Source organism: Macrobrachium nipponense, chromosome 1 (assembly GCF_015104395.2).
Source record: "Macrobrachium nipponense isolate FS-2020 chromosome 1, ASM1510439v2, whole genome shotgun sequence".
Classification (NCBI taxonomy): Eukaryota; Metazoa; Arthropoda; class Malacostraca; order Decapoda; family Palaemonidae; genus Macrobrachium; species Macrobrachium nipponense.
This window is the reverse complement of record NC_087200.1, coordinates 201,157,234-201,229,322: the sequence shown is the minus strand read 5'-3', so window position 1 is coordinate 201,229,322 and position 72,089 is coordinate 201,157,234. Positions and strand designations below refer to the sequence as shown.

The following is a 72,089-nucleotide window of genomic DNA, read 5'->3' as shown; positions in this document are numbered from 1 at the left end:
ATATATATATATATATATATATATATATATATATATATATATATATGTGTGTGTGTATCCACACACAAACACACACACACACACACACACATATATATATATATATACATATATATATATATATATATATATATATATATATATATATATATATATATATATAAACCATTCTAGAGGCTTATAAAGAACTCCCCAAGATTCTCTTAACATCTCACATGACGCCATAAAATGTCAACTGTCATTCTCTCTCAGGTTGAGGAAAGCGTCACCTCTCACAAGCATCCTCCCCCCAAAAGAAAATTTGTTGTTTGTTAGCGTCACCTACATTGACACCCCATCGTCAATAGACCTAAGGAGAAGTGGCAGAGCCCATCAGATCCTAGAGGGAAAATATCGGGGGGTTTGTGGGGTATTGAAGGAAAGAGAGGGAATGCCAAGATGGCCCTTTTCGAAGGCAGTTAGCCATCGGTCAAGAGATGGGGTAGACGTATTCCCCCCTCGTCGCCCTTTGCCGGTTTTCCTCGCTCGGTCTCAACCTCGCCGGTACTATAGATATTAAGTAACAATTTCACTTGGGCCCTTGTGTAAATTCATTAGAATATAAGACCGGTGTTAAATTAATCACTAAGCGTTTGATTTCTGCATGACCCACAGTAACTTAAGAGACCCACGCGACCCAGGTCGGGGTCATAATTTTGGTGTCAGGTGTGGGGTACACTGCGAAGCACTAATTTAATATTAAATATAGCGATTTTGGGTCTTGCGAGGTGCGGATTTGGTGACATTGTTCAGTGTCTTTATGATCGGAAAATACACTACGGAGCGGTCATATGAAACAACAACACAAAAGGGCCGACGTTGAAGTGATACGGTAAAACAAAATTTAGCTCGCCTTCATGTAACTAATGTCAAAGTAATGAGTGGTAGATAGCGAAGAAAGTCGGCGTGCGATATTGCAATGCTGAGTGCGAGACATCGTGAAACGGATGAATACACGCACAAACATGCTGTGCATAAAACGGCCAACAGATTAGAAAAACTGCATGCAGTGTATAAGCGAGGGAAAGACAGAAAGGACGAGTGTCGTATAATTGGAGAGAAGATTTGCACTCCCCAAATCAAAACCAGCCAGACGCTGGTTACGATAGCAAGTGGAAGGAGGTGATCGTCAGAACAGTGATCAGCAGAGCCTTCGCAGACCATCGACGATGCTCAGAAACGGATCAAGATGGCGGGACGGCAATGCGCGCCCGCCAAAATTCTTTCCCGCCAAGGGGAAAGACGAATGCCCGGAGTCAGCTGTGTGCTCCCAAGAGAACAGGGGAAACCTTGTTGGGCAGCGGGAGGGATACCAGTTCTCCCCCCCTAAGAGTAGCAGAGTGAGACTGTCGGAGTAGGGGACTCCCCCTACAGGACAGCACACCCCCCTCAAGAGCGGGAATGGGTCGGAAGGAGATGGGCACTTTCCTCCTTCCCCTAGCCCCTCTAGCCGTTGAGGAGACGGTATTCACCTTCAGGATGGATGGGGGAGTGTGAGCTGTAAGCTTCGTCTGGCATAAACCAAGCTGTTAGAAGTTAGAATGATCGTAGAGTAAGAGAAGCTGACAGCTGTCGGATGGCGGCTGACGACAGCAAGGGAGTGTAGCAAGACACTCCTCCCCTCCCCTCAAGAGGAAGGGGAAGGCGACGTGGAGAGAGGAAGGAGGGTCAGCTGGGATCCTTCCTTGGCACAAGGGAGACGAGGAGAGTAATTACTGACCAGCGTGAATAATCGTCAGTAAGGGTCTTTGTGAAGAATTTAAAGTCTGGGTGTGAAAATTTGGGCAACCCGCATTGAAAAAATTTTTGTTTGTTTGTTTTGTTTTATTCACTGTAGTTTATGTTATATTATTAATAATTATTCAGTAATTATGATAATTGTATTGTTGAGACTGCTACCAACAGTTCCATGATTCCTGATGCCACCGCCAGATGTCGGTGTGTGTCGTTGTTGCTGTAACCCCGCTCATTACAATAAAGTTAAGTTGTAACATGTGAGTTTATATCATGAATATCACCTCCAATGCACGACATCGAGACACATAGGACCTGAAATTGTTGAGGCTCGTGATGGGACCAGGTGGCGGAGAGATCCCAATGCCTCCCTCCCACATTTGTTTACGCTGAGGATTGAACCTGGGGGTCCCACCGATGCCACCGCTGGGGTGGTAAGAGTGAGCGACATTTTCTCGCTCTTTTTGTCTGATCATATGCTAGCCGAGATTGTCTTGCGTTCCAATGATCGACTTGCCCTTTTGAGGAATAATTATCATCATAAGGGCAATGTTGCCCACAGGGACATGGATCTGAGGGAACTGAAGGTGTTCATTGGGATCCTGATAATATCGGCTGTAAGATCAAACAATCACAACACAACGAGTGACATGTGGGATCTTCCGGAGGGCAATCAGCAAGCGTCGTTTTGCCCTGCTAACGAGAGATTCGTTTTGATGATTCAGCAGCACAGAGCGAGCGAGCGCGGACAGATCACCTTGCTCCCTTTCGCAAAGCTTTTGATCATGTGGTGGCTATTGCAGACAAAATTACTCTCCCGGGTCCAGGGTTGGCAAAACCAATTTTTTTTTTTTTTAAACCAAAAACCTTGTTTTTGGGGGGGTTTTAACCATGAAATATGGTTTTTTCATTTTTTTGTGCTACTAGGTATGGTTTTTTTATGGGTTTATTTCATATTTGGGTTACCCAGAACAAAACTAAAGCAATTTTAATGATAATCACACAATTCTGTGGCCCTATATGTATTTGACATACAAGTTTGAGTTTTCAGTCATTTTTCATCTTAACCCTTGCTCCTGGTGGAATGCATTAAAAGGCAAAATTGATATCAGTGTGATAGAACATATCTGTGGTTTGCTTAATGGACTTACTTCAAGTGCAAGCATTGAGAGAATCTTTTCTATTTTTGGTTTGGTACACTCCAAACTCAAACATACTGGGAATCAAAAAGGCCGGGAAGTTGGTTTTTTTACACAAAGTTTTAAACAAAGACTATAATGTAGATGAAACAGACTAATTTGTTTTGTTTTGAAGTGTTGATCAAGTTACCTTGACATTGAAATTTTTGTCTGAAAAATTATGCATGGTCAGAGGCTAGGATTTGGATGAATAACTGATTCTTTTCTTCATATATACCTGTGCTAGCATTTGTAGTCAACACTAAATGGTGTTTATTTTTAAAAAATTTTTCTTTTATTTGAATGTCTTTTTTACCTATTTCAACTTGAAATGAATAATTGCTCTCTTTCTCAAGCTATGATTAACATGATTGTTTCTTTCTATATAACTAACACACCTGCCCCCCCCCTTTTTTTATTAAAGATATAAAATAATTTACAAATTTCTATTAACCTAATTATCTGAAGTTTACCTATTGTATGATATGTTCAGTTACATCAAATGTTATATTATGGCATGGTTACACAAAAATAAAATACTGTAAGATAGTTACAATTACCAAAAATATATATTACCTAAAATAATAGTTATAAAGGAAACATGAAGACTAAAAATATAAAAACCAAAAAAAACCATGTTTTTATAGACTGGTTTAAACCATTTTCACTGTGGATGAGCAGCTCTAGCCAGGTAGGAAGTGACTGTTGCTGGCCTATTATCATAAACTCCATCTTCTCCTGTTTGAATTTTCCTTCCTCCTGATCCTTACTACTCTTAACGTTAACATTTTCTTACTTTTTACTGTCCCCATCACTTCCTTACTTTTATACTTTCTTTCTACTAACCCTCCTTAGTAGTCGTTCATGAATTTCCATATCTTCTCATGGCACACATGCCTATTCCTCCCCCTTTGACTTCCTCCACCTTGTTGCATTTCTCTCTGCTACAAAGACTGGCAGGTAAAAGATTCGTAAAAGAGACAAATAAATTGACAGAGCAACAATATTGTATTTTGACCAATAAACTCCAGCTCTCGCCGGTGGAAAATGATAAAAGGCAAAACTGGGGCACTATTTATTTTGACAGGAACAAGTGAAGTTTGAAAACAAATTACCAACCACAAGGATAAAAGAAACACAGGATAAGATCTTGCTCGGCTTCATGTATCAAGGCAAGCTTCCAAAAGGACTGGTACATTAAAAAAAAAAAAAAAAAAAAAAAAAAAAGGTACTGACAACTGCGAAGAGTAGGCGGAGCTTCTTAGACAGAGAGAGGGGGTGTGCTATTCATAAATCCTCTTCGCTAGAGACCAATGCAGATATTATTTATTGGGGAAAATAACAATCGTATAATTTCTTGTTATTTGACCAGGACTTAACTACAATCATTAAAATCTTTACCTTTCACATATTTCTGTGGAAATGTGGATCAAAACTTATACATCTTTAAGCTGATATTTATACATTCTTATTAAACTCTCTTTTATAAACTAACTTAATTTAAGTCTTAACATTTAATTAGTACAGGAATGTGTGTCCAGTTGATATCATGATTATTATCTCTTAACATGAACAAAATTAAATTCTTACATTTAAGGAGGACTTTTCTCTTAAACTATTAAGATAACTAATTAAATACATTTGTATGCTTGGTACCATCTAAGTCCTGCTTGCTTATTACGAGCTAAGTAATTATCTAACAACCCTTCTAATCACGCCATTTTCTCTTTACTTGGGAGGTTTGTGGATATACCCACTTCAGTCTTGCCCAGCAAACCATACCGTCAATAGCTTCACTGGCAGTATTTGGACACGAAGATTTTAGCAGCTAGATTTGTGCTACAAGATTATTATCTCTGCTGAATTTGTGCTGTGCTGCTATTTTATCGAACCATGGTTGAGTTACGTGATTTAAGTGTTTCCACATTTACGAAGTTATTCAACATGAACTAACTTCCTTCAATTTGGACTCTGAGCTTCCTTCGTCATGAGACTTTAAACTTCGAGGGCATTCGACTCGTCTCGTCTCGTAGCTTGCATGGATAAAGGTGAGAACCAAGCATTGTTAGGGGTTTCTTAATGTCTAATGGTAATCATTATCCGTTGCCTTAAGCCTTCAAAGACCAATATAATAATAAATTCCTTCCTCTCTGATATAGATATATATATTGTGTACTATTAAACTAATTTTGATATTAGCTGTGGGAAATTTGTTTCGCTCAGTGGGAAGATCGAAGGAATATACTCTACAAAATTACAAGGGTAATTCCTTCCACTGAGTGTTCTCTAGTAGTAATTTAGTAAATGGTATAAAACGGGCTGTTAAGCACACAATTCTTCCGTGCGCCTAACGTGTTTTCAGACTTGTGCCAGAAAATCCAAAGGATTAATAATTGCTTGGTAAGCTTAAGTAGGCTAGTTAAATTCCGGTAAAAGTAATTCAGGTAAATGCAATTAATCTAAATAGGACTATGAATAAATCAAACCAAGGCATAAATTCCAGGGTAGTTCAGTTTGGTCCCAGAATTCTATAAGTTCCGACCTGTTAAAGTAAATTAAGTAAACTAATCCCGAATAGTATGCTAAGTAACAGACAGACCTAATTTCGACTAAATTTATTACTACGCCCATATAATTATATAAACCTTTGTAAAATCATTCAATCTGAGTCTATGCCCAATTGATTCTCACAAACTCCAATATTAGGCTACAATAGCCTAACTATGTAAAAGGGCTTAAAATTTAGTCAAGGTAAAGAAAACAGTGTATTACGTCTTGAATAAGTAAGTTAAGTTAATTACGTAAGTTAAACGTTAAAAGACGAAACCGCTTCCTAACGAAAGTCCGTTGGCTCAAATCAGCCGTCCAATAATGGCGGTCTAGTCTTTGTGGAAAATTAGTATTTTGACCTACCTTCAAGTTAACCCAGTTTGGACACACACCTCTTAATTCACGTGTAAACTAAAAACAAATCCTATATATTTAATCAGCAAACCCAGCGACCTCTAATCGCATTCTTGGAAATAAATTGGTACGTTTGATAAGAAATGTTATTCCACTTACCGAATTTTCCGTCGACCGATCAGTGACGAAGGCTGTTAAAAGTTTTGGTTGCAGATAAGGATTTCGGATAGGATGAGGTTTTAGGATAGGTACAAAACAGGAAAGGAGATCATACAACCAATTATTTAAAGGGTATGAATCTAAAACCCTACACTACGTAAATTAAACTTAAAAGGGCGAAGTCGACCGACCTAGTTGTCGCCTTCTTCGCTTGCCGTCCGTTTGAACAAGGCCCAAAAAACCCGCGCCCGACCTAAGCCTACCCCTTGAAAAGGCCTATGTCAGGTCAATGGTTCTTATCACTCCCCAAATCAATTAAATAATTTCTTAAATAATTTGAAGGGACAGTTAAATCTATTTATTAAATCTATCTATCAAATATTTTAAATGCTAAGTAAAGTTAATAAAGTTATTCAAAATATAATAATTTTTCTGCAGAGCTTATACTAAAGAAAATGGGGTATAGTTACTTTGTAGCTCTTAGCAGTGACTTCGTTAAAGGTTAGAAAATGTATATGTACAAATAATTTACAACATCCTCCCGGGAGGAGAACAACAAAACAAACACAGTTTTGTGTAGGTTAAACAGCTTCATCATTAATCAACTGCTGTAAGAATCGCCTAGAGTTGGTGGCGGCTCTTCTCTTCGGTCTCTCTTCTGCTTGATAGCCTTCAGAATTTTGACAGTCTCCTAAATTTTTCTCCACAGCTTCTACAGTATACATATCCTCTGGCTTAGAGACCTCCAGCGGGTAAAGTTTGTCAACTGACCTAGTTGTCTCTCTCCATTGCTGGTCTGTAGCTTCACAACTCTGACCAGTCCATCAGAGCTGGGCATCAGCTGAATGACCCTTGCCAATTTCCACATGCAACGAGGGGTTTCATTATGTACTACACCACTCTCCTACTTTAATCTTGGTTGGAACGGTTGGGTTGGATCCCCGTTGAAATAGTGTCTATCTCTCAGGGACTGCAAGTATTCCTTCTCCCACTGTTCTTGGAATGCATGTATTAACTGAGATACAAACTTGAATCTCTCATTACATTGTTTGTGGTCAAGCTCAAAATCTGGGTCATTCAGGTAGTCCCGGTCTATGGTAGTGGGTAACAAGTTTAACCGGTAGCCATACAACAGGTAAGAAGGGGTAAGGGCATCGACGGTATCTGGAGATGTAGCATCCACATATGTAAGAGGTCTATTGTTAATACGACGCTCTATCTCAGTGACAATGGTATTCAGTTCGTCAGAATTAATCCTCTTCTTGAATATAGCTTTCTTTAGTGCTGACTTCACACTGCCAACCATCCTCTCATAGAAGCCTCCTTGATGGGGTGCCCTAGGTGTGATGAATGTCCATTTACAATTTTCCCTAGTCAGTGTGGACTGAACGTCAGTGTCATCATACAAGGACTGAATCAAGGAAGAACCAGTTTTGAAGTTAGTGGCGTTGTCAGAAATCATTCGACGAGGGCAAGATCTTCGTGCAGTGAATCGCCTGAAGGAATTGAGAAAAGCAGTGCTGTTAAGTCTTTTAACCACTTCCAGGTGACAAGCTCGTGTTGAGGTACAAGTGAATACGACTATGTAAACCTTGTCTAGTTCTTTAGTGGCTGGATTGCAGATAAGAATTTGTCCAGTCAAATCTACCCCGGTCACCTCAAATGGCCGGAGACTGTTCACTCTGCAAGCCGGTAGAGGTGGCGGAGGCGGCCTGCGCAATGCAGGTCCTTCCAGACGGTTACATAGGTGACACTTCGTTTTCATCTTCTTGACACACTGTCTCAGTCTTGGTATCTAGTATTCTTCTCTCACCTTGCAAATTGTCTTGAACGCCTGCATGAAGAACATTTTCATGTGCTTGAATGACTATAAGTCCAGTCAAAGGAGAATTTGGAGTAAAAGCAGAGAAATTTACTGCTATATGGAAGGTGGTCTGCATTTTGTAGTCTCCCAGTGCATCGCAAAAGTCCATTCTCATCCAGGAACAAGCCTAGGCATTTAATTCTGGTTGGAATTTTGTGGGAATTCTTGTTAAGGTATGACAACTCCTCTGGGAAATACTGACTCTGTGTGAAGCCAATAAGAATTCGTAATGCTTCTGAGTTCTGTACTTCGACATTTTCAGAGTTTACGGGTCCCGAGTTCTTAGTTTTACGATTCCCAATGGTACGTTTAAGGAGCCTAGTGAACTTAATTACTAGCTTAGTGACATTTATAAGTTTAGGAAGGGAAGCGAACCTACGGATCCTCTATGGGAACAGTAGCTTCTTCACTGACAACTGTAGTTAAAACTTCTTCAGGTGTTTCAGGTGGGTAGCATGTAGATACATCTGCCTGTTCTGGCCACATCTCTGGGTTCGGGAGCCAACTTGGGCCATGGAACCAAATTTGACTTTTCTTAAACTGCCGCATGGAAATTCCTCTAGACAAGGTCTGCTGGGTTTTCTTCACCAGGTACATAGAGGTACTTCACTTCAGTGACCTGACTTATCTCATTCACCCTGTTGCGGACATAGATGTTTTTTAGATTTGTTGTTCTGAATCCAGTGTAGGGCAACTTTACTGTCAGACCATATGACAGTGTCAGTAATCTTGACACCATCGGTAGTGAAAACGGTTCTGAGGTAGTCCGCTATTTTGACTGCACTATAGTTGGCAGTCAGCTCAAGTTGTGGTATGCTTTTCTTTTTGAGAGGGGCGACTCTTGCTTTAGAGAAAATTAGGTTCGCACCTGCGTGTTGGTCCATCAAATAGGCTGCCGCCCCATAGGCCTTTTCACTAGCATCACAGAATACGTGAAGAGAGTAGTTGGTCCCTCTGTTGGCTGTGAAGCGTGGGAATTCCTGGTATGCTATGTTCTTGAGGTCTTTCTTGATCTTCGACCACTCTTCTTGAAGTTCTGGTGGCAAAACATCATCCCACCTTTTAGATAGTTTCCAGATCTTTTGCATAAGAACTTTGGCTCATACAATTATGGGAGCAAACAATCCTAGAGGGTCAAATACTTTTGAAAGGTTGCTCAAAAGTAGCCGTTTGGTAAGCGGAGCTTCCTCAAAGGTAGGGGGTTTTATGCTTAAGTGGTCAGTCTTGTAGTTCCAATGAAGTCCTAGAACTTTGACAAGATCTGAGCCTTCTGTTGTTCCATCACCTTCTTGTTTTAACCATTTCGTTGAAGGTTGGGTCATTACTGATCCATTCTCTTAAAGGCATTCCGGCATCTGACAGGACTTCCTTTGCAACCTTGATAAAGGCTGTAGAGGCTGACTGTTGTTGGTAAGGAACCAATTAAGTTGCCACCCATAAAATTTGGTCATGAGGAAACTAACTTCAGGTGAAGTGGGGTAGGTTTTCAAAGTGATGTTGCAAGGTGACTGGAGTAAAAAAGGCGAGCAGGTGGCTCCAAAGAGACTGATCTAAACCTATAGGCTTGAAGGTCCTTTCATTGTTAAGATCTTTTAGCCAAATGAAACTTGTATAATCACGATCCCTAGGTTGGAGACCTACCCGTAAGAAGGCTTTGCTGATGTCTGCCGATACCGCAAATGGGTCGAGACGGAATTTCAACAACAAGTCGGTTAAATGACTAGTCAAGGATGGGCCAGAGTATAAGCAATCATTCAGGCTAGGGGCCTGCTTGTCCATCCGGGCACTTGCATCAAATACAATACGAATGGGCGTTGTAGTTTGAATCCTTAATCACAGGTAAATGGGGTAAATATGGACATTTGTCGGTTTTGGTCTTCTTCTGGCACTGTTTCAATGAAGCCGAGAGACAGTTGTTCTTTGATGATCTGGTCATAATTTCCAGATACTTATTAGTTTGTTTCAGCTTGTGAATAGTACTGTTCAGTCTTTTCCTCGAGAGTGCTAAGTTGGTAGGGAGTTGTTTCTTATCGACTTTCCAGGGGAGAGATACCTCATATCGTCCTTCAACCATATTGATGGAATTCTTGAATTCTTCCAGTATAAATTTATCCTCAGGTTGACATATCTTGATCAACGATTCCGACTGATTCTAGGGTCCAAAGCTGTTGGATGGGGTCTTCAGCAATTGCTATCAGACATCTCAAGTGGTATCTCTAGAGCAGCTTTGGAAGGTTCATCAACTGCTAGTCTCATTACAGTTACAGAATGAGCACTGATAGGGGTGTCATTACTAGGCAGTTTACCAGCGACCAGATATCCTAAGGAAGACTCAATCAGGTTCACTCCGTTTGCTTGTGGAGAATGGATAAAGTCATAGTAGTGATCTATGCCAACAAGCAGTTTCACCTGGTCAATCTGACTACTTGACAAGTTAGGATCAGCTAGGGTGACATTCAGGCTCTTCAGTTCAGACACTATCTTACAGAGTCCACGAGGCCTAGCGCTCTGAGGTAGTTTAGGTACGACAATAGCCTTTAAAGTTACAAGGCTGTCATCGTTTACCCTGACAGGTACAGTGACCGTACTATATTCTCTAGGTTCTTTGGTATCCCAGAACCCACTGATGCTCAGCTGGACAGGATTGTCTCGTACAAGTTTACACTCTTCCACTGCCTCTTGTGTGATGAAGGTGCGTTGTGCCCCAGAATCAAACGGTGATCTAAGTTCCTTGGTGTTGCCTGAGGGCGGACACACCACTTTCATTAAGGCGGTAGGGAGAATTCCACTTGTTTGTGACTTTAAGTCTTTGTCACTGTCATTGTCTCCACAATAGTTCACAGCAGAGACCTCAGTTGAGGAGTCAGGGCACAATGCTGAATGGTGTAGTCCAGTTTTACACGACAGACATTTGTGGAACTTCACCAGACAATCGGTGGTCTTATGGTTAGGTGAAGTGCATTTCACGCAACGATTTTGTGCGGTAAGTCTTAAAATGCGCTCTTGTGTGGTCTTGTAAATGTCACACTGGTAGGCTTTATGTTCTGATCTATCACAGAATACACAACTTTGAGTTCTAGCTGTCTTATTAGGCTGTCCTGGAGTGACAGAAATACTCAGATTCGTAACTTCGTTTTTCTTAGGGGTGTAAGAACTAACCTGAGTTTTGGTCTGATTACCTGGTCTATTGGAACTTTGGTTAGGCTTGGGTTTTCTATGGGAGTAATCCTTGTTCTTATCCCCCCTGATCCCAACTCCTTGACGAGGTGGGGGGCTTAGGGATCCACTGCAGAGGGAGTATGCCCCTGTATGCCTACTCTCTCTGCTGTGGATCCAACTGAACATTGGGACCTTTCACTCCTTTACTCCTCCTCCTCTAAATTTTCCCTCTTCCCTCCTTCTTCTTTCGTTGACGACCTTGGCGTGGTTTTGGAGTATTGAATTGAACGCTCTTTTAACTTGATGGAGGGTGGAGTTGGACGGCATGCCACTCCACCCGTAAAACTAGAGTACCTGACGTGGTCGAGCGAGGGGAAATTTTTATGTCAAGCCATGCCCACAGTGCTGGGTCCGATCTCATGGGACTGACGACCCTTAAGGCACTGTGGGTATGGCGTATATCCAGGTGAGTGTCCTAGGGCAGTTACCATAGCGTAACAGTATTGCTCCTCCCTCAGTTGGGCCTCCTTGGTGAGAGGGATCTCATCCTGGACGAAATATTTAAACTTTATATATATGGAAACCAAAACAAAAACCCCTACGACTTCTGGCATGGCAATGGACTGTTCTAAGGAAAACCCAGGTAATGAAGAACAGGCTGGTATTAAAACTTTAATACCATACAAGCCACAAAGAAAAAGCAAATTTAGAATTGACCCAACCTTGACTCACTTCGACTCCCTCTTTGGGAGTGGAAGTTGGTCAAGGTTCTTGACCTTGGAAACTGACAGAAAAATATCAGCATTAAGATTGGAAAATTATTTGTTAAGTAGGCACCCAACCTCAGAAATGTCATTTAGACAAATAAAAGAACAGGAGTGGTTAATAGAAACCACTACAAAAAATCAATCTGAAAATTATTTAACCATAAAGAACATAGACAATATAAAAGTAACGATAAGAAAGCACGACAATATGAACAGTGTACAGGGTACTGTAGTACTTCCTAAAGTGAAGAGCCAATAGAGAAAAATATTTTGCTGGATTCCCTTAAAAAGGTACAACAATATACAAGATTGTGAAGTTTACAGTATAACCAGTAAACAAAGTAAAGAAAAGACATTGAAATAGCAAAAATAAATTTGAAGGCCAAGAATTGCCTTTCAAAATTAAAATCATGGGCCAAAATAGAGAACTGAGACCTTATGTTCCAAAACCACTACAGTGCCAAAACTGCAGTAAATATGGGCATACATGGAAAAAATGCAGAAATATATCGATTTGTGCATATTGTGGATCTGACAAACATACCACGCAGTGGAAGTGTGGTGAACCAAAATGTGTAAACTGTGGCCAAAATCACCATGCTAGGTCTAAGGAGTGTATGTACTATATATACAATACAGAACTGAAATTACTTCAGGAGAGATCAGGAATGCCAATAAGAGAAGCCAAAACTAGAGTTGAGAGTTAGAGGAATGCATGATCCCGCTAGGAAGCAAATGTTCTCTGCTGCAATGAGCTCAAAGAATGAAAAAACAAAAATGGAAGCAAATAACAAACCCCTAATAGATAAATCAGAAGAAAAAATAACTTTACAAGAAACTAATATAGCAAGAAATCAAGATACTTGTCAACTGTATGTTCAAATTCATTTGAGATATTGGAGGAATTAGAAACAAAGAGAATAATACATATATAGCTGAAATATTACAAGATAATTATAATGAGCTGGAAGCTAAAGATAAAAAGAGGCCTTTAGAGAGAACTCCACCCAAAACCAAGGAGGACAAGCAAAACACAAGAGCTAATTCAAAAGACAAAAAAGACTACTTGAAACACGTCACCCAATCCAAAAAACAAATTAAACAATCCAGTAAGACCCAAAATCTATATGGATAAAAATGAATACCGAGAAGACAAAGTCAACGAAAATTGCTTGCAAACAAAAAATGAAAAAAGAGAAACCCAAATAAAAGAGAAAGTTAAAATCAGCATAAAATTGAAGAAAGTATTGAAATAGAACCCAAGAGCAAAAGCCATTTAAATGCACCTCTAATAAAAAGAACATCTGAGACTCTTCAGCCAATAAAGAAAACAATAGCAGAAATACATCACCCACCAAAAGAAGAACAAGTACAGACAAAATTATACAACTTCAATAAAATTCAAAGTTCAGGAAAAACAAATAAAGATACTAAAACAAAAACCCTAAACCTTCTTAAAATGTCTATTTTACAGTGGAATATCAGAGGATACGTATCAAATAATGAAAACTTAAAATCACTAATTAGAGAATGTAATGCAAATATTATTTGCTTACAGGAAACTAAAATAGGTAACAATGTTCTCATGCTGGCATAAAATTATAATGTGTGGAAATCAACACAAATTTTAAATGACAACAGCCAAGGAGGAACTGCAATCATAACGCATTCTTCAATCAAATGCCAACCTGTTAGGATTAACTCGGTAATACAGGCATGTGCAGTTCAAGTATTCCTAGAAAAAAAATAACAATATGCTGCTATATATGGAACCGTCGTTAGAAAGTCGCTTAATAGATCATCTTGAAATAATAAGACCATTACAAGTGGAAGACTTAGAAAATCTAATAGAACAATTACCAAAACCTTACTTATTAGTAGGTGACTTCAACGCCCAAACATCCCATGTGGGGAAGTACATCATATGACAGGAGAGGAAACACTGTCCTAGATTTTATAGATAACAAAAATTTGATTATTTTAAATGATGGTTCTCCAACAAGATTTGATGTTTATCATAATAGCACCTCTGCAATAGCCATCACTTTATGTTCCCCAGAAATTGCCACAGATTTCAGTTGGAAAGTAAATAATAATTTATTTGGGAGTGACCACTGGCCAATACAAATTGAGCTAAAAAATAATTCTAATATAACATATAACCGAAGAGGAAAATGGAAGAAGCAAATTGGAATTTATATAAAGAGAAAACGGTGATTAACAAAAAACTATCTGACTTTACAAACCACATAGATGCTTATGAACATCTAGTAAAAACAATAGATGATAAAGCAAATGAAACTATTCCAGTTACCTCAGGCAATCCGACTAGACCACTGGTACCCTGGTGGAATGAAGAATGTAAAGCAGCAAGGAAGATTACGAGAACATGCTTTAGAAGATATCTGAGACATAAATGTGATGCCAATAGAATTGCATATTTGAGAGCTAAAGCAAAGCAGAAAAGAATATTCAAGATAGCCAAAAGAAATCATGGAAAAAATATATTAATAATATAAATTCTAAAACTCAAGACAAAGAAAATCTGGAAGAAAATAAATAAAACTGCAGGGTAGATATCGCCAGAACCATTACCTACATTAAAAGTAGAAAACAAATATATTTCAAATCCCAAAGTAGTCGCAAATGAAGTTGGGAAAATGTTTTCGCCAAAACATCTAGTATCTCGAATTATACAAAGAATTCCAATTAAAAATCAAAAATTATGTCCCAATACCAATAAAATCTAATAATCAGGAAATCTATAATCTTCCTTTCACCATGGAAGAACTGGAAAATGTCCTGAAACTTGCAAGTCCAACAGCTCCAGGGGAAGACAACATTAGATATGAAATGATAAAAAACCTACCAGAAGAAAGCAAAACCTTTTTATTAGAAATTTTAAATGAATTATGGCACTCTCACAGCATACCTAAAACCTGGAAAGAATCTTTAATCATACCAGGCTTAAAACCAGGAAAAGACCCAGAGTCACCAAGCAGCTATAGGCCAATAGCCCTTACTAGTTGTCTAAGTAAGATATTTGAAAAAATGGTGAATAACAGACTAATATGGGTATTAGAAAATAAACAGCTATTGTCAAACAGACAGTTTGGATTCAGGAAAAATAAAAGTACCATAGATCCCCTCTTAATGATTACAAAGAGATACAAATGCAATGGTTGGTAAAAACAAACAATAGGAGTATTTTTTGATTTAGAGAAGGCATATGATACCACCTGGAGGGGAGGAATTTTAAAAAATTGATAGAATGGGGAATAGGAGGCAATTTATATGAATATATTAAGGAATTCCTATCTGAAAGATATATAAAAGTGAAGTGGGGGCAGAAATCTCTGATTCATTTATCCAGGAGGAAGGAATCCCCAAGGTAGTGTACTAAGCGTGGCGTTGTTTGCAATAGCAATAAAATGAGATAATTGAAATGATCCCGCCAGGAGTCCAAGGATCCCTTTATGTAGATGACTTCGTCATATAGTAGTGGTGAAAAAGCGCTGGACATAAGCAACAGATTGCAAGCAGCCATAAATAGGGTAAAAAAAATGGGCCGATAACAAGGGTTTTTAAATTTTTCTCCGCAAAAACAAAAGCTGTCAGATTTACAAGATCAAGAAAACAGGAATTAATTCCTACTTTATTTATAAATAATGATATAATTGAATATGATGATCAGATAAAATTCCTCGTGTAATACTTGATAAAAAACTTACATATAAAGAACATATAGAACAACTGGCGATAAAAGTAAGAAAATAAACCTTAAATATAATAAAAGTAATTGCGCATAATGCAGTGGGGTGCTGATAGAACCTCTCTGATAAAAGTATATAAGGCTCTTTGTCTAAGTAAACTTGATTATGCATGTCAGTATATGGTAGTGCTTCTAAACCTTATTAACAAAACTGGATGTCATACATACATGGGTATTAGACTATGCACTGGAGCCTACAGAACTTCCCCCGTGGGAAAGTCTGTATGTAGAAGCAGGAATAGATCCCCTGAAAGTACGAAGAGAAGAAAATGGGATTAAAATACATAGCTAAAATAAATAACCTTAATGATAATCCAAACACCAAATATATGAAGAACATAACAAATAATTATGACGACAAACCAAGAGCCTCTAAACCATTGGAGAATAGATTAAAACCTGATATAGAACATCTAAAATTAGGAACAAGTAGCATATCAAAAATAACAACTTCTAAAATACCTCCGTGGAGACATGCTAAAATAGAAATCTGTGAGAAATCATTTGATAAGAAGGTAACAGATGCACCATTGAAGAGTGAATTTCTGCACACCAGGAAAAACATAAACGGGATATAAGTATTTATACAGATGGTTCCAAGTCGAAGGAGGGTGTAGGCTATGCTGTAGTAACAAAAAATATAAAAATAAGGAAAAAATTCCAAAAAAATATGCTCGATATTCACTGCAGAGATTAATGCTATATTAGAGGCTATAAAATATACCTTTTTGGTGGGAAAGGCAAACGATACCTTTGTAATATACACGGATTCTTACAGTGCTTTAGAAGCGCTAAGACAATACACAGTTTCTCATCCCGTAATTGAAGAAATAAGAAGAGTGGATAGATATAATAGTAAAACGGAAATCTATAAATATAAACTCTGTTGGGTCCCTTCCCATGTGGGCATAAAGGGTAATGAAGAGGTGGATAAAGAAGCAAAAAGGCAGTAAAAAAGGAGTCTATCAAAAAAATACAAATACCTTACAATGATTAAACAACATAATGAATACTGTCAATCAAAATGGGAAAAAGAATGGCTAGAATTGAATCATAAATTAAAGCATATTAAATCATCTGTAAAACCTTGGAATAGACAACAATGTCAAAGAAGGGAAGATATCATATTAACAAGATTAAGAATAGGACATACATACTTGACACACAAATACTTGATGTTGCAAGGCGAGGAAAGACAGGCCCCTTACTGTGACCATTGTCGTACTCTGGTCACAGTCCGTCATCTGCTAACTGAATGCAAAAATAAAAATTCGAAAGAAAACGAAGATCCAATAACATATATAATATCCCACTTGAAGAACTATGGGAGAAAATGCCCCACTTCAAAATATAGTAAATTATCTCAAAGAAATAAACCTGCTTTATATGATATAACACGTCTTATAATTTCATAGTTATACAGTAAGCGCTGAATGGCCTTTGCTGCCCCAGTGCTTGGTGTTACACCTAAACTTTATAAAACCAACCAACAACCTTGTTCTTATCCCTGGGTTCAAAATCCAAGGAAGAAAAGGTCAGGATTATCTTTCCTAGCCCCTCTCTAATATCTAGGAGTGAGGGGTAGTCCTGTCCACACTTGTTTTGGATTTGTTCTTTCACCTTGCCAGGTAGTTTTTGAAAAAACTAGAGGTCCAAGCGTCCAGGTACAGTGATCCGAATTAGGTCTGTTTCTTTCTATGCCTCTAACATATTGTTCAAGTTTAGTCCAGAAGCCACGTAGTGAATCCAGGTCTGCAGAAGGTTTAGGCAGGCCTGCTAGTTGACAAATTAGAGATGAGATTATTTTCTCTGGATTAGCATAAGTTTTCTTCAACAGGTCAATGGCATCTAAATAGTTTTCATTCGTGACAAGAATATTTCTAATCAGAGTTAGAGCTTCACCCTTCAAACATCCCTTCAGTAATTAAATTTGTCAACAGCTCTCAAGTCTGGACGAGAGTGAACGTTAGACTCGAAAACATCCCAAAAAGGGGGCCATTCTCCATCGGTCCCTTCAAATTCCGGTAGTGATAAAGACGGCAACTTAACCTTATGCCATGGCCTAACTCTGTTGCAATACTCCTCTGGGGTTTGGCTTCCATGCAAATGATTTTTAGTTTCTCCAAAACTTCAGTGCTCTCTGTGATGACTTGGTTGGCATGACGCCGCTTTGTAGTGAGCTGTGTTCTATCAGGGTCTTGCTCAGAGAACCCTTCTTCTCCAAGTTGAACTAAGTACTTAAAGTTGAGTTCTTCATACTTCTTTATTTGAGACTCTAGCCTAAGACGATATGTCTCCAAGGTCGAGGACTCAACATCACTTGCCCTTTGAATCAAGTCCACAGCAGTTGTGCACAAATCCTTGCAGTTTTCCTCATAAAGTCGGAGGGAATATGCTAATTGTGTCGCAGACATTTTATGAGTTTAAAAGGTAACAAGACAAAAAATCCCTGGACAACAACACAGGCCTTAAAACATCCCGCTGGGGATGCCAATCTTCCTTTGTGGGAAATTTGTTTCGCTCAGTGGGAGATCGAAGAAGGAATATACTCTACAAAATTACAAGGGTAATTCCTTCCACTGAGTGTTCTCTAGTAGTAATTTAGTAAATGGTATAAAACGGGCTGTTAAGCACACAATTCTTCCGTGCGCCTAACGTGTTTTTCAGACTTGTGCCAGAAAATCCAAAGGATTAATAATTGCTTGGTAAGTTTAAGTAGCTAGTTAAATTCCGGTAAAAGTAATTCAGGTAAATGCAATTAATCTAAATAGGACTATGAATAAATCAAACCAAGGCCATAAATTCCCAGGGTAGTTCAGTTTGGTCCCAGAATTCTATTAAGTTCCGACCTGGTTAAAGTAAATTAAAGTAAACTAATCCCGAATAGTAATGCTAAGTAAAAACAGACAGACCTAATTCGACTAAATTTATTACTACGCCCATATAATTATATAAACCTTTGTAAAATCATTCAATCTGAGTCTATGCCCAATTAATTCTCACAAACATCCAATATTACAATAGCCTAACTATGTAAAAGGGCACTTAAAATTTAGTCAAGGTAAAGAAAACATGTATTACGTCTTGAATAAGTAAGTTAAGTTAATTACGTAAGTTAAACGTTAAAAGACGAAACCGCTTCCTACGAAAGTCCGTTGGCTCAAATCAGCCGTCCAATAATGGCGGTCTAGTCTTTGTGGAAAATTAGTATTTTGACCTACCTTCAAGTTAACCCAGTTTGGACACACACCTCTTAATTCACGTGTAAAACTAAAAACAAATCCTATATATTAATCAGCAACCCAGCGACCTCTAATCGCATTCGTGGAAATAAATTGGTACGTTGATAAGAAATGTTATTCCACTTACCGAATTTTCCGTCGACCAATCAGTGACGAAGGCTGTTAAAAGTTTTGGTTGCAGATAAGGATTTCGGATAGGATGAGGGTTTAGGATAGGTACAAAACAGGAAAGGAGATCAATACAAACCAATTATTTAAAGGGTTATGAAATTTCTAAAACCCTACACTACGTAAATTAAACTTAAAAGGGCGAAGTCGCCGACCTAGTTGTCGCCTTCTTCGCTCGCCGTCCGTTTGAACAAGGCCCAAAAAACCCGCGCCCGACCTAAGCCTACCCCTTGAAAAGGCCTATGTCAGGTCAATGGTTTCTTATCACTCCCCAAATCAATTAAATAATTTCTTAAATAATTTGAAGGGACAGTTTAAATCTATTTATTAAATCTATCTATCAAATATTTTAAATGCTAAGTAAAGTTAATCAAGTTATTCAAATATAATATTAATTTTTTTTTTCTGCAGAGCTTATACTAAAGAAAATGGGGTATAGTTACTTTGTAGCTCTTAGCAGTGACTTTGTTAAAGGTTAGAAAATGTATATGTACAAATAAATTTACAACATTAGCTACTCATATTTATTTGTTATATTTGTACGGTACTTTCGCTTAGGTATATTTGGTGAAGCTAGGTCGTCCTGGGTTATCAGCCTACGTTCATCTTTCCTATTTATATTATTGGTAAGACTTTATATTAGATTTAATTCGAAGGATGAATGTTATAGTGAATGCATTCTATAAAATTATAAAGCTTATATTTATAGCTTAATGATATTATTTTGATGTCGGAATGTATTTCATTTTCCAGGATATCGTTTATCCATATGTTTAATTGAAGTGGCTTATTCCGATGGTAAATTCCCTTTTTCTTACATTGGCGAGCACTCCCAACATTATCGGTAATTGCTTATTAAGTTTATATAGATTATATATGCAATTTACGATTTATTGATATACTTTTCTCAAATTAAATTTATATAATTTTCTTTCTTTTACCTATATTTTATATATTCCTTTTTTTTTTTTTGTTGTGTATACGGTGAGGTTGGAAAAGCTGAAATTAGTTTGGAAATTACCCCTAGATATAACCTCCTTCAAGCAATCTGAATAGATAATTTATAGCATTTTTACTTCTCTTAAATGGGTATAATAAATTTTGTGAATTGCGTTGAAGAGTTTTCCTAACTACCATTGTAATCGTTCAAAATTCAGCTTAACTCCTGTATATCTCTTTAAGTCTTTGATGCTGCTTAATTCTCTTTTCCAGTGATTTAGCATTTTGTACCATTTTGATCCACACAGAATTTATCATAAGAATTACATTGGATTTGATTGTGCACATTCTTGGGACTGTCATCATAGTTCTTTATTAGTTTTTTTTTTTTAATGAAATTAATGCCCTCCCGTGGGCAGTAATTTCATAAAAAAATCTTTCATGTAATTCTGATACAAGAATGTTGTTCATGCTATATGTTTCTGTTTTATCACTGCAAGAAGTCCTTTATTCTGCCAATCTCATTGCATTGTCTAATACAATATCAGGAAGTGTTAATCCCTTGTATATTTTCCTAATAACATTTATTTCCTCATGGATATATTCAGGACTATATTGCCAGTAATGACCACAAAAAATGATGTGAACACCAATTTCTCAACTTAAGTGTTGAAGCCCACATAAATGCAAACTCATTGCTTCTGTGAATATCGCAGTCCAAAGAGGTTAGGCTATAATAATTTTCCCTATTTCTAACAAAACACAGTGAGATAATAATAAAAAAAAAAGGCTCAAGCTGTTCACATCCTTCATCTTCATTCTCAAAAGTGTATAAATTCACGCACAGTCACATCTGAAACACTTATCTATTGTCAGAAAATTCTTCAAACTGGTGTGGTGTTCTCAGTAGAAACTTTGCTAGATACTATTTGCATTTTCTACAAAATCAGGCGGTCATACCTCATGATAAACGAATCTTTGGGTGACAATTCGTCTTCCGTGATTTTCTGTTGGCCTCAGGATTTTGTCATTTGTGGAAATTCATTTAAAAGTGCAATCCTTTTTTTAAGTGCATACAAGAGCAACATATACTATTAAGCTCTGTGAAGCTAAGTGGCTTCTTCAAGTTAAAATGGTCATAATTAGCTTTTAAAATCAATCCTATAATTTCTGTGATTTAACTATATCATCACAAACTCTAACCACTAAAGAGAGGTAAATGGTGCTCCCTAATCCCCTCTGAGTTTATAAAACCTTGGCTACTTACTCAACTCAGCTGACCAAATCGATCTGCAATTTGATTGTGGAACTAGAGAGCAAAGCAGCAGCAACTTGTGTTCAACTCACAGTATCTCAGGAAAACAGGAACTTTCCACTCAAGATAATTATCAACAATGGCCAGAATGTAAACAGAATACTATTTTTGTAAAAATGTCCTCTTATTATCCTCCTTTGTTAAGTTACACCTGTAGGAGGGTCAGTTCATGACATCCTGTTGTGTTCAGTGCAGACTGCAAAAATTATGTGCTAGTTGCTGGGAACTGTCCCTGAAGAGCACAGCTGTTTTACTCTCTTAAGGCCAAACTATGAGGCTGGGATTTCGCAGACACAACTGAAAAGAAAACCATTCTTTAAAAGAAAACCATTTCTGAAACAAAGAAAAATTCTTCAAGAGAACTAAAAGATCAAAATACTCAGTCTTACTAACAATTATTATTATTATTATTATTATTATTATTCAGACGATGAAACCTATTCATATGGAACAAGCCATAAGGGCCACTGACTTAAAATTCAAACTTCCAAAGAATATTAACCCTTAAACGCCGAAGCCGTAAAAAAAAAAAGTCTCCCGTGTGCCGGAGACGTTTCAGAGTGAGCGCGGAAGCGGAAAAAATATTTTTTTCAAAAAATCACAGCGCGCCTTAGTTTTTCCAAGAAATTAAGAGTTTTATTTTTGGAGCCTTTTTTGTCATTGCCTGAAGTTTAGTATGCAACCATCAGAAATGGAAAAAATTATCATTATCATATATAAATAATGCGATATATGATAGTGCTAAAACGAAATTTCATATATAATTGTATTCAAATCGCGTTGTGCGCAAAACGATTAAAGGTAACAAGTTACTTTTTTTTACGTTGTAATTTACACTAAATTTTGATCATTTTGGTATATAACACATTGTAAAACGATAAAAGCAACACAGAGAAAATATTATCACAAAATAATGCATGAATTCGTAACGCGCGGACGTAAACAAATATTTTTTTCAAAAATTCACCATAAATCTACATATTGTCCTAGAGACTTCCAATTTCTTTCAAAATGAAGACAAATGATTGAATATTACTATACTGTAAGAATATTAGCTTAAAAATGCAGTTTTTGACCATATCTGACGAGTTAAAGTTGACCAAATGTCGAATTTTTTATATATATATTTTTTTATATGCAATTATTTCGGAAATAACAAAAGCTACAACCTTCAAGTATTTTTCGTTTTATTTTACATGAAATTGCGCACATTTTCATATATAAAACTCTATGAAATGCCTAATATGAAACGGAGCAAATATTCCGAGAATGGGACTTACGCATTTCGGAGATTTGTGGCGGGGAATCCGCGCGCGGAGGGAAGGAAAGTTTTTTTTTTTTTTAATTCACCATAAATTTAAATATTGTGCTAGAGACTTCGAATTTGTTTCACGATGAAGATAAATGACTGAATATTACTAGAATGTAAGAGTTTTATCTTACAATTGCGTTTTTCGACCATTTCGGTAGAGTCAAATTTGACCAAACGTGGGTTTTTTTCTATTTATCGTGATTTATATGCAAATATTTCAAAAATGAAAAAAGCTACAACCTTCAACATTTATTGATTGTTTATTATACATGAATTGTGCACATTTTTATATATAAAACTTTATGTAAACGGTCTAATTTAAAATGGTGCAAACATTACCACAATCGCACGTATGATTTTTCGGAAGAGTTACGCGCGGGACGTAAAGAAAATTTTATTTTTTTCATAAATTCACCATAAATCGAAATATTGTGCTAGAGACTTCCAATTTGTTGCAAAATGAAGGTAAATGCTTTAATATTACTAGAATATAAGCGCTTTAGCTTACAATTGCATTTTTCGACCATTTCAGTAGAGTTGACCGAAGGTTGAAAATTTGTCACTTATCATTTTTTATATGAAAATATTTCAAAATGATAAAAGCTACAAACCATGGGTTGTTTTTAGTTGTATTGTGCATGAAATTTCGCACATTTTCATATATAAAACTTTATGTAACGGCTAATTTAAAATGGTGCAAACATTACCACAATCGCATGTATGATTTTTTTCGGAAGAGTTACCGCGCGGACGTAAGGAAAACTTTTTTTCATAAATTCATCATAAATCGAAATATTGTGCTAGAGACTTCCAATTAGTTGCAAAATTAAGGTAAATGATTGAATATTACTAAAAAAAAAATATAAGAAGTTTTAGCTTATAATTGCGTTTTTCGACCATTTCGGTAGAGTCAAAGTTGACCGAAGGTTGAAATTTTGGCACTTATCGTTATTTATATGAAAATATCTCAAAACTGATAAAAGCTACAATCATGAGTATTTTTTTTTGTATTCTACATAAAAATGCGCACATTTTCATATATAATACTCCATGTAACGGCTAATTTAAAATGGTAAAAAAATTATGTCAAAGTGACGAAATAATTTCAGAGATGTGTCACAGATACTTTTTAGTGCGGCAAGAAAGAAATTCGCGCTTGCGCACCTGCGTAACGATTGTAAAACAAACACACCTTGATCCGTGAACTCCAGCATCCCCCAAGGTGCGTGATTCCACAAGAGTTTTGGCTGGTAGGGCCTAAAAGTATTTTTCCGCAAATTTAAAAAAAAACTTTTGTATGTCGACGTAAAATACGTCCAGTCGGCGTTTAAGGGTTAAGGTGTTTTTTAGGGAGCAGTAAGATGGGTTAAAGGGAAATACAGGAAGAAGAGACCCCACTTATTAATTAAAAAGAAAAAAATAAATGAATGGATTAACAAATAGATAGAACCGTATCAAGATGAAAGGAGAAAAGTACTCAGGTAGTAATGTATTACACCTCAGCTTGAACTTCTGAAGTTCCAGTTGCACAACTTCTCTGGGAGGCTGTTCCACAGTGCAACAGTATGAGGAATAAAGGACCTCTAGAACTGAGAAGTTCGACAGCGAAGCACATTTACTGCATCTTGGTGCTGCTGTGTCAGCGAATCTGGTTGATCTCGGCAGATAAAGTGGATCAGGGGTCAATTGTAAATGTGAAAGATCTCTGTTGAAATATAACTTAAGAAAAACTGACAAACAAGAGACCATCCATCGATGGTCCAAGTCGTAACCACTATTAGTAGGAAACAAAAACCTACCACCACGAACCACTCTATCTAAAAGAGATAAATCTCTGGCAGAACCAGACATCCACACCAGAGAACAGTATTCTAGTACATTGATTTTATCATATAAAAATATATGAGTCCTTATGAACGATACCTAACTTTTGTGTGGCATTTGCTGAAACTTTCATTAGATGTTTCTCAAAACTTAGATGTGAGTCACAGGTTACTCCAAAAATAATTACAGCTTCAGACTTGTTCTGCAAAGTTCTAACCACCTGAAGGGGAGGATGGAGAGGAAAATCTGTACGAGATCTGATAATCAATCAATAGTGTTTTCGTTTTACTGGAGTTAAGCTTTAGACTTCATACCCCACCAACCACACCATTCCTTGATCCGACCCATGTCCCAATTGAGGTTAAGGGCAGCTTCATTTCTCATAAGTGGAGACTTCACTACACCCACAAATTTGTTCATTATGCCACGTCCCTTGTATACACTAGAAATAACAGTGGAACAAGAACACTGACCTGTGGAACTCCAGACACAATAGGTCATGGTTTACTAAAGATTCCGTCCACAGCAACTCGCTGCTGCTTACATGTAAGGAAATCTTGAAGTAATCGTAAAACATATGCACCCACTCCAAGATTCTGAAGTTTATAAAAAAGTGCCTTGGTATTTACTAAATCAAAAGCAGTACTTAAATCTGTCTGAATTACTCTGTATTAAAAATCCTTATCACTGTTCCCTTGCAAATGGCTGCTTCCTACATGCATAATGTCTATCAGCTAACGACCCATTAGATTCAATATATTCATATAGCAGCTTAAAAATGTTTTTTTCAGCACCACAAAGATACCAAGTCGACATAAAAACACAAAGAATCTACTAAACTTGGAGACAACATGCAAAAAATGTTTTAAAAAAACAAAGAAAAGAAACCACCAGAGTTTTCTCCACCTCAGCTATTAGGATTATCTGGAATTTTATTGACATCACTGTGGGAAATGCACATTTTGTAAGAAGAGGTTCAGGATGACAAGTATCAGAGAGAGGGACATCCTCAGCTGATTGCTAAGCTTCAAAAGCTAAGTGAAGCAGTCCTGCCATTTCCCTAGAGCCTGTAACCATCTTCCATCATCTGTTAGTAGTGGTGGAATGGAAGATGACCCCGACCCAAAGATAGATGATCCCAATTTGGTCCACCACAGATAAGGCCGAGTAATTCCTTCAAGTTTTCTCCAAGAATTATTGTAATTTCTTTCAGCTGTATAGGAAGTTCTATTTGCAGCACAGCAAGACTCAACAAAAATAATGCAATTTTCATTTAATCAATTTTTTCACCATGAGTTGAATTTGGTGTTTTTCATGGTATGCTCGTCTACATTTATCATCAAACCATGGCTGGTCATTTGTCCCAATTTTATTACCTTTCTAGGGACATACCGTATTAAAATAGCCATCAGCATTTCATTAAGCTTCTTCAGGTATCAGGATCTAATATGGCATCTGAAATATCAAGCGCCTGACAAGCTTCCATCTTCTGATCCCAAATGGCTCTAGATTTCAGCCAGACCGTTTTTCCAATAGTGGCATTAGGAACATACTGATTGACAGATATGTCATATCAATGGCACAATGATCAGAGGCGCCTATATATTCACATGTCTTGGACTTGACGATAGCTGAAACATCTGTGAATATGAGGTCTAATCTATTACCTGAGATATGTGCGGGTTCTTTAATTAGCTGGACAAAATTGGAGGATAAACAGAACTTAAGAGCAGACTGGCCATGTTGATCTTTGGAATTTGAATGTAGCCACTCACTGTGCTCTGCATTACAGTCTCTACAAATTACAAATGAAGTTTTTGAATCCTGTAACTGAACCATACTAATCCTTTTCCAGAGATAGTCATGCATAGAATTGTCAATATTTAGATCGTGGTAAACAATAAATACATAAACAATGTAGAACTTAATGATAATTTTAAAACAAAAAACTTCATGGCAACTACACTCTAAGCATTCTGATGATAAATAGGTTGTCTGGAATTAGAGTATACAGCCATAACTTGTGTGCGGGACGATAAATAATGTCAGGGCCATCAAACTCCTAGATTAAAAACTCAATCTTTGACTTGTTACTACTTACAAGTCTCAGAAAAACATCAAATCTTAGGTACAAGCAAAACTCTGGAGATCAAGAAAATCTGAACTTATGTCCTGAATATTTGAGTAAAGTACTCTGCAATTTTTCTTACTGAAATGGATTTCAGGCCCAGAGTTCAGTTCAATGTCATCCAAAACAATTAAAATTAACAACATAAAGTCAGTATCAAAAGTAATAAATAAATTCATAGCAACAGTAACATTATATAAATCAGCAAAACAAACAATACCATCATCAACAACAACAGTGCCGTATTTACATTATTTACGACAAATCTGTTTAAGTATAAATAAACGTAACCATATGTCATTGGAAAAAGTGCTGGAAGCCACCACTGGTCTACAAGGTGGGGCTGGCACACCTTGTAAGGCAAATAAGAAATCTGGGGGAGGACAGTCATGATGGATTTAAAAATTATATAAAGATCCGAAGGAAAAGATTGGTCAAAGACGAACACATTTTGCTGATAATCCACCCAGCAACTTTTGCTTTCTCATCAGCCTGTCCTACACACTTGTAGAAAAAACAGAAAGGTGAAGACTATTTAGAAATGTGTTTTCCTTATTTGATAACATGAAACATAAAAGTATGGGTTGGCATTTTGAGTGTTGGAATGGATTAAGGGCATTTTAAGTATTTTCAATGGAGAAAATTGATTTGATGTGCAAGCAAATTGAGCTATGAGCTCAGCCATGGAATGAATTAAACTCGTAGGTCAAGGTACCACTGTATATATATAAAATGTATAATTTGTTAGTACATATAAAATGTTTCCAACTGCTTTAGCAAAAATATAACATTATAAAAACAAGTAATAATGTGAAGATGTATTTAAGGCTATTTGTTATGTACATACCTTCAAAAATGGCCAAATATAAAAATCATTATGGTAACAATTTACTAAGAATAAGTTTACGATAAATCACTCATATGACCTTTTTCTTAAATGACCATTAAGGTAACTGGAGAGAGAGAGAGAGAGAGAGAGAGAGAGAGAGAGAGAGAGAGAGAGAGAGAGAGAGAACCATTTGAATTGAAGTGTCAAGATAAGACCAACGAGTGTCCCCTGATACAAGGAACTTATAATTATAATGATGACTCAGCAAATAAAATATATCACAAAAATAAAAATATTTGACATCTACAGTGCTAATCATAAAATATTATTTTGCATTTTTCCTTAAAACCTTTATGTAATCTAGACATACCATAAACAAATGAGTAGGACATTTATTTATACCATTTTCACTTTACTGTAGCATCATACCAGTACATTTATATAATCTCCTGCTGCCTGTCTACTCTTCGTTTTGTTGTCCTTACTTTCATAATCATTCTAAAATGTGCATCTCTTCTTTATCTTTAAACTGCATCTCTTCTTTACATCTTTAATTATAAGAACCTTTGCATATTTATTTCCATTCAGTTCAGCTTTCTTTTTTTCCTTTCAGGTGCTCTAACCTCTTCTCAATCCTTCATCTGATCTTGATAACTCAGTCTAACAATTAATTTCAGTTTCGAAAAGCTTTACCTTTTAATTTCCCATGATAAGAGAGAGGTGTTTACATCTGGATCCAAGAAAATCAGCACATAAAATCACTTGCCATATCTCTCTGAATGATAAGGAAGTAAGTACTACTATGAAACCCATCGATGAAAGGGTAGCTCTTAGTTTCTCTGTTCTGCATTGAGGTACAGCAAGGGAGAGAGTTATAACACCCGGAACCATGCTGACATGGACATTGGTTGTTCTGTTCATAGGCCTACTCTACTGGTTGACCAGGAAGCCAAGCAGTCTTCCACCAGGTGATTTGTCCTGTTTTGATCTAGAATGGGGTAGAGCCAGGCTTTTAGGTTGTCTAAGTTCTTTTGATGTCTTTATAGAGCTCGTTAGATACCTCTAAAACACCCTTGTGTATAATTCTTGTAATATACTGACAAATAATATTTAGTTTTCTACAAAAATGTAGCATTTTAAAAAATAAATCTGTTCCCTTGGGGATTATGTAATTCAGACGAGTTGTATGTAGATTTAATTTCTCTCACAGGAATACACTCAGACGAAAAGCCTATTGATATTAATGTTATTATCGGTCACTAAACCACAAAATAAGAAAAGTCTCTTAAAAAATAGGTTACAAAGTATACTTAAATCTTCACACTCAGAGGAAAGTCTAATCAGTTCAGCGTTCTGTATGTCTGTAGGAATGAACATCTATACATAAGTGGAATTTGAGCGCAATTTTTCTTTGAAATATTTATAGCTCATTTTTATTCCCCTCGGTATACCTATGTATAGTATTCGAAATGACCTTCATGTTATATTTTTTTATGGAACTCTCAGTGATGAGATCATTTCACTCCAGCCTTGCGACTACAAGAAAAAAGGCATTTTTTTTAGTTATTCATCTGTTAAAAGAAATCCGATCAGTGAAATAACTTGAAAAATGACTGCTTTCCTTACATTAAATTTTAACAAGAGACATCAATTCATCTCACATTCTGTTAAATTTGAGTCTTCGTACATACATGCATCATCGTATGATGTTTCTTTTATTTTTGAATTAAAACGTGAACTAAAATTTCTACACAATTTTCCTGCTAATCAGTAACTTATTTTTAGTTGTGAATCAAAACAAAATAGTGTTTCTGAAGAGTGAAGTTGCTGTTATGTTGTATTTATTACAGAACTTCAATAGATCTATTGTTTGGTTCTTGTGTTCTCTTCCAGAGTGGAATACTGAGATATGTAAATCTGATAACAAAGTGATAAAATTTTGATGATTCCTGATGTCAGTAACAATGTCATTAGAAAAAGGTAGCTGTTTCTAACAAACCTGATTCTGAATTCTGTTCTCTTGTAATGAAGGCAAGTTCTTATTTCCTACACAATCTACTTCCAGCGCAACTGGAAATGACTGTTTAACTTTTAAACAAGGTGATGGAGCATGTAGTTAACTTCTGCCTGCCATTCAACTTTGTTTATGTTTTAGCGTATTGTGATATTGCTGATATGTACCGTGCTATATAATACTAGCTGATGTACCCGTCCAGGATAAAAAGGTGCATGCCGTTTGTGATGACAAACCTTATCGAATTGGATTATGCAATCCCTTTCAGAAAAAGTAATAATATCCAAGGTCAAAATTTAGATAAAAATGTAAAAAATAAAAAATGAGTGAAATTTGTGTATGGCGTGTATGGTCTAATTATTTTTGTGCCCCCATCAGGGTATGCGCCAATCTTACTATTTTCAAATACGTAATGCACTTAATACTACTAATAACCCACATTTGGCTATGAAAAATACAAATTGTCTTAAAAAATTTGTCATTTCAAATTTTAAACCTTATATGCAAAATAACAAAAGGTATAATGAGGAGAGGGCATAGGTAGCCCCCCAGGGCCCGAAACATTCTTATAGTAGTTTGTAAATTGGTGTCAGTAACCCATGCTTTAAATTTGACCAAAATTGGCCCCAAAGCTAAAAGGTATATTCAACAGGGTCCCCCCAGTGCCCTGAACGGTATGGTAACTATTTGAATTAATGCAATTAGCACCAATTGCCTATGTATCAAATTTGAACCAGATCGACTCAAAAATAAAAGTTACATTGGGTGTGTGTGAGTGCAGTGGTAATAATTTTTAAGTGGTTTATATATATTTTAAAGAAAATCTAATTAGCTTATGTTCGAACCCTCTGTCAGCTTAACCTCTGTGCCAAATTTCATACTGATCGGTTCTCTTGGAACAAACAGACTCGCTTTTTCTCATTTTTATAATAGATATATAGGATACAACTTGTTTTACCTTTGAGTTTACGCATTCAGTACAGGCAGTCCCGGATTTACGATAGGGGTTCCGTTCTTACACCAAAAATTGTCATAAACCAGAACATCATCGAAAATCATAAAAAAATCCGACGAAAACCCTACTTTTAATGTTTTGGGTATATTGAAAACGATGAAACTGCATTTTTATTGACTTTTTCATAAAGAAACACCCCAGCTTAGAAGGTATGATAACTCGATCATTAGGAACAGCAAAATATGATAATCCTTTGGATTAGTTTTTGTAGGCCAATACTGTATCTGGCTGTCAGCCAAAAAATAGGGCTCACTATTCATATTGTACCAAAGTCTGTCTGAGAAGATACGCTTTTCAGAAGAAAAGCATCTTCAAAACTTTCAGTATCTGTTGAAGTTTATTTTTAAAAAGTCTGTTATTGAGTGCATTTGAGAGAGAGAATGAGAGAGGCCCAATCATATGTTCCAAAAACGAATTACTACATCTGAATGCTCTTGTAGCTGTAAATGTCAGACTTGCTTGGCTCTTTGTTCCAAAAATAAAACCTCAGTTCTTTACAGATCAAAATTACCTAGGAATGATAAGATCTTGAAAAAAACTACCCGTTTAGTATAAAAGGTTGTTTTAGTGTTTAAAATTCAACTGTCATGTCTATTCTTGCCAGATTTGGTTGGGCCTAGTGCTCTGCTGGTGCGAGTGTAATGAGAATCCCGCTTGAAAATGTTTAATATTTAAAGATTCAAATATCTGAATTTTTAAGAATTATGCAACCACCTTTTCCAGGACGATGGGGTCTCCCAATCATTGGGTACATCCCTCTCTATACCAATAATACCCGAAAAATCGTCAGTGATCTTAGAGAACAATATGGAGATATATTTACGTAAGTATTCAAAAGGCTTTCTTCTTCTTACTACTGACAAATTAACAATTTGGTTCCAGTTTTTTTAATGAACACCGATAGCAAATTCACTTTCAAGTATTGTTTTTGTTTTATTAATTATGATTATATCATATTTTATCTCGTCAGTTGGAAAATTGGCAGCCATGTGTTTGTGGGCTTCTGTGATTACGAACTGATAAAGACCACATTCAGTAGGCCTGAATGTCAGGGAAGGCCTTACGTGTTTTCTTTCGACATGGTTAAATTTCACAGTAATGCAGGTCAGTTTCTTGTTTCTTAACGGTTAACGGTTTAGCCGTTTTCACCAAACTTACAATTGCTTGGCGCTTCATTATTGCATATGATAAAATAATTAAGATATCTGGCAGATGCTTTCCATTTCTAGGCCTAAGTCAAAGCATCAGTATATAACTGGTTCCCAACTCATTGCCATATTGTTTACTCTCCATCCTTTCAACATTATGATTGACTAGATTTTTGTTTGGATTATTATTATTATGTATTATATTTACGTAGAAAACCCACTTTCAAGCTTGTTTTATCGACGGAGGCTGCTGCTTCAGCTGCATTGATTTTATAGAAATTCTTTTCTATTCTTATTATGGCTTTTCCAATGTTTCATAGATTGACTTTGAGTTGACTAATGATGGATTCAGGTTCTACTATATTTTTAGGTGTAGGGTCAACTGGGGGTGTCCCGTGAGATGAATTTCATTGGTCGGGGCCATAGTGCTCGTCTCCTATTGGTGGCTGGAAGAGATCTTCAATCACTCTTAAAGTTGATGCTCTCATTACCTAAATCTTGCAGACCGACAAAGCTGGAGTGTGTGATGTTGCATGACGTCATGGTTGGCCAAATTTTCATTGGCTGGTGCACGCTGCATGATGCCAATGACAATTCGGCCAGCCATAACGTCACGCAATGTTACACAGTCCAGATTCGTCGGTCTACAAGATTGAGGCAACAAGGGCATCAACTTTTTGAAAGTGGCTTGAAGATCTCTTCCAGCCGCCAATAGGAGACGAGCACTGTGCCCCAGACCAGCGAAAATTCAGCTCGCAGGACACCCCCTGCTGACCCCCAACTATAAATAGGGTAGAACCTGAATCCATCGTCAGTCTGCTCAAAGCCACAGCCTTGAGAATATCTGGTCGAAACCAGAAGAAACATTGGCCCTCAAACTATATATAATTCCACCATTATACTATTAAATTAGAATTGTATTGATTTACGGATGATGTACACCAGATTTGATTTTCTTTGAAATATAATATTTACAAAAAACTAATCGATCTTGACTTTTCCCTATTCCTCCCATAATAAAAAGCCGTAATAAAAAGAATAGAAAAGAATTTCTATAAAATCAATGCAGCTGAAGCAGCAATCTCCTTCAATATTATTATGACGTATTACGTATTATTATCAAAAAGGATTGCTGCATCAGCTCCATTAATTTTGTATAGGCTTCTCTATTTTCTTTATCAAGGATTTCTCAGTGTTGCTAAAACTGGCAAGCAACGTGCCAAAGGGATTCGTCATATCCGGTATAGCCATATTGAATTATATTTATTACTGCTACTACAAGTTATTCTCTCTCTCTCTCTCTCTCTCTCTCTCTCTCTCTCTCTCTCTCTCTCTCTTGATGCAAGGTTTTGCCCAGGTCTGCCACGGCATTATCACAGTTATGGGTGCTGGAGGATTGAATCTTGGTGGCGAGTCCTTCTCAGATGCTCCTGCAGGATAATATAGAATATATATATAATATATATATATATTAATATATATATATATGATTATATATATATATACATATATATATACCATTTAATATTATATATACATATATATATATACATATACATACATACATACATAAATACAACATACAATCATACATACATACATATACATCATACATCATATATATATATATATATATATATATATATATATATATATATATATATATATATATAAGCGAATACCACAGGAAAATGATAGTCAGAAATCCAAGCGCTTTCGTCTTTACTAAGACATTGTCAAGGAGCTAATGAAATACAATTGGAGAGAAAGGTCTCGGGTACACACAAGATCAGGAATACCAGATGGTTAATTGTCAAAAGGGTAAAATTGAAAGAGATAATCCAGGATTATCGGATATCACTGAGACCTTTCTCTCCAATTGTATTTCATTAGCTCCTTGACAATGTCTTAGTAAAGACGAAAAGCGCTTGGATTTCTGATTATCATTTTTGTGCGGTATTCACTTATTTATGAAGTCACTGCATTTACTGTGATTTTTTAAGCATATGATATATATGTGTAAATAAATTTTTTGACACGAAGGAAAAAAATGAAAAGCAGAGATAGCCAAGCACTTTCGGTCTAAGTTTCGACCCTTTAACTCAATTGTGCCTGAAGTAAAGGGTCGAACCTAGAACCGACAAGTGCTTGGCTATCTCCGCTTTTCATTTTTTTTTCCTTCGTGGTAAAAACCTTTATACATAGCATCACGTTTTATTATACTTAGTGATCAAGTTATTCATAATATATATATATATATATATATATATATATATATATATATATATATATATATATACATATACATATATATTATATAATATATATATATATTATATATATACATATATTATACAATATATATATATATATTATATATATATATATATATACATATATATATATACATATATATATATATATATAAATATATATATATATATAATATATATATTATATATATATATATACTATATCATATATATATATACATATATACATATATATATATATACTATTATATATATATATGTGTGTATGTGTGTATGTGTGTATGTGTGTATGTATGTGTGTGTATATGTATGTGTGTGTATATGTATATGTATATGTATATGTATATATTTCTCAGTAGGATAATCTGTTCTTGGTGAGATAACTAAAGGGTTTCAACACTTTCATGGGTGATGAGATGATTTATTACTGTCTTTATAGAATCATTAGTGACAGCAGATTGAGGCAGTAACAAGATAACTTGATATTGCATGTGTTGACAATATGTCTGGAAGAAACCAGATATGCTTACCCCAGGCGTAGAACCAGTGACAGACGCACACTATCTCATGTGGCTTAATGTGTCTTTAACTCTTTCTTTTACTTAGGAATTGTAAGTTCAGTTGGTGATGTCTGGGTACAGGGCAGGAGGTTTGCCCTCAGACACCTGAAGGATTTTGGCATGGGAAAGTCCTCCTTTGAGGGTGTCATCCAGTACGAGGCTCAGAACCTTGTAGAGACTTTCGAGAGGACAGCTGGGAAACCCATAGAAATATCCTGGTGTCTCAATGTCGCTGTGTTGAACGTCATCTGGAAGCTTGTAGCAAGTATGTGATGACTACTTTTCTTGACATTTTTTTTTTTGGCCTGTATAAAAACTGATATGCTTATCTTGGACAGAGTTAATTAGACATTTTATGTATGTAACATAACAAACTTAACCAGAGAGTTTATATTGCTTAAAGTTTGCACTTGCCGGCAGCTTAAATTTTGAAATTCAAGGTAACGCTTGTTTGTGTATGTTAATTGGGCCTGCCCACTTTCAGGGTAAGGAAGGAACAACATAGCTGATTCAGTTGTGAGTGGTTGGTTTGATTTTGATTTTCGTCTATTTCTCCATCTGTGTTTTTCTCCCTTTGCTGATGTATTGGTAGCCTTTGGCTTTGTATTATCAAGTTTTCTGTTAGATTCTTTGGTAACAAGATTTTATCACCGGAATTTAATTATACTATTGACTTGTAGTTAAGTTGACTTGTTATCATGTCCAACTCAGGTGCAGCTAGCTTACAGTATTGCAGCATTTGAGCCTAACGAAAGCCAAATGTGATTCACATTATGTTTATGGAATGTAGGGGACAGGTGTGCTCCATTAATTTGACCTGCATTGAGTGTTTTGATTGGGATGTAAAAAAATGGAGGGTATTAGAATCACATTTAAATAAATTAGACAAGGGCAGAAAATGTAAAGTGGCTGTTAGTGCCGAGAGTAATCAGTGAGGAATAGGACTTAAGATAATTCTTTTAAGTCTTCTGTAGATGTTCCCATAATTTCTGTACCCGCTCCTTCTTTGTCCCCATTCCTAATACTTTAACTATTCAACCTGTTCCTTTACCGAGCTCCCTCGCTTCAGACCCTGATCCCCTTGCTAGCCTCGAGTCCAAAATGAATCATAATAATTTTGACCAGAAGATTGGTCTGACAGTGGACATAGTGGCCCACTCGGGCAAATCAGTGAAAGTCCTTAAGGACAAAATGGATAGTAAGAGTGTTAAAGTGACAGTGGAGGAAGTGCCTGTTTGTCCCACCGATGCTCCTAGCCCTAGGCAAAGGTCACTGGTGTACTCTCTTACACTTGGGAGCCATCATACCGGAAGCCCTAGGGAGGTCGGTGGGGTCTGCCCACGAGCAGATGCCCCCTCAGTAGGACCTGTTGTAGCGTCTCAGGTTGTGACTTCGGATTGCCATTGGATGTGGCGCTTTAGTGACATGTCACAGCCACTGAAAAGGCCGCAGTAGACTGTGGTCACTCTCCAGCAGTGCTGTGAAAGCCTTGCTACCATCGTGTAGTTTTTGGGATTCTCTAGAGCATTTTCCGTCAGAATGTAAAGTGCTAAGGCACTTAAACTCCCATGTGTTCCTGACTGGTCAGTATCGCCTGAGCTCCCACTTGCTCCCGAGCTCCCATTTGCGCCCATATTGAATTTGGTGACTGATCTCCCTCTGGCACTCAAGAACTCTGTTTAGTGCCTGGTTATCATTTGCCTGATCATGTTACTGCTGAATGCACCGATCGGTCTAAGGAGAGCTTGGCATGGTTTCAGATGGTTCTGGCATTAGATGCCAGGTGTTTGGTGCCAGCTGCTTTGGCTCTGCTTCCTTATCCCTTGCTTCTTGCTGAAAACACTGTGGGTTCATCGTTAGCCCTGATTTAGTGATAGCTTGCAGTCATTATAAATTTACTTAAGAAGGATCCCTCAACAGGAGTAGTGAACATGGCTCCTCAGACACCTGTGGACTCACACCTATCATTCTCTTTGGATGAAGAGAGTGATATTGGCAGAGTTAATCAGAATTCTACACCTTCGGCTTATGCAGCCGTGATGACTTATTTACTGCAAATGTTCCCAGGGTTTTTCTCTCCAGTAACTCCATCTTCCCTGGCTTTGACATTCTTTTTGGGCCACAGCCCGACTGACTCCACTAAACTTCCAAAGATGGTGCTCTCATCCTCTGCTAGAAAGGTATATAATGATCTTGAGAGCTGGTTCTCAGAAAAGAGAGAGCAAGGAAATTTGTCTTAGTTCCTACACGATATACAAACCCTTGCTTCTTTACAATAGGAACACTTAAGGCAAAGCCTGGACACAGCCACTGACATTTTTAAACAAGTTGGTCCGGTCGTTGGGAGTCTCTCCTGACCGAACATAAACATTCCAATTTGCTTTCGGGTGTCATTATGGATGTGTGTGCATCACCGCTCTCTGTCCAACTGTTGACAGCTGATTTCTTTACAAACCCGGTGGGATTTTTCCTTGTTTTGTTCTTGAATATACTATGTGTATGTTGTGTTGTGTGTGTTTGCATAATATTTACCTTCAAACCCAAGAATTGCAATCACTAAAGAGTTCCGCCCCCAGTCGGCAGTGCCCTGGGGTGCAGGGTAAGAATTGCGACAAAATCCGCACTTCCCTTGATGTTGATCCTTATGTCTTCTATTCATCTTGCCGAGGGCATGAATGTAATCTTGAAGATCGTTGTACGGAGGAAAAGGTATGTTAGGAAGATTCCTAAATCTATGGATGGTGGTAATATGCCGCCCCCCCCCCCCCAACCAAATCCTGTGGTAGTTACCACCTCATTTTCCTACCTCTCTCTTGGCAATTGTCCCATGCTCACTTCCTCTCCTTTGGGGGAAGTCTCTTCTCCTGCTTCCTCTCCCGATGAGTCAGGGAGGAAGGAGTTTGGTGGGAGAGGGGGGGAGCTGTGGACCAGGACAACACTCTATTTGGGGGCCTCCTCTCACTCTGAAGGTACGCCATCAGAGCAAGGGGGACACCCCCTTGCTAACCTGGCTGTTTCTTTCACAGGTGAGGTGTCAGGTCTAAAACAGGCATGGGTTTCACTGCGACTGGTGGGGCCGCCATCTGTACGTGCTGTGCTGGCACACTTGAATAGTACTAGTGCCATCATTGCAGTGATCCATGCTGTAATCACCACCACTACCCCTACGGTGACTCAGCCTAATTATTACATGCTGCCCTTCCTAGTTTTGTTGCACCATCCGACCAACATGTCCCTTACTGTGGTGATGGGGACCAGAGCTCATTTGCCAGCATGCCATCTCCTGGTACCTGTGACTACAGCACCACCTCCTCCTGGTTTTGGGGTGGCACCACTGCCTGTACCAGTGGTTCTTGTTCCACCTCTCTCACCCCTGGTGGTGGCAGAGGTGACCCATCCTGCTGTTCCTATTGCTGTGCCTGCTCCTGCTCCTATACCTGCTCCTGGACCTGCTGAGTTGTCTGCTGCCCATTGGGGGCCCTTGACTTCTCTTCAGTGGAAGTTGAGGAAGAAGAGGTCTGGCAACTTCGTCTTCGTCATCGTCTGCTGCCTCTTCGAAGGCTTCCTGACCTAAGAAGAAGAAGGTAGCTTCTCCTTCCCTTAAGAAGTCTCGCCACGAGACTTATATGATCTGCATCCTCCCCCAGAGGAGGAAGCAGTTGGCTCTCATATTGGCTCACCTGCTTCTTTGGGAGTGGGAACCTTGACGTTATCTCCAGGGTCTAGTACCTTAGGAACCTCAGGAGTACAAACCAAGATCCATTCTCCAGTCCCTGATACCAAGGGCACTGCTCATTTAACCGGGGACATGTTGGAGACTCGTCTGCGAGTTTCTCAGAGTGTACAGCCCCCCAGTGAAGGGGAGTCTTCTCTCTTGTCATGACAATGACAGTGGTGCAGGGCAAGAGAAGGGACCAAGCTATGGCTTGGACCCACCTGCAAAAGCCAAGTCTGGCTCTTACAGACCTTATCTTACAGACCTTACATCTTGTTCGGGTTGCCCCAGGACCCTCAGTATGAGGCACCTCTAATGTCTACCAGAGAGTTGCTATTACATCTTCCGGTATATTTTGCATCTTCCAATCTTGGATGGTCTGGGATCCAGTTTAGATATTTGTCGAGCTTATTCTTAAACACATCTACGCTCACTCCTGTTATACTCCTCAGATGAGCTGGCAACGCATTGAATAGACGCTGCATTATCGATGCTGGTGCGTAGTGGATTAATGTCCTGTGTGCTTTCCTTATTTTTCCTGGTATAGTTTTGGGCACTATTAATCTACCTCTGCTTGCTCTTTCTGATATTTTTAGCTCCATGATGTCTTCAGCTATTCCTTCTATCTGTTTCCATGCCTGAATTATCATGTAGCATTCTCTTTTCCTTTCTAGACTATATAATTTTAAGGATTGTAGTCTTTCCCAGTAGTCAAGGTCCTTAACTTCTTCTATTCTAGCTGTAAAGGACCTTTGTACACTCTATTTGTGCAATATCCTTTTGATAGTGTGGGTACCATATATTGCAATATTCAAGTGGACTACGATTATATATTTTACAAAGCATAATCATGTGTTCAGCTTTTCTTGTTTTGAAATGCCGTAACAACATTCCCATTTTTGCTTTACATTTTGCCAATAGAATTGCTATTTGATCGTTGCATAACATGTTCCTATTCATCATGACACCAAGGTCTTTAACTGCTTCCTTATTTGTGATTGTCTCATTATTAGGTCCCCTATATGCATATAGCTTTCCTTCTCTGCCTCCATAGTTTATTGATTCAAATTTATCAGAGTTAAATACCATCCTATTTACCTCTGCCCAATCATATACTTTGTTAAGGTCTCTTTGTAAAGCGCGTTCCTATCTCATCACAAGTTATTTCTCTACTTATTGTTGTGTCATCGGCGAAACTGCTCACTACCCGAGCTCCTTAAATTACTGTCTATGTCTGCAATCATAATAACATACAGTAATGCAGCTAACACCGTACCTTGTGGCACACCGGAAATTACCTCAGCTTCAACCGATTTCTCATCGTTTCCAATAACTATCTGTTTTCTGTTGTGTAAAAATTCTTTTAACCATCTTCCTACTTTATCCACTATATTATGTTTTCCAATTTTCTTCGCTAATATATTATGGTCTACCTTGTCAAAAGCTTTTGCAAAGTCTAGATAAACCACATCTGTTTCATTTCCGCTTTTCATATTTTTGTATATGTTTTCACGGTGGACTAACAGTTGGGTTTGTGTACTTTTTCCGGGTACGAAACCATGTTGTCCTATATTAAACAGATTATTTGTATTAAATGTTTCATAATATTTTTCTTCATTACCCTTTCATACACTTTCATAATATGTGATGTTAGACTCACAGGCCTATAATTACTTGCCTCTAGTCTTGATCCACTTTTGAATGTAGGGGTAATATACGTATGCTAATTTGTGCTCATCATAAATCGTGCCTGTATCTACACTTTGTCTTAATAATATTGCAAGTGGCTTTGCGATAGAATGAACTACTTTCTTTAACAAAATAGCAGGAACTCCATCAGGCCCTGCTGCAGCTCCATTTTTAATTTCATTAATAGCCTGCACAATATCAGCTTCATTAATATCTATGTCAGCTAAATATTCACTATTTTTGTCCCTTATTTCTATATCATTATCTTCATTATCTATTCTAGGGGTGAATTCTCTCTTATATCGTTCTGCCAATATGTTGCATATTTCCTTTTTTTCATTCGTTAATCTCCCTTCAATTCTTAAGAGTGCCTATTTCTATTCTTCATTTATTCATCTTTTTCGCGTATGAGTATAATAGTTTGGGGTTTTGCTTGATATTTTTTAGGGTTTTTTCTTCCAAGTCCCGTTTTTCATTTTCTTTTGATTGTATAATCTTTTGTTCTGCATTTTCTATCTTACTTTTTAGTTCTATAACTTTCCATGCATTTTTTTCTTTTGCAAGACCTTTTTTCCACTTTCTGATTTTCTGGAACAAGATCCTTCTGTCTCTTGGTATGCATGACTGATGTTTACTTTTCTTCTTCGGTATATATTTATCGACTATTTTCTCTAATATTTTATACAATATCTCCGTATTTACCCTTATGTCATCACTTACGAAAAATGTTATCCAATCTTGTTTAATTCTTCATTTATTTCTGACCCATTTTATATTTTTTACTGTAGAAGTTGTATTTTCCATATCCTTCCCACTTTTTCATTTCTTGCTTATCTCTGTTTTCACTTGCTTTGGAATGGACTTCTATGACATTATGGTCTGAAATACTCGCATTATGAACTATTATTTCTTTAACATAATTCATCTCGTTCACAAATACTAGGTCTAAAGTATTTTCCTTTCTTGTTGGCAGGTGATTTATTTGTTGAATGTTGTATTCTAGTAGCATATTTAATAGCTTTTCGAATTGCCTCTTATCTTCTGCACTACTATTACTCTCTTTTTTATATGTATAAGTACAACCACAATCTCCTATTCGTTCTTTCCAGTCTACGAAAGGAAAGTTGAAGTCTCCAGATAGAAAATAGTCCAGTCCTTGTGATTTCTACATATATCATCCAATTTTTCTATTATTAAGTCAAACTCTTTAGTATTAGGAGGTCTATATATTACTATGTTCATTAATTTTTCAGATTCAAATTCTACTGCTATTAGTTCACATTCTGAGTTACTATATTTCTCATATATTTTTCCTTGTTATTTGTCTTTCCCATATATTGCGGTTCCCCCTTGATTCCCATTTTTTCTATCTGATCTATAAGTTTGGAACCCTTTTATTTGATCATCATTCCCAGTCTCTTGGGAATAACAGGTTTCACTTATATTCATTATATCTATTTTCTTTTCAATTTGGGTTAGTTCTTCTAAGTACTCTATTTTTTCTTTTTGAGTTACTCGTAACTAAACCCTGCGCATTCATCACTATGATGGTTTGCATGTTTTCTCCTTCATTTAATATTGGTAATAATAAGGATTTTCCCATGTCTCTTTCCTGTTCTGGTATGTTGTTCTTTTTTTCATTTCCAGAAATTCTGACATTAAAAAATCCAACCTTTCCATAATATTTGATCTTCCTTCATCATAATTATTCATTTTGTGTCTGAATCTGCAATTTTCTCCGTATCTGCAATATCCTCTTGCGTAATAAATGCAGTTATTATCTCTTGAGTAGTATGTTGGAGCCGAGGCTTTGAAATTTTTTGCTGACATCTCTGCATATCTCGTTGATGGCTTGCTTTTTTATTTTACCTGATATTCTTTATTCTTCTCTTTATTTGTTTCTTTCTTATTTTGGATTTTATTATTTGATTGATTATTTATTTGATTATGATTCATGGCTACAGGGTGCATATATTTACATTTTTTGTCAAACTTACATCCTTTTCCTTCTTTTAGGTTTTTGCATATTTTTGGATGCAGATCTCTGCAATCATCCTCATAGCCATCTAGGTATGCACATTTACCATATATTTCATAGTTGTGACATACCTTAGGATGTTTGTAGTAACATCTTTCTCCAAATCTGCAATTCCCTCTTTTCAAAAGGTTGCAGACTTTGTCTTTTTTGTCTATTTTTTCCTCTTTCCCGTCATTGTGTAGATCTGGGTAGAGCCTCTTCGGGATTTTCTTTTGTGTTGTCATATCGTAATTTATTTCTTCGTAAGTATGCTGCTTTATTGCCTCATATGTAGTATCAATGAGTATCTCTGCATCCATACTCTTATCTTGTTCTTTGTTTTCCTTATTTTTTTCTGTCATTTCAGTTTTGTTTACTTCTCTCCGTTTTCCGTTTTCCTCTTCTTCCTCCTTCCTCTTCTTCTTCATCCTCAACTATTTGTACATTCAATCTTGATTTAATAACATTGTCTAACCATGACAGACATGTTGAGCAAAATATTCTGGTATCTTTTCTCATATCTTGCATTACCTCAGCACATTGTGGATGGGTCGGAATGTTGCATGCAACACATTTTCTGATTAGGTTTTGTGGATTAACTATGCTATACCACACCTTACACAGTTTGCATGCTTTTGGCATTTTTTTTCCTAATGCATCAATTAGGATATTCACAATGTTCACCTTATTCATTTTCTTTGTCAGAATATGTTGGTTTATGTATATTTTCTTTATGAGTCTCTTGACCACTTGGATTTTTCTGGAACTTCTTCAATTATTTTCAAGATGTTTTCTGTTGATTTGTTCCAGTTTGAAGGATTATATCCTTCTAATATATCTATGAATGCTTTTGTATCTTTTTGGTTAGGACTGTTGCTGATCTCATAGATGAGAAATCCCAGTTCCCTTCCTGCTACCTCATTGTATTGCGAATCTGCCAAACAAGCTAAATTTCGCCATTTTTTTCCACGGTTGGAACTTACTGCCATCTTGTTCTGATTTACAGTATTTCACTTGATAAACTAACTTAGTAGACGCTTTATCCTACTATTTTCACACTAATCTTATCACCGATAGTTCACGAACACTTCTAGATATTTCTCAAATTCTAGACGTAAGTTAAACTTGTGATATCTGTTGATTAATCTGACTGCGCACGGGAACGTCTCACCAAGCAAGATGGCTACTCAGGACAAGGCATCTGGAAAAGCTAGGAAGAGGTCCCCTATACAGTCCCCTTCACACGAGGTTTTGACCTCGAAGAGGGCTGAGATGTGTCATGAGGACAATGCATGTTCTCGCCAGTCTGGTAGCTGCCACCGTCGTTGCTATAGCTTGGCAAGAACCTCTGCATTCTCCTTGGGAAAGTGTCTCACAAGGTAACCAGGCTCTCCTAGACCCATGCCTCTGTCATCACCATGGGTTGGTGACACCTTTATCTTCGCCGCAGGTTGGTGACAGGGCATGGCTCATTTCTTCTGAGAGTGTCACTAAGAGAAGGAATGAAAGCATCCAATTCTCTTCTCCTATTCCCTCTACTTCCTCGGGCTATGCTGGGAGGGGCGAGGTGGATAAAAGGAATCCTGCAGGGTACTCTCCGCGGGATTCAGCATTGGGAGCCTACGTTCCTGGAGTGGTTTTAGTGTCCATACCGTTGAGGAACGATCCAGAGGGTCTGGTGAGGTTCTCCCTCAGGGGAGAGTAGATTGGGAGGATCAGTCTCTCGAAGGGGTGCAGGACCCCTTGCCCAGAGATTCAGACATTCCCAAAATACAGAGGACCTTTGCTCAGATTGTAGCGATGATTTGTCAGTGCAACGATCTTGGGGTAGCCACAACAACCTCTTCCTCAGGTGACTGCCCTTCTCATCTTGAATCCTTCTGGGCACCTAAGAAGGAACCCAGAGTTTCAATGTGGTTGCTGTGGTCAGCTTTTGCTGACGGTGTATAGGGCCAGGGGAATACAGCTAGTTGTCGACTTACAACTGCAATTGGTTACAACCAACCAGTCGTAAGACGATTTGGTTGTAAGTCAGCCCATGTTAATTTACCATAAGAATATTATACTATTCTAGCCTACACTAGGGTAATCAGTACCATCTTACATATAGGGTAGCCTAGCCTACACTACACACTATACATTACTATACATATATGGCATAGTAATTATTAATTTCAACTAATTCTCTGGGTTCAATGCACATTGGCTTATGGTAATTCAGTACAAAGAGAAATTGAATAACATTAACAAGTTAGCCTCGCGTAAACAATGATGATAATATCATGGTACATATATCATATACAGCTAGTTGTCGACTTATGACCTATGTGAGTTACAACTGATCAACTTTACGACCCCCACAACTAAAACGACTGGGAAGCAACTTGAGCAAGAAAGAATGGTGTCCAGCTGAACATACGACAGTTTTTCCCCAGCTCCCACCTCTCCACACACACAGCCCACTTTTCGAGCTGTTAATGACTATATAGGGAAGCAGTTTTAGAAGGGCCGAGGCGAATGGCAGAGCGAGTGGTTGATAGGAGCGTTGGAGCAAGTAATGTAAGTGTGGTGAAACCTAAGAGAGCTACAAGTGCAAGTGTCTGAAGGTTAGGGTTAGTTAGCTGTGAGCGAGAGCAGAAGTGTTACAGATGTGGGGAAACTAGGGCATAAGAAGAATGAATGTTGGTGGGCAATAGGAGCCTGTTATAGGTGTGGGCAAACAGGGCATATAGCTAGTGGATGTCAGGGTACCTGTATAAACATGGTTTGCGGCAACTGTGGAAAGAATGGGCATTATGCTAGTATGTGTAAAGAGCAGCATGCAAAGTGTGCTGAATGTGGAATGGAAGGTCATGTAGCAAGTGTGTGTAGGCAAAAGAGGATGAGTAGGTGTTAAGGGGATTCAGTTGGGTGGGTCCTCTAGTGTGCAGGCAGTTAATAGTGATGCATGTACGAGAAGGGTTGTTGCATGAAGAAGGGTTCGGGGATAGAGCCCATGAATGCATGAGTGTAAAAGTAAGGTGCAAAGGGGTATATTTGGTTGCTTTGATTGATATCGGATGCAGTGTCTGTGTTCTTTTTAAGAATGGATGTGATAAGTTGTGGAGGGAGTGTGAGATTAGGAAATGTAAAGGGGAGGGACAAGGAATAGGGACTTTAGGTATGCTTGTGGTGGGAATGTTATGTGAAAGGATAGAAATCGAAGTGGTAGTGATGAATGAAAGTGACTTTTGCGTGATTGAAGGAATGAATACAGTGGGCCCCGTATTCGCGTTCTCCGGATTCGCGGACTCACTGATTCGCTGATTTTTATCTGGACCATATCTACCCATTATTTGCAGTGAATTCGCCTATTCACGGGATTTTCCGACGATAAATAATCACTAATTAGTGTATTTTTATGTTATTTTCATGCCTAAATACATTTTTATGATACAAAAATGATTTACTAATTTTAAAATATTAATATTGATAAATACTGTATTAGTAAGTTTAATAAGATTAAATGATATCACGTAATAACTAATAATTCTCTCTCTCTCTCCCTTACAGGGATGTATGCTTTTTGTGTGATAAATGATTTACTAATTTTCTAATATTAATATTAATGTAAAGAGCAATCACTTCAATAAAGAAAATACTACATTGAATTAGTAAGATTTTAGTTTATAAATTTTAAAAATTATATAAAAATGAAGGAAATCCCAGTCTTCACGCATCTTTCTTTCGAAATCCAGGTCTCTCTCTCTCTCTCTCTCTTTCTCTCTCTCTCTCTCTCTCTCTCATCTACTGAGAGATTTGCTTTTTGTGGCACACTATGTATAATATATTTAATTTTTTTTAATTTTCATATGATAATATAATAATAATAATAATAATAATAATAATAATTGTAATTACAAAATTCATATGTGAAAGTATTTTACAAATACTACGAAAGTACGAAAATCTCTCTCTCCCACTCTCTCTCTCTCTCTCTCTCTCTCTCTCTCTCTCTCTCTCTCTCTCTCTCTCTTACAGAGATGTATGTTTTTTGGATGATAAATGATTTACTGATTGTCAAATATCAATATTAATGTAAACAGGAATAATATCAATTCAGTAAAGAAAATACTAAAGTGAATTAGCAAGATTTTAGTTTATAAATAAAAAAATTATGTAAGAATGAAAGAAAATGCACTTTACCCCGCATCTTTCTCTTTGAACTCCAGGTAGCAAGCTGGGATGGCTGGGGTCCAACAACTGTCAAATTTATCAAGTGTCAGGATCAGTAAATTCTCTCTCCTCTCTCTCTCTCTCTCTCTCTCTTACTGAGATGAGAGAATTTCCATGGTACATATGTATGTTTATTAATATTTCGCATAATAATAATAATAGTAATATGACTAATTTGAAAATTCATATGTGATAGTATTTTATAGAAGTACAATAATCTATCCATTTCAGTCTTAAATAAGGATAACCCTCCCCCGCCTCTCTCTCTCTCTCTCTCTCTCTCTCTCTCTCTCTCTCTCTCTCTCTCTCTCTCTTTTGCCACACGAGATAGTATGTCCTAGTGGTAACTCTCGCCCTCTGTTTGGGCTGGAAATTTATGTATATCTTTAAGGACATTACTGCATTTTATGGTCAGATAATAATATACAGTACTAGTTTACAATTAATATTAAGTTTAATGAGATTAAACAGTAACAATAACATTCTCTCTCTCTCTCTCTCTCTCTCTCTCTCTCTCTCTCTCTCTCTTTCTTACTTACCTATGTTTATTTATTTTGTAGTATAAATAAAAAATTTTCCTTAAAACTAATTTCAAAATATTGATAAGATTAATTAAAAATAGCGATTCCCAGTCTTTTTATCCACGTGGAGGAAGGTGGGCGGGGAGTAAATGACAGTTTGATATATGTATTGGCAAAGGGGAAGGAGTCTGAGTTTAGGAGTTATTCTCTCTCTCTCTCTCTCTCTCTCTCTCTCTCTCTCACACACATTATTATTCTCTCTGTCTCAGAAATAATTCATAATTTCACTCTTGATGGTCAGATATATGATGTTGCCATTCACTGCTCTCTCTCTCTCTCTCTCTCTCTCTCTCTCTCTCTCTCTCTCTCTCTCTCTCTCTCTGTTATTGGCTGTAGGTATATGTTTTTAATGGTAAAATGTTTAAGATAACTTTGAAATGATATTAATAATATAACCTCAAAGAATAATACAGTAATAGGTTAGTAATTTTAGGTATATTTGAAGTAGGATGTTATTAAAGGTATACATTTGGTATCTGAACTTTCAAGATAGGCAGTTATAAGCATGTTTAGTGGTGGTTATAAACTTATTTTCGGCGGGTTTTAAAACTATTCAACGGGGGTGGGTATGGTACACATCCCTGCGAATACGGGGGAACACTGTAATGAGTATGGTATGTTGTTAGGGCACAATTATTTTGAAGAAGTGTGGGATTGTAGCTGGAACAGCATTGAAAATTGTAAAAAGTCCTAAGAAAACCTTACTTTTAATGCTTTGGATGTATTAAAAACTATGTAAACTGCATTTTATTGCATTATTCAGCAAAAAAAAACCCTTCAGATATTGATTATTTTACCTTTTTGGAGTCATATCTCTTCCATCAGATCAGTATCGTAAACCTGGAAATAATTTCCGATTAATATAATTGAAAACTGTCGTAACCTCGGAACGTCGTAAGCCGAAACCACCATAAACCGGGGACTGCCTGTTCTGGACATCAGTGCCTTGAATTTCTTCCTCGAAAATATAGAATTCAAGATGGAGAAAAGTCATTCTATCTTGTCATCCATTCAGCAGGGCAACTGGATGACAACTGTAGGCATGTAGAATGCTTATTTTCACATCCCAATGCATCCAAAGTCCAGAAAGTACCTTTGCTTTGTGTTCCACAACAGATTATGTATACCAGTTCCGAGCCCTATGCTTTCGGCTTTGACAGCACAGCAAGTCTTTATTCAAGTACTTGCTCCACTTGCCCAATAGCTTCATCTAATGGCGATCAACATCTTTTTATACGACTGGCTTCGTTGATCACTGTCAAAGGAAAGTTGCATGAAGGATCTTCAGAAGATCCTTCTCATAGTGCAGGATTTGGGCCTATTAGTCAACCATCATAAGTCTCAACTGATTCCTTCAGAGAGGATTCTATATTTAGGGGTAGTGATAGATTGTTGGAGTTTTCAGGTTTTTCTGTCCCCAAAAGAATCTAGGCATGCCTGAAGAAAGTGAATGGGTTCCTCTCCTGGCATACTTACTCCGCCAAGCAATGGATGAACCTTCTCGACATCTTAGTTTCTATGGAGCAGTTTGTAGCCCTGGGAAGGCTCCATATGAGGCCATCCTTTCAGTTTTATCTTCATGCCAACTGAGATAGGAGAACTCCTCCAGATTCCTTCATAGTTTGCATTTCTCAGGAGATCAAGGAGGATCTCCTATGGTGGAAATCAAGCAACACACTTTCAAATGGGAAGTCTCTCCTTCCTTTGACCCCCAACGCCCCAACCTAGAATTCTATGCAGATGCATCAGATCTAGGTTGGGAGCTCTCCTAGATGACCAAGAAGTGTCAGGGAAGTGGTCTCAGGATCAAGTACGTTGGCACATCAACCTGAAGGAACTAACAGCAATTTATTTAGGATCCCAGCATTTTTTGAAAAAAGTCTACAACTAGATGGTGATAGCACTACAACAGCACCACTTCCCTGACTTATACTCAGAAGCAAGGGGGGACTCATTTTTTTCCTTTGCAACGCACCAAGATCTCTCCAAAACAAAGCTTGTGACCTGGTTCATCAAGGGCTCAGCGTCCTAGCAGACAGTCTGAGCTGTTGCAAACAGGTGCTCCCCGCAGAGTGGACCCTACATCTGCAAGTGTGTGAGGACATGTGGAGAGTGTGGGGGAGGCCTCTCATAGATCTTTTTGTGACCTCCAAAAACAGCCAACTTCCAAAATTTTGTTCACCAATCCCATATCCTCTAGCATGGGTGACTAATGCCATGCTACAAGACTGGTCTAACAAAGATTCATATGTATTCCTGCCATTCCGCATGATACGGAAAGTAATCAACAAGTTCTTGAATTCTTGCCAAGACAGGAATGGTTCCCAGATCTCCTCAGGTTACCAATAGACTTCCTAAGATTGTTATCTACAAGGCCCAATCTTCTTAGATAATCCCATTTCAGATGGAATCACCAAGGATTATCCAACTGGCACTAACAGGGTTTCAACTGTTAGGAAACTCCATTAACAGAAGGGATTTTCAAGAGCAGCTTCAGCTGGTATAGCAAAATGTAGATGTTCTTCATCTGTCAAAGTCTACCAGGTCAAGTGGACAATCTTCAGGGTCTGGTACAGACATCATAATGTCTCGTCTTCAATTAAGGGATACAGAGCAATGTTGAACTCTAGTTTTTTTATATATAGGCATAGATCTGTCCTCCAACCCAGATCTTTCTGACCTAATCAAGTCTTAATACATCCAAACCTAAGGAATCAGCAACTGTCTCGGGAATTTGGATGTACGTAGTCTTGAAATGGCTCTCTAGTCCTCATTTCAAATCTATGCATTGTTCTTTGTTATAAGACATGACCAGAAAGACTTTCTCGTTGCATTGTCGACAGATGAGCAGATCAATGAAGTACAAAGCACATGCTACAGATAAAAGAATTGGATTTCCCCAAGGGGATGCAGTTTGTTCATTCATCCTGGACTTTTTAGCAAAAAATGAGAACCCAGCCAAGACTTTGCCACGTTCCTTCATTATTAAAATTCTGTCGGAAATCCTGGGCCCAGAGGATGAAGAGAGAGTTCTGTGCTCAGTAAGAGTCCTGAAGCATTACTTCCATAGAGCAGAGAAAATTTGAGGCCTTTTGAGTAATATTTGGTACTCAGTGAAGAATCTGTCTTGCCCCCTCTTGAAGAACGCCCTGGTTTTCTTCATAAAAGATCTGATAACTGAATCATTCTTTGATTGAAGAAGTCTTACCTTCCTTCAAAGCCAAAGCTCACGAAGTAAGAGAAATTGCAACTTTGTTAGCCTTCAGACATATGTAATTTACCCTTACCCTTTATTTTACAAGTGACTTATTAGAGGTGTAAGTTGACATTTGCTATCCATAACCTTCGTGACGTAGAAATGACACACAACGATTGCAGTACCTTGGGTCCATTATCAGTGGCTGGTATGGTGTTGGGGGATGAAAGCGTGGGAAATCTTGCAACCTTTCTATCTTCTTTGCCTTGAACTAAGGTGTTGAGTTTGAGGGAAGCCTTGGGGGTACAGTGTACCTGGAGTATCCCACCAGTCAGTGTTTTTATGGTTAGGTGTTAATTTAAAATTTGGTATAGGTATTTGTGTCTGGTGGATTGGTTTGTTGGTACTGCGATCTGAACAGGGGAAATTATGTACATAGTATATGTATGCTTGGTAGCCAATGGTCTTATCCCTCGCTACAAGCTCCCACTAATGTAAAAGTGTGTTAGGGCTACTTTGCCACATCCTACATGGTAAAGATGAGTGCTAACCAGAGGCAGTATCTACCTGCAACAGCTCATTTACCAGGTAAGGAACAACAAGCATTACATATATCAGTACTAGCAATTTCATATTCCCTAACTCATTATCATCAATATTGTTTGGGAATAGAAACATTCTGATAATTCCCTCCTCATTTGCAATTTGGGATTCAGCAATATATTAATTTCAGTATACTTGGTAAGTTACATACATAAAAAGGACATTTTTATGATAAAATAAAATTTACCATGTAATTATGAATCAGAGTCCTCCTTCCTCCCCTCATATGGATGCAAGGGCAAAAAACAATTGACAACTCAGCTGCGTTGTTTCTTTCAATTAACCTACTCAAACTAGCATCACTACCGGCAAACTCAACATTTAAGCTGCTGAGTGGAAAATTTAGGCAATACGTATGATTACTTCGTAAGTATAAATAAAATTTTATTTTATTATCGAAAATGTCAATTTTCCTTCTTTCTTACCATATCCAGATATAAGGTACAACACGGATGACCAAGAAATAATAAAATTTAGTGCCTTCTTGAAACAGAACATAGAATTAATCCAAGGGAGAATCCAGGTTCTGGATATGTTTCCACAACTCTTCAAAATACTCCCCAGATTTGTCCTCGAGAAAGTGTTCAAGGTTAACGTAATCTACAATAACATGGAACAATTTAAAAACCTCATGCTTGTAAGTATCTTCAGCAGGAATCCATTATACCATTTTTTTATAACCATTTCATCATGTAGCACCATACTAGGTTTAATGGTTTGAATGGCTGATCTCACTCATTTTTCGTATTAGTGCTTTGTGGGAAAAAAAAATACAGGATTTATTTCTGTTTTTCAGGAAATTATAGAGAATCACATCAAGATGCTGGACCAAAACAATCCTAAGGACTACATAGATGCCTACCTCATAGAAATTCAGAAAGAGAGGGGCAGCCTTAGTACTATATTCAAGGATGATTGTGAGTACCAAAAAAATAATCATAGCTAAGATTGACTTGACAATTAAAATTTATCATTCTTTTTAGAAATGAGGATGTATGCTTGATGGTGCCAAATTAGCAATTATATACTAATAGGACTTGGATTAATCTAAGTTCATGAAAAATTTGGCTATTCACTTACACCTTCGATTTATATTTAGAGCAACTTTGACCAAGTTTCTCCTTCAACACTTACCATTAGGGGATGGTGCTGTCAATGCACCTGAAGTGGTGTACCGTGGTCATTAATACAGAGTTTTTTGAAGCATCCCTTTGGCTCATAGTTGCACCCGCATTTAACCCTCTTCTTTACCTATATTTTTAGTTCCTTTCTTCAGTCAGCTCTCCAGCCTCTCCAACATTACTTCTTAATGCAGTTGTGGGATATTCTGTCAGTTCCTCCTCAAGATCCTTGTACATGTACTTTAGCTTTAGGGTGTTTTTAGCTTGCTGTCCAACCACTCCAGCTCCCTATCTTCACTGTTTGAAGGCTGCTATTAACATTTAGTTGCACCTGCACAGGTCTCTTCATTGCAGGTATATCATTTGAGAGGAATGTACAGGTCGACTGTGCAGGCGCACCTGAGCAGGCATCCATGAATGTTAATGGTGGCCTTTAGGTGCTGAATGGCTGAAAGTGTCCCGGTGCTTGGCTTGATAAATCAGAATTAATTTCTTTTAACTTTCAGATGTCAACCTGGTCACAACCCTCAGCGACCTTTTTGGTGCAGGAAGTGAGACAACTTCATCTACCATCCGATGGCTGATTGCTCTCTTGGCCACCCATCCTGAGATACAGAGAAAAATGCAGAAGGAAATTGATGAGGTGGTTCCAAGGGACACACTCCCTTCTCTCCATGATAAGGACAGGTTAGTGTGCTATGTGAAAAGTTACATTTAAGCTTAGTAGGCCCAATTATGTTGAAATCCTAGTCTAGCAATAAAGTAATTATGTTGAAATCCTATAGTCTAGCAACAAAATAAATATGTTGGAATCCTATAGTCTATCAAGAACATAAATTTGCTGAAGTCCTAAGAAAAAGTAGCTTAGATTAAAAGGAAAGTTAGGTTGAAAAGACAAGCTGGAGTTAAGGAAAACCTGGGTTGGAATTCAATGACTCCAGTTAGTCTTAGGTTAAACTAGACTAGGAAATTAAAAAGCTCAATTCTTTCTGGAAATATTATAGTCCTACGCTTACTAGGAATATACTTTATTCCTATTTGCTTTCCTGTGTTAATTATTGTAATGGGGAAGGTAGCTTATATCTTAACTGTTAATTTTCAGATTGCTATACACCGAGGCAGTTTTACTGGAGGTAATGAGGTATTCCTCTTTCGTACCTGTAGGCATTATGCACGCAACCACAGAAGAGATCCAAGTGGGCAAGTACCGGTTGCCTAAGGTATGTCTTTCAATATCACTGGTCAAATCTGTTTGCAACTAACAAAGTAGCCTAATTCAGCTTTAAAGAGAATGCTATGATTGCAGCCCTAAACTGTATCTAGAATAAAAAATGTTTAAAATGGCAACATCTTACATAAATGCTGATAATTACCAATATAAAATTCTCTTTAAAAGTGAGAACAAGACCAACCTAATGTCACAAACCACCATCTTTTGTTATGTCATGAAAGTTTGGAATTTGAAACTTGAAATCTCAACTCTGTTGCTTCACCTTATAGCCTAAAAGCAAAGCGTTCCAGTTTTTAGTTAAATATTTTATATTCATAAACACTCTTCCCCAGAACACTGGAATATTTGCAAGTGCCAGGAGCTGCCACAGAGACCAGAAATACTTTGAGAGACCTGAGGAATTCTACCCTGAACACTTCCTAGACAAAAATGGCAAAGTCATCACAAAGAAGGATGGCTTCCTTCCATTTTCCTTTGGTTAGTATCTTCTCTGATTGCATAAAGTTCTATGAATTGGCACAAAGGAATAAATGGATTCTGGTGAATTAAACCTAAATATCCCAATCGTTCAAATAGGTGCTTTATGTTTCTAAATAGATATTAATAATTTAATTTACATTTAGAAGTTTTATATAATATGATTATGCCTGCCTATCTAAACCTCCAGTCATCTTGAAAAAATTTCAATTCTACCTAAATTCTCTCTTATTACTTATCTTTAGGAGGCAGTGCTCCACAAAAGACTTTCTGTTGTTTATAGGACATTGCTTACTTGAACTGTACACTTAGAAATAGACCTACGTTATGGAGGAGTACGTCTCCAAAGGTTGCGTGAGAGAGAGAGAGAGAGAGAGAGAGAGAGAGAGAGAGAGAGAGAGAGAGAGAGAGAGAGAGAGAGAGAGAGAGATATTGGTGGAAGAATAAATGCGAGTGGTTAAGTGGCGGTCAGAAGCGGGTGTCTGTTGTGGCGCTCTGTTGTGTAAAATGTCAGTGGGAGAGTCTGTTACGAGAGTCGTAAGAAGTAAGTCGTTCGTGGAAGGCATAAGTTGGATTTGGCAGCATTCTTGTTCGTTGATGTGTTGTTTGATAGATTTTGGGGTTGTAAAGTTGTTGTGTGTCAGTCTGCCTGGTTGTGGTGAGGTTGAAGAGGTTGGTAGTGCGCTTCGGTGTCTGTGAGTGGCAGTGTTGGTGTGGCGGGTTGTGTTTTTTCGGGCTGTTGGTGTTCGTCTGCAGTGATTTGTCAGCCTAGCCCTGAGTATCTGGAGTTGGGTAAGTATACTATACATGTGTTTGTGTTTTTTTTTTTCTGTTTGTAGGTATGGGTCAATTGTCCTACTGTATTCTGTACTGTAAAGAGGAAAGTGTGATTGCGGGTGAGTTTGGTAGTCAGATAGATTAAGTTTATGTGGGAGGGATTTGCCGCTTGCTTTTAAGCTTGTGATTCTGCCACATGTATGCTCATGCAAAGCAACCAGCCTCAAGATGAAACTAGGTTTTAAATGTGAACTAGTAGAGCATGCAACGATTCAAAGTGATACTAGTACCTACCTACTTCAGAAAAGTTTATGAGGCCAGTCTATTTGTACAAATATGTCTATTTGTAGGTAAGTGAATTATATTACCGTAAGCAATTTCCTTTAAACAATAAAAAACAGTGTTTTGTGGAGCATTACCTCCCAGAAATAAGTTGTTGTGGCAGAATTCAGTTGAATATATTTTTTTTTTTTCAAAGTGACCAAGCCTTTTGAAAATGCTTTTGTAAGTTTATTATTAGGTACTGTACAGTTAAACAATAAAAATTTTTGTGGAGCATTGCCTCCTAGAAATAAGTTGTAGAGGCAGAATTGCTTACTGGAACAGTACACTTAGAAATAGACCTAGTAGTACATTTGCTAAGTCAAAGTAACCAGCCTCAGGATGAACTTGAAATGTGAACTACCTAGTACATAAAAACAATATGAAGTGAAATTACTACAGAAAAGATTATGAGGCTAGACTAGCTATTCGTAGAAATATGTCTAGCTATTTGTAGTTGTATTTTTACTGTACGCAATTTTCTGCAAACAATAAAACCGGCGTTTTGTGGAGCATTGCCTCATAAAAAAACTAAGTTGTAGGCTAGTAGCAGAATTCAGTTAAATATTACATTTTGAAAGTAAAATGTATTTTTCCCTAACCATAGAAACCTGGAGTCCTTTGCTTAGGATAGATTGCAGCTCAGCTGAAACTACCGGCTAATACTTTCTTTTATACCGAGGTAGTCACTGGCTCACTTAGTAGTCACCTTGATTACAGCCAGGACTTTGATGAAGACCCCTGATATCAAGGGGGTGGGTGTTGGGCGGGACCATACAAGTAAAGGACTCCAGGTTTGTATGGTTAGGGAAAAATTCATTTTACTTTCAAAAATGTCATTTGTTCCTACACTGTATACAAACTTTCCGTCCATTTACCTACTAAGGAGACTCAACCTAAGGTAGGGATGGAATTTCTGTCTTGTTGGCTGAGAATGGAACGCGGGATGCCAGGACCCGGGCTTGTAGCTCGGAGTTGTGGATTCTACACCCTGTGAGCCATGGTAAATGAGACCTGATGGCTGACGGCCTGGGTACCAAAGGCGTGAGCGTAGAACTCTCTGGTAACCAAAACCAGGCTATATAATCATAATGGGTTTGTTGGGTTGCAGCACACTCCCCCTTGGAAAGGAGTGTGGAGACTGACTTCTTTGTGTCTACAGAAAAACCACTAGTTGGTACCTTAGGGACCTCTAAATACTTCGGAGAAGAATAGAACATAAGTAATCGATTTTTGTTAAGTTTACAAAAAATGAGGGCTCTGTTTTTTACTAAGGCGAGTGGCTATTAAAGAGAGATGTTCACCCTTTGACTCCCTCCAAAAAATGACTTCATAGCTCCGCCCCCTCTTTTTGTTCCACCTATACACTTCGTTTGATTGCCCCACGTGACTTATTCACGCACCACGTGACTTGATACTTTGAAATAATTGGCTCATTTTAAACAAACGAAAGCCAATTATATTTAAATATTCCTGCCACTGTGGCGCTTCAGGCATTACTCTAGGGTAACTCATCAGTACTACCCAGGCATTTCAGTTTGTTAGACTTGGAGGCATGGAGGCCGTAGCAAGCACTTCATCTCATATTGCACAAGAAGTTGAAATTCCAGCTTCTTGTCCTGACTGTTTTTCCTACTTTAAGTTGCATGTTAGGGAACCTTGCAATGGCTTCACGTTTTCCTCAAAGCAGCAGCACATCTTTATCAACCAACAGTTTAAGGTAAGCTTCATTAATTTATAGAGTATATTATAATGGTGGTAGTAGGTATAACGATGTATACAGCAGTACCATCACTTTGGATTTGGTTTGATGGATGTATTAGGTAGTGGCCTTAAGGGTGGGTTGCAGGGGGGCCAGAGCCCCCCCCCACTAGGCCTAGGTAGGGGTACAGGGCCCTAGGTAAGGTTAGGTGGTTGTATAAAGGGTAAAACACCACGGCAGGCCAAACAGGCCACCTACAATCAACGCTTGCCACCCTCCGAAAAAGTACATTATAACGCGTCCTGACACTGGAGATGGGCATCAGTCGCGACTTGTTGTTGGTGAGAAACGGAGCTAAAGACCTCTATCTCCTTTCGAAGTAAGTATTTTCTCCAAAGTTAGAAATTAAGGCCAAATTTCAAGATTTAAACAGGGTACTGAAAACGGTCTCAAACGTAGTGCAAATCTCACCAAAACGCGTTCAACATTTTTACTTACAACTCGAGGTATTTAGAAGATTGACGCCATCTTGATGTTTACGGAGTCGCTTGTGTCTCAAACTACCATTTCCTGTGATAAATCCGCACACCACTTGTGCCCACAGACGCTGGGGCACTTTTATCACAACAAACGGAAAACTTTTCCTCACCGAGTAAACAACTGTTTGTTCCGACACGGCATACAAACCTTCGGTCCTTTTACAATAGGAAGGTACTAGCGGCAGCTGGATAGGTCGTAAGCTTTCGAACAAGGGGTTCGGTAGTTAACTGCTTGTCCGACAGGCGCGCGCGCGCGACTGGGAGGTAAGCAAATCACTTTTGCTTTCGGCCTCACAGCGATTGGACGTGTGTGTTCTACGCTCTCTGCCCGCTTCTCGTCGTTTGCTTTCCCTTGGTTGTATGGTTTTGTTTCGTGTTTGAGTGAATCATTGTAAGTACAATCATTCTTTTTTCATCATCATTTATTGGAATTGTGATCAATTATGGAGTCTCTACGCCCCGCTACCCTCCGGAGATTGTGCCCGGGTACCGAAGGGCATAAATGCGGTAAGTTCCGCTCCTTCCCAGAAATTGATCCCCATATTTTGTGCGCTCGGTGTCGGGGCCGCGAATGTACCCGCGCCGAGCCCTGTGAAGTGTGTATGTCTTGGTCGGAGGCGCAGTGGGGCTTGTACGAAGGTAGGAAGAAGCGAAGGCCTACAAAGGAGTCGTCGGAGAGCTCTCCCGCGACTCCTTTGGTTACGGACACTTCGTCTTCTTTCCTGCCGCCCGCTCAGCTCCCACGTTTGGCGCCTTCCCCTGCGGGGGGGGTTTCTAGGTCCTTCTCCTCACCCGATCTGTCGAGTGTGGAGGAGGGCGCGAGATACCCCGACGTTGAGTTGTACTCTGGGTCCTCTATCCGTTCGTCTACATCGCACGGGACGGGTAGAGGATCCTGCTAATCACCCGGACCTTTGCTGCCTCAGGGTGCTGTTGCTGAGAAGGAGGCGACCTCGGACAGGTGTGGGCATCGGTTGGGTCTGCAGGGGCGTGCCGAGTGTCCAGGGGCTGCTCTACCATCTCGCTGGCTCTGTGGCGGTCACGCACGCTACGGTGACGACCACTACCATGACCCTGTCAACTCCTGGCTATGCTTCACCTCCTCATCTGGTGTATACCCCGCACGCGGTCTCTGTTACACCAACTACATCGGTGCAGGGGCCAATCGCCGTACCACGGGGGAGTGTGATGCCGCCGCCTGGGTTTGCCGTGCTGCCTCGACCGGACTTCGTGTGCCCGAACAAGAGCTCGGCCACCCCTGGACCTCCACCAGTACCTAGGAGTCTGTGCCGCTGCCGTCCGTCCTCCTGGTCTGCCTGTACAGCCTGCCGTTACCTGCCCAGCCGCTGTTTACTGACGTGATGTTGCCGGACTACTGCTTTGCCGTTCCTGTGTCTATTCCTGCCGTCTCCACCTGCTGTTCCTGTGATGCCTGCACTGCTGACGTTGTTCCTGTTCGTGTGGGCCGCTGCTACCCGATGCGATCTGTTCGGAAGGTGCGTCCGGGCCCTGTTGCTTCGGCAACAGCAGCCCCAGCTCCGCCCGGATGACAGATCTGACATCGGTCTGAGGAAGCTGACGAAGAAGAAGAGGAAGAGGAGGCAAGGTGTCGTCGTCGTCTTCATCGTTCTCTTTTCGTCGTCGTCTGCCGCCTCTCCCCTTCTAAGGGCCCGTCTCGCTCCGGTGAGACGGGGGGTTCTTCCGCTGGTCATCCTGCTCCTTCGGGAGCAGGGCCCGTCTCTTCTTCCGCAAGGAAGAAGACTACGGGGACCAGAGGGGTGCCGGCTAACACCGGCACTTCCTCGCCTGCTGTTAGTGGTTCTGCCACGGCAGCAGGATCCGTCTCGGCCTCTCGTTCGCGAGAGGTACCGAGTGTACGGTCGCCCACCAGCGACCGTGCAGCTAGGAACCAGGACCTCTGAGCCAGCTCAGCGTCAGGTTCACGGCACGGAGCGGGAAGGACTGGTGACAGCCGCTAACGCGCACTCTCACCAGACCAGCTCTCGCTCTCGCGTCGCGACCAGCTGGTCTACCCGGGCTGACGTGACAGGTCCACGACCGGCCACGGGCTGAGGTGGGAAGAGGTCCCCCCGTTCGCCGGCACCAGCCACGGCTGGTACCAGTGACGTGACGTGCCGTGAGGATATGCACCGGTCTCACCGTGACAGTGGAGCTCGCCGGTCGCCTGACCGTCGCTCTCACAGAGAGCGATCGGGTACGGCCACCAGCACCAGCTCTTCTGACACGCGAGACCAGGGCCGCTGTGCTCAGTCCAGCTGTCTCCACAGCGGACGGCTCGACCAGGCCTGCAGCTCGATCGCCACCGTGGGTTGGCGATCGCCTGCAGTCCTCCAAGCCCGCTGGTTCTGCCAGCGAGCGAGGAGGGAGCGTCAAGGTCTGCTCTCCCATACCTTCAACCTCCTCGGGTTACACCGGGGAGGAGCGAGGTATTGAGGAGTGATCGTGAGGAGTGCGCCCCTCAGGATCCCACCACGACGCCCTACGTACCAGGCACGGTTCTCGGACCGGCCGTATGCGCAAGTGGCTGGAGGAGACCGAGAGGGGTCTGTCGCTGTTCCCCCCCTCGAGGGGGGAGGATCTCAGGAGTTGCTCCTGTTCGAGGGACTGGATGGTCCTACTCCGCAGGATGCAGTCACTCCTGAGATTCAGAGGAAATTCTTTGCCGAGGTAATTGCCCGCTGATTCGTCAGCACAACGACCTCGGGGAAGGATCGCCGCTCCCACCTTCCGAGCCCACGTCCCGGCTCGAGTCGTTCTTGGGGTGGGCCCGAAGAGGGAACCCAGACCGATGGTGGGATTGCCGCGATCGGAGCTTGCCAACTCAGTGCTGGACCAGGTAGTCTCTTGTCTCCGGACAAAACGGTTCTCTCAAGTCTGGCAGGTCGAGCAAGCTGCTTCCACCTCCTCTACTGCGACAGCGGCGTTTCTACGTGCCGTCTGAAGACCCGATGCCGCAAAAGGTGAACCCGGAGTTAGCCAGGCTAACGCCGGGTGTGTCTCTGCAGCAGCTCCTGTCAGAGAACTATGGTTCTCGCAGCAAGAGGCACTCGGCCTGGAATCCACTGCCATGGCAGCTTTCCAGGCCGTCTCCTGGATAGATCTGTGGTCCCTCACAGTATCTAAGGTCGCAGCCAACTCGGGGGAATTTCTCCCGAAGATGACTCGGCCTTTAGGAGACTTTGCCAGTCTGGGGGAAGAGCCATCTCCTTCCTTGCCCACCAGGACGGAAATAAAACCTGTGGGCCAACCTGGTTCTCCGACGTAGGGACGCTGTCCTTACTCGAGTTCCAGGGCGGCTGGGTGGTGAAGCGGCATTGGGATTCGCAATGGACCGTTACGGAGTCACGTCTCTCTTCCCAGGAGAGATGGTGGACGCTGCGGTGGACAGACGGCGCACTGACGACAGTGACCGTCTGGTACACCAGGCAGTTTTCGAAGGCTTCTGGGCAGCCTCGAACTGCGGCCAAGCCAAAGAGCTCGGATAGCGCTTCCACGGTGGGCTAAGACGGTAGTTGCGTCGAAGCCCCGTGGAAAGACTGTCTTCTTCGACTTCTGCAAAGGGGAGCCGTAACCAGCCTCCTTCTCGCGAGGAGGCTCTGGGAAGAAGTCGAAGAAAGGGGGGTAAACGCTAGGGACGGCGTTTCCCCTCACCTGCTGCCGGAAGTGGGGGGGTGCCTGGCCAGCCATTGGGCAACTTGGCAGCGCTACGGCGCGAGACCTGGATTGTAGATGCCTTCGGAGGGATATCTATTACCCTTCGAATCTCGGCCACCCCTCACCTCCAACCGGTCCAACAGCAGTCGTACGTTCCAGGATCATCGAGGACGTAGCATTGAGACAGGAGATCAAGACCATGCTGAGCAAACGAGCTGTAGAAATCGTCACGGATCAGATCACCGGGCTTCTACAGTCGACTCTTCCTGGTGGAAAAGTCTACGGGGGGCTGGCGCCCGGTGATAGATCTCTCTCCCCTGAACCGGTTTGTTTGCCAGACCCGGTTCACGATGGAGACGGCACGCTCCGTGCTCGACTCCATCAGGGAGAACGATTTCATGCTTTCAGTGGACTTGAAGGAGCGTATTTCCAAATACCCATTCATCAGTCCTCCAGAAAGTACCTCCGCTTCATCCTCTGACGGGACGGTGTACCAATTTAGGGCACTTTGCTTCGTCTCTCAACCGCCCCACAGGTGTTCACGCGAGTGTTCACTCTGGTGTCTGCTTGGGCCCATTCGCACGGATACGTCTGATGAGGTATCTCAACGATTGGTTAGTCCTGGCGAGCTCCCGCTCGCAGTTGCTACCGGACAGGGATCGACTACTCGAGTTCTGTCGCGATCTGGGGACGTCGTGAACTTCGAGAAGTCCGATCTCTAGACCCAAGCAGAGGATGAAGTACCTGGGTATGCTGATCGACATGGTAGCAGGGCGAGTCTTCCCCGCAGACTCGCGGATCAGCAGATTCAGGGAGGCAGCCAACCAGTTCCTGTCTCGGCAGGAAACAGGTAGCTCAGCGATGGCAAGTCGTGATCGGGACACCTGTCGTCACTCGAGAAGTTAGTCCTCACGGGCGTCTTCACCTGCGGTCTCTTCAGTGGAGGCTAAAGGAGAGTTGGTCACAGGCGACTGATCCCCCAAGCTTTCCAGTGTCACTGACACCGGAGGTGAGGCAGGACCTAGCCTGGTGGCTGGACGACAGGAACCTCTTAAGAGGAGTGCCTCTGCGCACTCCCCCCCTGGACATGCAGCTGTTCTCAGACGCATCGACCGAGGGATGGGGCGCACACCTGGAGGAGTTGCTGACTTCGGGCAGTGTGGGACGAGAACGACAAGCACCTTCACATCAATGTACTGGAACTCAAGGCAGCGTTTCTCGCTCTCCAAGAGTTCAGGACCGCTTGATGGGACACTCAGTGGTGTTGATGTGCGACAAACACACGGTGGTGGCCTACGTCAACAAACAGGGGGGCCTAGTGTCTCTCCCGCTGTACCAGTTGGACTCGGCAGGTGCACGAGTGGGCGAGGCACAATCAATAGAGCTGTCGGCACGCTACATTCCAGGGAAGAGGAATGTAGTAGCAGACAAGCTCAGCCTCTGGGATCAGGTGATAGGGACCAAGTGGTCTCTACACCAGGACGTGGCGGAAAGGCTCTTCGACCTGTGGGGGGCGCCCAGTTGTGGATCTGTTCGCCACCCGGCACAACAGAAAACTTCAGGTTTCTTTTCAGCCGTGCCGGGACCCATGGGCAGCTTGCAGAGGACGCTCTTCAACACCCGTGGGACAACCTCTTCGTCTACGCCTTCCCCCGTTCAGCCTGATTCGCAAGGTGATCAGTCGAGCACTGGTCACCCCGAACTCAGGATGATCTGGTGGCTCCCAAATGGCCACAGGCCATTTGGTATCCCCGGACCTGCTGGCTCTTCTCGCAGGAGAACCGAGAGAGATTCCCCCTTGGCACAACCTTCTCGCCCAGCCACACGTCGAGCGGTACCACCAAGCAGTCCAGTCCCTACGACTTCACGGCTTGCTGTTATCCACCATCTCTTGCGAACGAGAGGCTTTTCTCGTAGCGCAGCAACAGAGATGGCTGGGAAACGTCCGTCAGTCCTCTGCAGATGTGTACCAGGGGAAGTGGGCCGTCTCTGTGGTTGGTGTCGTAGACGGGGTATATCTCCTCTCTTCAGCAGGTAGCGGATTCCTCGTGTTTCTTCGCCGAGAGAAGCTCCTCTCAGTCCCCACAGTCAAAGGATACAGAGCCGCCCTGGCACTTGTCCTGAAACTGAGTTTATTGGACATCTCGAACTCGTTCGAGATCTCCTTGCTTATGAGGAGCTTCGAAAGGTCTTGCCCACCCAGGGAACTCAGGCCCCCTGCTGATGTGACTCGTCCTTAGGAGTTTGACTCGAAGACCCTTCGAGCCACTCCGAGAGTCGTCAGACAGGGATCTGACCCTCAAGACCCTCTTCTTGCTGGCCCTGGCATCGGCGAAGAGAGTAGGGGAACTTCATGGTCTTTCCTATGATGTACGACACTCCAGGGGATGGGGATCTGTGACGCTCGATTTCGTGCCCGAATTCTTCGTTGCGAAGACTCAGAAACCTCGGTCCCTGACGACAGGTTCGAGTCTTTCACGATTCCCTCCCTAATGGACTTCACCGATAATGATGTGGATGAGATGCTGCTTTGTCCTGAGGGCGCTACGGCGCTATCTGAAGAAAACTCGACACCTCAGGCCTGAGTGTCGAGCTCTTCGTTAGCACCGGGGTAACCAAGAAAGAAGTATCCAAGAACACTCTTTCGTTCTGGCTGCGTGAGGTCATCAGGAGGGCCTATGAGGCTGATGTAGTGACGACATCCGTACGTCCCGTCCGAGAGCTCACGAAGTCAGAAGTATTGGCCCCTCCGTTGGCGTTTCGTAAGAACTTCTCCGTGGCGCAGGTCCTGAAGGCAGGTGCTGGTCTAACAGACTACCTTTACGTCCTTCTACCTTCGGGATATTGCCCACAGGTCCTTGGATACCTTTTCCTTGGGACCCGTGGTGGCTGCTCAACAGTTTGTGTAGCTAACCCAGACCCCATCGCAGGCTGAACAAGCATCGAGTCCTGGTGTGACTGTGCGGATGATGTGTGAAATGAGTGAGTGACTGGCTTTCTCTTCATCTTTTCTCCTCCTCTACCTGGTGGGCAGAGGGCCACGGCGTCACTACGCTGGATGAGGACGGAGATGCAGGTGAGCTATATGACAGAGCCCCATCCTATCCCTTTCACTAGGGATAGGAGCAGAATATCCACCACTTCCTCCTACAAGGGGGGGGGGGGGGGGGGGGGGGGGGGGTGGAAGTGGATGCCAACAAGAGACAAACCCATGACTTTATATTTGCTCCTGTACAGGAACAAGTTCTTACATTGCTGGTACGAAGAGATACGCTTGCTCTCTCTTAGTACTCCGGTCCAGAGGCTTTCTGACCATTGATCCTGCGGTGCACACCCCGATCAATCGGACAGAGGCTTGGATCCCTCCCTCGCTCTTACGACCAGGGAGGCTTCCAAGGTTGGGCGAACACCAGTCTGTTCACAAAAGACTCAGATTCCTCCCACAAGAAGTGAGTCTTCTATTGTAAAAGGACCGAAGGTTTGTATGCCGTGTCGGAACAAATGACAATTTGTCCACCAAAAATTGCAATTTTTCCTAACTATACAAACTGAGGTCCTTTTACACATAGTCCCACCTCATGCCACCCCTCACTCTGCAGTTTTTGCTTGGGCCAAAAGCAAAAGTGATTTGTTTACCTCCCAGTCGCGCGGCCTGTCGGACAAGCAGTTAACTACCGAACCCCTTGTTCGAAAGTTTACGACCTATCCAGCTGCTGCTAGTACCTTCCTATTGTAAAAGGACCTCAGATTTGTATAGTTAGGAAAAATAAATAGTAAAGCATCAATATTTTACATATTTATGATGATTAATTTGAAAATATTCGTTATTGAAAAAGTAACTCGATTCTGACTCAAATTTAAGTTAAGTTATTTTTGCAATTCGAACGTTCTTTCAAGTCCGTATTATGACATCACGACATCTTTACTTTCGTACCTATTGTAAATAATTGCTTTATTTACTCAACTTTCTTGCAGAACAGTTTACCAGTTATCATGCAGATTATCAGCTCTTCATGTAATTGGTATAATCGTAATGCGCATATATATCTTCATATTTACTTTTGGATATATGAAGATGTTTTACTGCCGGATTATCGCCGCAGTGTGACGCAATCGTTTTCGGTCGATGCGCCTCTGTTTTCGCACCATAAGAAATTATGGGGCCGAATTTGCAATGACCAGAAAGTCGTTAAAAGAGGAAAGTTAGCATTGAGGGGCATATGTTTTGATTGAGAAAAATACAAATTTATTCAATAGCTTTTTTGTAAAAAATACTTGATTACAAAAAACTTGATTGACAACTAAGCAGCATACCTACTATGGGTTTCAGAGACAGTGCAAGCACGTTTTTGGGCAATACCTATTTCTGTAACGAACACTCGTATCAGAACGAGATTTTGTATAGTGCATTACACACTGCCATAATTTATAAGGGTATCGTGAATCACTAATCGTAAAGAATAACGACACTTGTCCTTGTACCAAGAGACAAAAACTCCATTATGCAGAAATGGATACGAACACGCGTATAAAGCTCCACCTACCCTCTCCCCCCCTCCACCGCCACCCCTTTCCTTTGTTCCTTCGCCTTCTTCTCTCTCTCTCTCTCTCTCTCTCTCTGTTGCCATTCGGTATGTGTTGACCCTCCAAACTGGGTATAAGACTTCACACAAAACGTTGAAATTGGTGAAATTAGGCTATGTATTGGAAGTATATATACATAATTATTAAAGCAATTTTTTCATTATTGCATTACTATGACAAATAGAATTGATGGAAACTTTATAATAATGAAACAGCGTATGTGTGAAGCCTCCACTAATGTGGCAACGATGATTTTGCCATTCTTAGCATGCAAACATTAAAGGTTACATTTATTTCTGGCATACGGTTATTAAAGAAATTCAAAATACTAATATAGACTGAAATCTATTAAAAGTGCTAGCAAAAAAAAAAAAGAAAGAAAAAAAAATGTATATAATTCACTTCTCCGTGTTCCTCTATCTTTTCCCTTGGTCGTTCCTCTATGGTTTTCAGCAGCCAGATGTACAAAAACGTTAGAAACATTTGATTGTATCTACTGTAGAAATATCTGTAATTTTTCGGGGTAATTTGGTTGCAAAAAGGGGATAATATACATGAATTAAATTAAAATGTTTAAATAACAAAGTAAATTTAAACTAAATAACGAGTAAAGTAAACAATTTAGGGAATAAACTTTGCAGTTTCGTCGTCTGCTGTTCGTAACTGTGTTTGTGGCGCGCGCGCTTAGGAACCAGCAACAGTAACAGGTTTAAAGTGCAATGTGGAGTGAACTGAGACCAAAATATGTATAATAACAATCAAATAAGCACTGGAGTTTCAGTTGTGATGGCAGTAAGGATAAAAACTGCCGATTACAAGGTAAGAATGAATTCAGTTCAAACCATAACCCCGGGAATAACAAGTTTCATACTTTCACTAATATAGGCAACAAAATGTTGTTTTATTGGGCTGATTACAACTGCAATCTTGAGTAAGATCAATAAACATTACATATATACGCTAACATTGTTCAAATGAGTGCTGGGAAGGCTGGGAAAGATGGTGGCCGTCACTGATCAGAACCTTACATGCAAAACGTAGCCGCCATATTGGATTTCAAAACTGCCTTGAAAACATATTTTACGAAGAGGTCACATGCTTATTTTAGTTCGTATGGGGCTTTCATATATCACATTATGTTGACGAAACTTCAATCTTTTAAATGGTATGCTTAGAGTTGCAATTGTATTCTTGTTTCACCAATTAAATATCGAGTGAATAAGACCCGTCCACCGTGGTGAGGGTTGGCCTTACCGTGGTGTTTTTACCCTAGGTTCGGTAGTGCCCCCCACCCCGAAAATTCACTGTGGCTTAAAGGGGGGGTTGCAGGAGGGGCAGAGGCCCCCCCTCCCCCCCATGCTAGGCCATAGGTAGGGGTACAGGGCCCAAGGTTAGGTTAGGTGGTGTATTAGGTTCAGTAGTGCCCCGAAAATCACTTTTCTCCTCCTCCCCCCACCCAAAAACTCCACTTCCCACTGGGATCCCCCATAATTGAAGTAGTAGGTTTATGCTTAGATTTTGTGTGTAAGGGTAACTCTTAGTTTCTTATTTATTCATTCATTTCCTCATGTTTCTATGCGATGTGCAACACCAATCTGTCCTTTTTGTCGTTTTTCATCATTAATACTTGAAAAAACGGTCGTGCGGCTTCTCCTGGACATTTACCAGCAAATTGTTTTATCATTACAGTAAGTCCTCGGGTTTACGCCGTCTCGACTTACGGATGTTTCGTGGTTACGAACAACGCGCCCCCATAAAAAATATAAAAAAATAATATTTTGCGTCGTTCCGTCTTACGCGGTTTAGCGTAGGTTAAGAGACGTAAAACAAACGCGAACTAGTTCCGGTGGGTGCAACGGCGGGCAAGAAATACGCTTTGTGGGGGAGCGGACGGCGTCGCTTTCGCTACTGCTCATGCCTCGCCCATAACGCCATTTTGGTTTGTTACCACTGCTCTCTCTCCATCGTGATGCGCCGTATCGTTTTGTAACTTTTTGCTCTTGTTAATGGGCTTCCCAAGCGCAAGGCGGGACTCTTCTGATGTAGTGGGCATCAAAGGAAAAGAAAACGAAAGGGCCATCCAACCATGGAAATTAAAGTTGGACATTAGTTAAAAGTGATCTGAGAAGGGAGACAAACGCAACAAAACCATTGGGCCGCCTCACTTGGCTTAGCCGTTCGACCGTTGCTACCAGTATCAAAAGAAAAAGAAAGACGCATCGTTTGAACATGTGAAACGGATACTGCTCCTATGAAAAGCGAACCAGCTGATAAGCTAAGCAGCGTAGTGGGTCTAATAATTGAAATGGCAAAGGTTATTGGTGCTTTGGTTGGAAAGACCCCCCAAAATCAACGTCGCTATCCCAGTCAAGGCCTTATGGTGATTCAAGAGAAGGCGAAAAAGATTGTTTGAAGCGTTGAAAAAAGAAAAGGGGGAGGGAAGTGAAAGTGAAGAGTTTATTGTGGCTAGTAGGGGTTGGTTTATGCGATTTAACGGCTCGGGCCAATTACCATAAACCTTAAAGTGCAAGGTGAAACGCTGCTAGTGGGGATGATGAAAGCAGCGAGGGAATTTACCTAAAGCGGTTGTACTGAGATAATTAAGGAGGGGGGTTATTCTGCCTCAGCAAGTGTTTTGAACGTTAGACGAGACAGGTGGTTTGTTTTGGAAAACGTTTAATGCCTAATCTGCACTTACATCGCCAAGGGGAGGAAGTCAAGTCCACCCGGTCATAAAAGCCAGCACAAGGAGAGGGCTAACTTTACTTTCTTGGGAGGGGTAATTGCTGCTGGCGACTTCAAAACTGAAGCCCTTGTTGGGTTGGGGTATCAGGCTGGAAAATCCAAGGGCACGCAAGCGGGGCATTTGGAAGGGTCAACTACCAGTAAATTTGGAAGCTCCAACCCAAGAAGGCAAATGGCATGGGGGACACTTGCAGTGTTTGAGGGACTGGTTCGTAAAACCATTTTGTTCCAAAGTGTGGAGCGGTTATTGCGCACCTCCAAGGGTATCCCTTTAAGTTGGGTTGCTTAGCTTGCAGGGACAATGCCCCATGGAACACCCTCGCCCAGCCTAGGAGGAACTTTCAAACCCTAATGTCAAGGTGGTTTACCTTCCACCTAATACCACGGCCCTTTTACAGCCTTATGGACCAAAAATGTGGAGTGATTGCTTCGTTCAAGGGCCTACTACCTACGAAGGACAACTTGCTATGGCTTTACAGGCAACTGAAACCCAACGAAGGACTTGACTCTTGAAGACTTTTTGCAAATCCTACAACCATCCTTGATGCTGAAAGAACATTGCTAACTTCCTGGGAGGAGGTTAAGACAAACAAACCAATGAATGGGGTCTGGGAAGAAAAATTTTGTTTTCCTCAATTTGTGAATGATTTCCATGGGGTTTGAGGACACAGTTCAGCAGTTGTCAAGAACGTTGTTGCCCTGAGGTAAGGAAATCATTGGAGATGGAGGTTGATGATGTTACAGAGCTGCTGGAGTCTCATGGCGAGGAGTTATCTGATGAGGACCTGATTAACAACAGGAAAGCAGATGATAGAGGAAGAAGAAGAAGAACCCACCACCCCAGAGGCCTAAGGCTTTCACAAGGCAGGACTTGACAATGAGGTTTTGCAGAAGTTGCAGCAAGCGTTGTCAAACTTTTGAGGATCAGGATCCCAACAAATTGGACAGGTTCAACTAGGGTTTCCAGAAGGCGGGTCATGGATTTGATGCAGTTTTTTGGTTTTACAAGGAGATCTCTTGGATGAAAAAGAGGTCGCCTCTGCTGTTTCAGGAGCTAACAACCTGGAGCAGTATTTTAAGAATGGTAGAGAGGGCCTTGCAGGAGATCCTGTACCCTCTAACTCAGCTGGCCTCTGCTAATCCAGACTCGCTCCGTGCCCCACAATCTCCAGCCACCTTCTGAATGTTCTGCATAAGCCAGCACTCACCTGCCCAGTATCTCCAGCACCTTTCTGTAGGTTCTGCCGCCCACCTAAAGGACTCACCGGCCCCAACATATCCAGTAGTATGTTCTTGCCACAACCTCAAGAATCACCTGCCTCAGCATCTCAGTTAGTTATGTTCTGCCTCACTTCAAGAAATCACCTGGATCAGCATCTCCCAGCATCTTCTGGATGGTTACTTTTTCTCTTCAACTAACCTCCCCCTAGTCTCTCCAGCACCAGCAGCTTAGCCTATCCAGGTGGTGCAAAGCCAATCATAAGAAATAAAAAGGTTCAAGGAATTGTTCTCTCGTTGTTATTGATAGGTATTTACATTAAATCATGTGGTATTTTTCAATGTTCGACTTACGCTGAAAAATCGTGTACGCCGCATCTTAAGAACGGATCAACGTCGTAACTCGAGGTACCCCCTGTATTGCATTACTATGGACAACTAGAATTCATGGAAACAGTTTATAATAATGAATCGGCGTATGTGTGAAGCCTCCACCTAATGTGGCAATGATGATTTTGCCATTCTTAGCATGCAAACATTAAAGGTTACATTTATTTCTGGCATACAGTTATTAACTCTTTCATATCCGCTTAGTTTTGAGCACCGTGTCCCCAGATATCCGAGGTGTCTGGGAGCGCTCGACAGTGCGAAAAAATAATTATTTTGAATATTCAGCAAAAATAAAAATTTTATGCCAACAACGTTCATTTTGCTGTCCTTTTTTTCTAAATGTTAGTATTTTATGTTGGAATAGTCAGAATAAGAGTCCCAGGAGAAAGGAATCTCTCTCCTCACCAGGTTTATTCAGGGAGAGAGAAACGTTCTGGCGGAATCTGCTAAGCAGCAAAAAAAACCAAGTCCCTCCCCACCGAACTGGACATCTCAACCCTCAAGTGTGCGAACAGTTATGGGGTTGTTGGGGAATGCCGAACATAGACTTGTTCGCAACCAACTGGAACAAAAGGCTAGAGAATTATTGCTCCCCGATCGCGGATCCAAGAGCGATAGCAATAGACGGCCTCCTGATGGATTGGAAGGGCATAGACGGATACTCTTTTCCCCCCTTCAAACTAGTAGGGGAAGTAATAAGGAAGTTTGCTTCCTCAGAAGGAGCGAAGCTGACTTTGATCACTCCCTTTTGGCCAGCCCTAGACTGGGTTACAGAGTTGCTGGAGTGGATGGTGGATCTTCCCAGATCGCTCCCACTAAGGAGCGATCTTCTCAAACAGCCCCACTTCGACAGGTATCACAAAAAAAAACCTCCCGCTCTAAGTCTGACTGCCTTCAGACTATCGAAGGACTTGTTAGAGCGAGTGGGGGTTTTCTCGCGAAGCTTCGAAAGCAATGGCAAGAGCCAGGAGACCATCCACATACGAGTGTACCAGTCGAAGTGGGAGGTGGGGTTTAGAAGATGGTGCAAGTCGCACAACGTATCCTCTTCCAGTACCTCTGTAAACTGACATTGCTAATTTTTCTCCTTTACCTTAGAAGAAAGTGTAACCTAGCTGTCTCAACGATCAAGGGGTACAGAAGCATGCTGGCCTCTGTTTTCAGGCATAGGGGGCTGGGTGTATCAGACAATAAGGACCTACACGATCTTATTAGGTCTTTCGAGACCTCAAAAAGCCAGAACAGCAGGAATCCCAGTTGGAATTTGGATGTAGTCCTTCATTTTCTTATGTGAGATAAGTTCGTACCTGCTAATAAGGCCTCCTTTAGAGATTTGACAAGAAAGGCTCTGTTCCTTTTCGCCCTAGCAACGGCAAAAAGGGTAAGTGAACTTCAAGCGTTAGAAGGCAGAGTGGGTTTTGAGAAGGAGGCTGCAATTTGTTCTTTTAAGCCTCTCTTCTTAGCAAAAAACGAGAATCCATCAAAACCATGGCCAAGAAGCTTCGAAGTGAAAGGGCTTTATGTCCGGTAAGAGCCCTTAAATTTTATTTGCAAAGGAAGTCTCTATTAGGAGGTACGGAAGAAAGTCTTTGGTGCTTGGTCAAGGATCCGACAAGATCTATTTCGAAAAACGCTGACATTTTTCGTTAAAGATGTGATTAAGGAAGCGCACCTTTCTTGTGGTGATGAACAGTTTAAGCTCCTCAGAGTGAAGGTGCATGAAGTGAGAGCCATAGCAACCTCAATGGCGTTTCACAAGACGTGGTCTCTTCAAGCGCTAATAGAGTCCACATATTGGAAGTGTAACTCGGTATTCACTTCTCACTACTTAAGAGATGTTAGAGTTACTTATGAGAACTGCTTCTTCACTAGGAGCTTACGTTTCGCGGATTCAGTGCTGGGAGGCAGGAGCTGAGGTTAATCCTAATTAGTTTAGTTTAAGTCTTTTTAGTGTTATGGTGTTTGGTTTTTATGGTCGATTGGAAGAGGGTATAGGAAGTAACCCCTTTCAATTCCGAGATCTAGCATGGTTAGGAGGTTCAGGTGGTCGGGATTAACTTGTGGTTTCCTCGTTGTGTATTGTATAAAACCTAAAGCTCTGTCATGTAAGAGGGCTAGCCCCCATTGATACGATACAGGTCAGGCTCTGTCATGTAAGTGGGTAGGCCCCCATTGGCACGATCCAGATAGGCTCTGTCGCGTAAGCGGGCTAGCCCCCATTGACATGATCCAGAAGGGCTATTCGGTTATAGGTCTCTACCTCGCTGAAGCTCTTGAGGCATGCATGCTCAATGACAGTAATCATCAAGTCTTCTGCCCAAACAGGTGAGAACTAAGGATTGATATCCTACAAACAATTGTTGTTTCCCGTTATTATTATTATTTAATTTCTGTGTATTTTGCTGTCTCTTACCCTCCACCAAGGGTGCCAATCAGCGAAGATATATCTGCCGGGTAAGTTGCATGTATAAAAAAGGGATTTTGACGTAGGAAAAATCTATTTCTGGGCGAGGAAGCCGTGTCGCCCAGTGAAATACGTCCGTTTAGCGTTATTTCTAGTAAAATATTGCTATAATACCAAAGAACTGCTAAATTGGACATGTCAGAACTCTCTGACTCGCTCACCTATAAAAAAAAGGTGTCGGTATAAACCTGGGGCGAGTGTTAAACACTACCACAGCAACCCCTCCAATTAGCCTTTGTTCCGACACGGCATAAAACAAACCTCGGTCCTTTTTTACAATAGGAAGGTACTAGCGGCAGCTGGATAGGTCGTAAGCTTTCGAACAAGGGGTTTGGTAGTAACTGCTTGTCCGACAGGCGCGCGCGCGCGACTGGGAGGTAAACAAACCACTTTGCTTTCGGCCTGCTGGCGTGTAGACGTGGTATCATCAATCGCTCTCTGCCCGCTTCATCGTCCGTTTGCGCTTTTCGCCAATGGTTGTTTGCT

At 40.2% G+C, this 72,089-nt stretch overlaps 2 protein-coding genes across 2 annotated transcripts; one reads left to right on the top strand and one right to left on the bottom strand.

Annotated features, from left to right (window-relative positions):
• Window positions 1-6,918: 6,918 nt before the first annotated feature.
• LOC135219062 (uncharacterized) lies at window positions 6,919-8,364 on the bottom strand. Its single transcript, XM_064255491.1, has 2 exons — window positions 8,258-8,364; window positions 6,919-7,510 (listed from the first exon to the last, which is right to left on the bottom strand). The coding sequence occupies exons 1-2, from the start codon at window positions 8,362-8,364 to the stop codon at window positions 6,919-6,921; spliced, it is 699 nt and encodes a 232-aa protein (XP_064111561.1).
• A 19,831-nt stretch (window positions 8,365-28,195) lies between these two features.
• Window positions 28,196-54,110, top strand: LOC135219060 (cytochrome P450 2L1-like). Its single transcript, XM_064255490.1, has 10 exons — window positions 28,196-28,301; window positions 31,086-31,185; window positions 31,333-31,466; window positions 34,390-34,608; window positions 50,794-50,996; window positions 51,156-51,276; window positions 51,987-52,167; window positions 52,583-52,700; window positions 53,044-53,188; window positions 54,028-54,110. Exons 1-10 carry the CDS (start codon window positions 28,223-28,225, stop codon window positions 54,108-54,110), a joined length of 1,383 nt encoding a protein of 460 aa, XP_064111560.1. The 5' UTR covers window positions 28,196-28,222.
• Window positions 54,111-72,089: the final 17,979 nt, after the last annotated feature.

Coding starts and splice junctions, on each gene's coding strand:
- LOC135219062 (XM_064255491.1), bottom strand. CDS start 8,364: ATGTGGCCAGAACAGGCAGATGTATCTACATGCTACCCACCTGAAACA. Junction 7,511..8,257: donor ACTGTTCCCATAGAGGATCC/GTAGGTTCGCTT, acceptor CAATTCCTTCAG/GCGATTCACTGCACGAAGAT.
- LOC135219060 (XM_064255490.1), top strand. CDS start 28,223: ATGCTGACATGGACATTGGTTGTTCTGTTCATAGGCCTACTCTACTGG. Junction 31,467..34,389: donor TAAATTTCACAGTAATGCAG/GTCAGTTTCTTG, acceptor TCTTTTACTTAG/GAATTGTAAGTTCAGTTGGT. Junction 34,609..50,793: donor CATCTGGAAGCTTGTAGCAA/GTATGTGATGAC, acceptor TACCATATCCAG/ATATAAGGTACAACACGGAT.